Here is a 57,152-nt window from a genome sequence, read left to right as displayed (position 1 = left end):
TATAGAGGAGTCTTTCGGTTCCTCTATGAAGCTCAAGGTCACAGAATCAGAAGCCATGTTCTAGCCTCTTCCCAACTCCAAAACGATTGGGCTTTTTCTCTTCTTCTCCTGAGCTTTTGGAACAGGCAGAACTGTAAGATCTTTATTTCTAATCTCTTACTACCCCATACCCTCACCACCAAAAAAGGGCAGCAATTACTAGTATCTTAGTGGGGATAAGAACCTGAGCACCATCTTTTGATAAAAAGCCACAAAGAGGGAAGGCTACAAACAAAGGCGGCACTGAATCTTCGCAGCTCTATAGGGGACATTTTATTTTCTACTTAGAAAGCATTTCCTTTGGAGAACTTCATCTTCCCCCACTGCACATTAATTCAACTTAGTCTAGATTCCTCTTTAGGGTAGACCCTGTCTTCCCAGGGTGAGCTTATGACCAGGGCCTGGTCTGGATACTTCATCCACCTGGTCACAGTAATTGTTCAGAGAGAGAAATGTGGCCCAAGTCACACTAATCAACATACTCCCTGAGATTTTTTTGGTGCTATAAGGAAAGATACACCTCATTTTCTAGACAGACGCCTATAAGAACCATGGCAGCTTGAGCCTGCAGGTGCTAACTTGCATCTGAGTGGAGAGAAAATAAGAAGTTAAGCAGAGCTGAGGAAATGGGGAACAAAGAGGGCTGATGACATCTCTGACCTCCTGGATCTAATTCTGACTCGGTTTCCCAATTACCAAACCACAAATTACCACCTATTCATTTTTTTTCTTAAGCTTGTGTGAGTTTAGTTTCTGTTACAACCAAAAGAATCCTAATTAATACAATATGTATCTTTATACAGACAGAAGTGCTTCTTCTTGTGTTTAAGAATTACATCACGTTGTGTAAAGTTCTGAAACCGTAGGTAGTTTTATACACACATTTTCTTTTTTTTTTTTTTTTCAGTACGCGGGCCTCTCACTGTTGTGGCCTCTCCCATTGCGGAGCACAGGCTCCGGACACGCAGGCTCAGCGGCCATGGCTCACGGGCCCAGCCACTCCGCGGCACGTGGGATCTTCCCGGACCAGGGCACGAACCCACGTCCCCTGCATCGGCAGGCGGACTCTCAACCACTGCGCCACCAGGGAAGCCCAATATACACACATTTTCTTAATGCATGATTTTCAGGATAACGTTGTAAGAAAAAGACTAGAAAATAATATGTAAGAAATGGATCTTAGACAAGTAATCCAATTAAAAATGGGCAAAGGATTTGGACAGTTCTCCAAAGAAGATATACAAATGGCCAATAAGCACATGAAGAGATGCTTGACATCATTAGTCATTAAAGAAATGCAAATCAAAACCATAAGGAGATACCACTTCATACCCACTAGGATGGCTATAATTAAAAAAGAAAAACAGAAAATAACAAGTGTTGGAAAGATGTGGAAAAAATGAAACCCTCACATTCCTGGTAGGAATATAAAGTGGTACAGCTGCTGTGGAAAACAGTTTGTTTGACAGCTCCTCAAAAAGCAACATATTGTAATGTCACAGAAATGGCACCGCAGAGATCTCCAAGAATCAGTTCCTCCACTAAAGCTATCATTAAGCTGGCAAAAACTGACAGAATCAACTTTTTCAGAACTCTGGAATCTAATAAAAAACTTACAATGGAGTCCAACCAGCGGTGTGCTTAATGAAAAAAGCAGCTGCAAAATTTCAGTAACAAAGCATTGTAGCATTTTTGCTTACCCATCTAACATCCCCCATTCCGCAGCTTGGAGGTGGCCATTGGGACAGCAGCCCATATTCCTGGTGTGGCTTGCGGGTGCCAGGGGAAGATAATATGCACCTTGTTCTCAAAAGATTGTAGCTGTGAATCTTGCCCTGTCTAGCGGTTCCCTGAGGAATCTGTGCTGAGGCTGACCTTGTTTTGCCCCCCTCAAGCTGAAGCAGCTTTCAAAGCATCCATTGAAAGCATTTAAAGACATATACTACCAGTGGCTGCATACAGAAAGAAACAGCGAATGGAACAAGCATCAGACGGATCTAAAAGTCTGGAAAGGAGGAGTCTGAGGAGGAAGATACATGGGGAAATAAGAACTCTGAAGGGCTACCATGTGTATGGGGAAATCCAGCATGTAAAGTATATGCCCAGAGACAGATGAGAGTTCAGAAAAGACCTGAGAGGACCCTAGGCTTGCACCTTTGGCTGAACTTTGGGTTCCAGGCAGCCAGGAGGTGAAGGCCAAGGCAGAGTTTTAGGCAGATTGGCTTAGCATTAAAGTGGTGCCCCAGGTCAGTGTCTGCAAAGACCAAGAGAAGTGGGGTTTTTGTCTGTTTGTTTTTGTTCATTTTTTCATTCCAGGCATTTAAGGAAATCTCTGTCAGGTCACTGACTGCTGAGATACTGGAACAGAGATTTAAGGACCAAACACAAGCATACAGTCTTAGCAAAAATAGTTTGGAAAAGTCAGTAAACAAATGATGACTACAGACTTCAATAATCAACAACAGCAAAACTTGGGAGGGGGATCTGACTCCCAGATTGACACATCATAATATTCAAAATGTCCAGTTTTAAACAAAAAATCACAAGGTATAAAAAGAATAAAGTATTGTTCATTCACAGGAAAAAAGAATTTTATAGAAACCATCACCAAGGAAGCCCAGACACTGGACTTATTAGACAAATATTTTAAATCAAATATTGACATAATTGAAGGGGAAATAGACAGTTCTACGATAACAGTTGGAGATTCCAATACTCCAATAATGAATAGAACATCTAGACAGAAGTTCACTAAGGAAATAGACGACTTGAACAATACTAAATTAACTAGATCTAACAGACATACAGAATACTTTATCCCCAAACAGCAGAATACACAATCTTCTTAAGCTCACATAAAACATTCTCCAGGATAGATCATATGTTAGGCCACAAAGCAAGTCTTTGTACATTTAAAAAGATTAAAATCACACAAAGGATCGTCTCCAACCACAATGGAATAAAGCTAAAAATCAATAACAGGAGGAAAACTGGAAAATTCACAAAATGTGGAAATTAAACAACACACTCTTAAAGAACCAATGGGTCAAAGAAAGATTCAAGAGAGAAATTATAAAATACTTTGAGATGTGTGAAAATAAAAACACAATGTATCAAAATGTATGGGGTGCAGTGAAAACAGTGCTCAGAGGGAAACTATAGCTGTAAACATTTTTAAAAAGAAGATCTCAAATCAACAACCTAACTTTTACACCTTGAGGAACTAGAAAAAAACGGAGCTAACAAAAGCAAGTGAAAAGACAACCTACAGAATGGGAGAAAATATTTGAAAATATCTGGTAAAGATCTATTATCTAGAATATATAAAGAATTCTTGGGGCTTCCCTGGTGGTGCAGTGGTTGAGAGTCCGCCTGCCGATGCAGGGGACACGGGTTCGTGCCCCGGTCTGGGAAGATCGCACGTGCCGTGGAGCGGCTTGGCCCATGAGCCATGGCTGCTGAGCCTGCGCGTCTGGAGCCTGTGCTCCGCAACGGGAGAGGCCACAATGGTGAGAGGCCCACGTACCGCAAAAAAAAAAAAAAAAAAAAAAGAATTCTTATAATTCTACAACAAAAAGGTAAACAACCCAATTAAAAAATGGAAAAGGACTTCACTAGACATTTTTCCAAAAAAGATACAAAATGGCCAAAAAGCACATGAAGAGATGCTCAATATCATTAGTCATCAGAACCACATTAGTAAATCAAAACCACAATGAAATATTGGGATGGTTATAATATATGAAAAAGGAAATTAAGTATTATGAATATGGAGAAACTGGAACCATCATACATTTTACTGGAAGGGATGTAAAATGATTCTGGTGCTGTGGAAAACAGTTTGGTGGTTCCTCAAAATGTTAAACATAGAATAACCATATGACCCAGAAATTCCACTTCTGGGTATATACTGAAAAGAACTGAAAACAAGTACTCAAACAAATACTTATGCATGAATGTTCATAGCATACTAGGCATAATATCCAAAAGGTGGAAACAACCCAAATGTCTATCAATGAATTAATGGATCAATAAATTGTGGTATACACAGACAATGGAATATTACTTAGCCATAAAAAGTAATGGAATACCTATACTTGCTATAGCACGGATGAACCTCAGAAACATTCTTCTAAGTGAAAGCAGATAGAAAAGGTCACTGATTGTATGACTCCATTTATATGAAATATCCAGAATATGTAAATCCACAGAGACAGAAGGAAGACTGGTGATTGCCAGGGTCTGTGGGGAGGTAGGAATGGGAACTAACTGCATAAGGGACACAGGGTTTTATTTTGTGGTGGTGAAAATGTTTTACAACTAGACAAAGGTTTCGGTGGCACAACACTGTGAATGTACTAAATGCCACTGAACTGTTCACTTTAAAGTGGCTAACTTTATGTTATGTGAATTTCAGCTCCATAAAACAAAAACAAAAAGCACCTGAGACAGCAGTTACATTTCAGGAAAGTAGTGACTGCAAGAGAACAGGAGAGGGGCTTCAGGGCTGTTGGTCACATTCCATTTTTTGATTTGGGTGTTGGTTACCCGAAGTGTTACACAAACTGTTCACTGTGTGAAAAGTATTGAGCTTAACACTTGTGTGTGCTTTTGTTTTGTAATATGTACCTTATACTTTAATACAAAATTATATTTTTAAAAAAGTTAGAGTTGTCATGACCCAGTACATACCCAAGAGAATTGAAAAGTATGTCCACACAAATACTTGTACACAAATGTTCACAGCAGCATAATAGCAAAAAGTGGAAATAATCCAAATGTTTACCAATCAATGGATAAACAAAATGTGTTTATATCTATACAGTGGAATATTATTCAACTACAAACAATGAAGTACTGATACATGGTACAACATGGATGAATCTTGAAAATGTTAAGTGAAAGAAGCCAAACACGAAAGACCACATATTATATGACCCCAGAATTGTCCAGAATAGGTAAATTCATAGAGACATAAAGCAGACTGATGATTGCTGGTGGCTTTGGGGTAATTGGGAATGTCTGCTAATTGCGGTTTTTAAGTGGGGTGATGGAAATATTCTGGAATTAGATAACAGTGATTGTTGCACAATCTTCAACACGATCTTCTTGTACACACTTTAAAATGATTAATCTTATGTGAAATTTAATGTTATATGAATTATATTTCAATAAAAAAGTAGATTTTAAATATTTAATCATTCATAATGTATGTGAACTCTAGCATATCAAATTTTAAAAGTCCAAGGGGAAAAATATTATTCTAAAAAATATTTCCTTTCCCTCTGCCCATGCCCTAGATCAGCACATCTCAAAGGTGGACTCCAGACATTACTGAAGAAGGGAGGTGTAAGCAGCAAACCACAGGCTGGTAGGTAGGTGAGTCACATTTAGGAATAAAAGCTGTGACCAACACCCTTGATTGTCCCTGAGCAGAGGAATGTGGTAGCTGATGAGAAACAGATCTTGGACTGGAGCAAGGGAGAGAAAGTAGTGGTGACAAAGTGTTGGCAGCCCTGGCACCAGGCTGCTTTCCATTGCTTCATCCACAGTGTCATGCCTGAGGAATAAGTAGTCATTAACTGATATAAGCTCAGCAAAAAGAGGTCCTGAGATACTTTTTACCCCTTACTTCTTCCTTCTTATTCTATCGATGGCTTTGATTGTATATTATGCAGTTCTTTATATTTATAGTGTTATGAGTAGTCCCAAAAGTTACCCAAACCACAGATTTATTTGGGCAGTAAAGCAGACCTCCAGGACTCTAAAAGTGCCAGCATTTACAAATCAGAAATAAAACTAGGTTAACAGTTTTAAGGGTAAATTTGGAGTTGGGGCAGCTCAGATTTAAATAAATCTCAGAGTTTAAAGGACTTAAAGGTCAGGTTCTCATCCTCACTGTGTTCCCGAGCCCAGTTCCAAAGCACAAAAGGGCGTAAAAGAAACACCTACTGGCTTTTTAGATGAACAGAGAGTAAGGTGTTTCCTTGGTATTTTGAAATGCTTGCCTGTTTCTGTGTACCAAAAGTTCTACTGTGTGTAGAAGAGGTAGTAAGACTGAATGGAAACTGCAAGACAGCTGTCTTGAAGTCTGAAATCCCAGAATTTTTCAAACACATCCTTTGTGATTGTCCCCCCTTCCCTGAGACTCCTTTGTCTATTTATACCCCACTCCTCTAAGGACATACCCAATTTTTACCCTGATTCTTGTATGGACCAGGTAGGAAGGCTAAAGCCAAGATAGGAGATGTTCTACTAGCTGGGAGCATTGGGCTCAGGGCCCAGAAGGGATGAGAAGATCTGAATTCCACAGCTTTAACGTGAGTATCGTGGCACAAAATGAGAGATGGAAGTTAGGAGATAATTTGAGATGAGGAGTGGAAAGTTTAAAATATACACCTCTATGCCTATCCTCATCTTGTTCCTCCTCTACCGGTACAAAGATATAGACATACATAAATAACATATTCGCTCACCCAACTCACCATTTCCTGGCAGCTAAAATGACAGAGCCTTCTCCATAACCCATTCCTGCCCCAGCAACCATACCCACCTTCTGGAAGTCAGACCCTAGAGGTGACTGCCCATTGGCCCCAAGGGTACTCATCATTTCTGTGGCTTCTATCCCTGTCTCCCTGGGGCAAAAATGTCTTCTGCAGTCCTTCCTTCTAGAAATATGAAGACTTCTGCAATTGCTCCTGAAAAGAAAGGAAGATAGGTGGGTTAGAGTCGGTAAATGTCATCATAATCATCCTTATGTAGGTATACCGGCTATGGGAGGGCTGGATTGAACTTTAGGAGGGGCAAAGTATCGGAGAGATGAAAGAAAACAGTACCAGAATATGCTTGGTTTAATTTTTTTGCTATCTTCTTCTACTGTAACGTAACTCTGTCTCTATATTTGGCCGCGCTGTGTGGCATGCGGGATCCTAGTTCCCCAACCAGGGATAGAACCCCTGCCCCCTGCAGTGGAAGCGCGGAGTCCTAACCCCTGGACCGCCAGGGAAGTCCCTCTGTCTCTTTTTTTACTCTGCTCTTTCACTTCTCTTAAACATGCTCATTTCCCTTGTTTTCTACAAAACACTTTTCTTGCCTGATGCTCCATGAGTGGAAGGAGTAAAAGCCTGTAAAGCTTTCAATCAATACATCTAGATACGAGTTATCTTCTGTCTTTCTGCATGCAACAAAGACTTTGTGGTATCTTTTGTGTACCTGCATTAAAGTAAGCTTTGTGAAGACAGGTATCTTGATTTATATAATGTCCAAGTGCTTGTACAGCATGAATGGAAATGCATAACCAGCTCCACAGAGGTAGGAGCCAGAGAAAGGGAAGAGGAGGAGAGGAAGATGAGTGGTATTCTTGAATGTATGTAACCTAGCCTTGATGGGAGTAGAGGAATTTAGGAAATCTTGAGGGAAAAGCAGCAAGACCTATTTGTAATAATGGAAAACTGATGTGAGGAGTGGAGACAGAGATGCACTGAGTGGGAAGAGACACAACTTTAAAAAAAACCACTGTTTTTTAATACATAAAAGTATACAGAAGAGAAAAAAAACCTGGTCTGTAATTCCACATCACCAGATAACCCCTACTGACATAAAAATTTCCTATATGTGTGTGTACATATTTTATGTGTATAAAATATTTGTATTTTATATAAAATGCATTTTCATGGTCTGAATATTCAAACAAAAAGGATAAAAAATAAAGAGTGAAAGCATCACTCCTTCCTCTTCCAAAGGCAACTTTTTTTGGTTAATTTTTTGGTTTCCTTCCAGAAATAAAACTGATGGCTTGATTTACAGTTTTGATGACATGACGAGGATGCTGGGCCATGAAAAGTTGAATTACTCCTTCAGCTACATCAGAGGGATTTGGGGTTTAATTTACTTCAACATGCCTATGAAATCTGGCTGGAAGGAGAAAGGGAGCCATCTGAAAATCAGAGTCCCCAAAGCCTTTTACTGCTAACTCTAAAGTCAGTGTACCCCTACCCTTCCTATCCTGTTTTTCTTCTAGGAGCTTCAGGGGCAATGTGTCCCCCTCCTGGCCTGGCACCACTATTCCAAATGCTGTTGAAATGAAGGGGCCACAGGCAGCCTTGATATGCACTCACTGCTATAGACAGTGCCTTGTATACAAAGATCTAGGACAGAAGCAAGAGGACAGTTGGCTTCTGCAGTATTAAGCACCCAGCAAATACAATCAGCAATTTACAGCTTTTACTCACTTATAAATTGCTAAGTATTCACAGTTAATTAAAAAAATAGCTACTATTACCACACTGATTCTTTTAATGAATTTTTATTGAGCACTCTTAATGTGCCAGGCAACAGTGCACTGTGAATACAATGATGAAAAAACAGTAAGCAAAGACAGACTTCCTGCTTTCGAGAGTTTATAATCTAGTTGGGGGGGTATGGGTGGGAAGGACGCACATATTAATCAAAGAAACACATAAATGTAAAAGTACAACCACATTAAGTGCTACAATGAAAATGCACATGGTCCTTTGAAAGTGTATAAGGGTTTTTTCGTTAAAAATTAGACATTATTGTAAAATTAAACTCTAAAAGAAGAAATGTGCTCACAATCCCAAACTATTTTCATTTGTCCATATTCTCACAGAATTGTCAATGAATGAAGAGCTTGCTTAGGTTCTCATCCCGGGCTTGGTAGGTAAGCGTTGTGAAAGTGAGAACCAGGGCTTTGGAATATGTATTTTCTAAAAACCCCACCTCACTTAGTTCCATAATTTATATGCTGTCTCCATGATCCCACCTCCAGCTTTTTTTTTTTATAACACACTTAATGTCCCTACTGGATTCCTGTATCCTATACATCCAAACCCCCCATTCCCACTTCCCCATTGTTTTTCAGTCCCTTAACCTGGCAGTCTGATAAATGGACATATGCTCTGGCATGCTTTACTACCAAAACATTAGCTAACTTTTTGACTTGTTTTAGAGAGATGGAGTGGCATAGCGTAAAATGGGTATACTTAGCAGAAAGGTCACTAAGAGTATTATGTGTCCTGAAGCTAGCTGTGAAGAAAGAGGTTTATAAAGCAAGAGGCCTCCATTCACAAAGCCAAGGGGAAGTTTTAGGGGGTTATCTACATAACTTAGGTAAAACTTGGTGTTTGCCTAAATTTAAAACTAACTGCTGATCACCTGTTCTCACAATTGAGGGAGTCAAATAAAAACTGCTTCTGATGTTTGCAGAAATTTAAACCATAGTTATATGACACCAAAGGCCACATGAGAAGATTAGGGCCCACTCTTTGCATGTGCCTTTGTCTCCTAAGACGAAAATTTATTCAGCACTGTGATAGTACTGAATAAAAAGAAACAGGCCCTACCTCTAGGCGCTGGCAACTGGATTAGAGTTCTGCCCTTCCTTTCACATGGCTTCTCTAGATAGGCTCCAAAACCTGATCCCACTGATCAAAGAGGAAGCTAGCAACACTTCCCACCCAAACTACAGAATCCTAAAAGCTCTCCCTCTGCTGGTTCAAGGCAAATATGAAGAACACTGTTGCTTCAACTCTTAGAAGTGGGCATTATTCTAGAAAAAGCCTAAGATGGGTAGGTGCCTTTGAGTTATCAAGAGAGTACAAGAGGAGCGGCTCTAAGTACTCCAGACCCAGTTACTTGAATTAGTTCTGCCCTTCCTAGATTTTGCCTCTTTTCCCTTCTCCACCCTTCTCAAGTGGCCCTCTCCTAACCTAGAGGGTAAGATTCTGACTCCTTCTGAGACAGAGTGAGTTTAGGACTGAGATCTGGATAGGATTAACCCCTCTCCATGCTTACCCTAAACCCACCCATCTCTCCCCAAAGGGAGGTGGAACTTACTAAGTGAACAGGCCTGAAAATGAGTAATAACTGGCATTTTAAAACTCTTTTATGTTCTCTAAATTCCTGTAGATAGGCTCCTAGAATGGAGAGGGAGTAGTTCTCTGGAGAAACAAATATATCTCTGAAGCTCACCTGGGTTTACGTTCTGCTAAAGGGCATCTTCTGAGTCTGTCTATGGTTTCCAGGTCAGAAAGATGCATTGAACTCAGGCTTCAGCCTAAAAAGCAGACCTAAGAAGACTGCTCAGGATGGCCTGACCCTGTACACATTTGGTGTGAGATGGAGATAATGATCCTCCATATTAAAGAAAAAAAAAACCCTATGGCACAGTGAGGCAAAGTAACTTGTCTAAAATCACAGCAAGGCAAATGGCCGAGGAACATCCAAGGACCTAACTATTCCAAATCTGTGCCCTTTCCACAAGATGAAGAAGGGAGGCCTGTACAACTTCTAAACTTCTAAATTAGTCAAGAAAAATAGCCTCCTCGCACTCAACCTAGGGATTCTGTAGCTCTGCACACAAGGAAACAGGAAAACTAGAGTTCTTAGGAAAAAAGATCAGCAACTTCGCATTATGTTTGAGGAGTGGGAGAACAAGACTCTGAAGCCTCTGTTGAGCCAGGTTATGAATTGCTGACAACAAGGGTATCAAGAGGAAACTGGGGCAGAGATTAGAAATATAAGGACCAAGCTCCCTGATCCCAAGAGCACCCTCAGCAAGAACATGAGTATTCTTGGGGAGCTCAGTTCCCAGAGGAGCATCGGGAGAGCCAACATAAGGGTATATACAAAACTTCACAATAGAAAGATGCCAAAACCAGACCACTGGTGCCTACTCACTACCCAACCAGGAAGCACTGGGGCACAGACTATATAAGCTAACAAAAGTAGCCCTAACAACTGGGGAAAGAAGGGTGGGAGGGGGAGACAGGCAATAGGGCAGCAGCATTGTTCTAGTTTCCCTGTGGAGTTCAAATGTGTGTGGTTTCAAAACAAAAATCCAGAAAGAAACATGAGATTAATGCATTTATTCCAAGTAATTAATACATTAAAAATAAAGTTAAACTTGTCCAAGCCACTCATAAATCTTTAATCTTTTGAACAAAATGTACAACCCAAAACATCACACTATGGTGGAAATAACTTGGGAAAGGGAGAGGCAGAGGAAGAAATACATATGAGTGTGGGAAGAGAAAATGAGTCCAATCCCAAAGCAAGTTTCAGATCTTCTACCTCTTTAGAACAGAAATGGCTGCTAAACAATTTCACACAAAGTGTCAGTGGATCACAATACAGTGAACAAAGGCCATTTCGAAAATAAAACTGACCCAAAAAGCATATCTGCTCCTGGCACTGAGGCATGAATAAGCCTTACCGATTTGTCGTCTTCGAAAAGTGAGCCTGCTAGATTTTCTTCCACGTTTACTGAGGCCATTTCCAAACAGGTTTGTGGATTAGCAGGACCATCTCAAGCAAAGGCAACAGAATGAGGGAAGTGTGGGGGGTTGACATGCCACAAGGAAGTAAACAGTAAACAAAAGAGCTACTCACGCTGCATTTCAAACAATGTTAAGGCAGGCCCATCCAAATGGAAGCCTAAGAGATGAACAATCCTTCCTTCAGCAGTAGTTTTCCATTTCAGCAGGTTTTCTTGTGTTTCTCCCAGAGATCCATCAGCTGCCCAAAAAATTGGGTGGGAATACAACACAGCAATTGGAGAAGTCAGCTCTGTCTCCCTCCTCCCCCACATTCCAGAAATGGCAGAGTCAAAGCCAAAATACAATCAAAGCACACTATATGGTGAGCCAGATAGACATTTGATTTTAATGACAAAGTAGAAGAAAATAAATTGGCAAAAATAATAATAATAATAATTAACAGAAAATACTTTTTTACAGATATGTATAGAAATTATGATTGATTTGTCTGGTATCTTAAGGAAAACGGAAAAAAGGAAAGGAGGTAAATTTTTTAGCTTCCACGAACATTTACTCTAAGATGCTGACTGCATCTCTTGATGTAGGTTCCAGATGAGAGAGCCAACTAGTCCTGGATCATCTGGGCACCTGATTTCTAGAAGCCAATTTGATTCATCCACAAGTAGCTCTGAATTTGTATTCTCAGTTGTGAACACTGGATTCTGTGTGGTCCTGGATGTCATCAACTGCAGCTTCTTGTGCAGCTATTTCCTGAGGGACTGTATTGCCTCCAACTACCTGCTCCCTTGTATGGGACCCTGAAGCCATAGATTTTACCATATTCAAAGGGCTGTCATTGTACTCAGCTACTTGAGGAATTGCTACCTCCGTGACGGATGCATTCGGTATTTCTAACTGTAGTGGTCCCATCTCCAGGGAACTACACTCAGGAGGGTCACTTGGCTCAGAGAGAGGAGAACATATCTTCTCTTTTTGAACTCCAGATGTCCGTGTGACAAAGTCAACAAGGTCCGGAAGGCAAGGAGATGGCCCAAGGCCTAAAGGATTAATTGTTTCTGATTCCAATCTGAGTGACTCTTGTTTCTCTAACTGAGAAGTTTCTTCTATTTCCTCAGGCATCATTCCTCCTGCTAACAGGTCAAGGGCCTGGTGTGTTCCCTCTAGGCTCCCCAAGCCAAGGCCAACATTTCCTATAGAAAGTCCAGTTTTCAAAATGTTAGGAGTGATCCTCCCAGTTCCGGGATTAGATGAGTTTTGTTCACCCTCTGCTCCGAAGTTAAGCACCAGGGTTTTGGGAGAATCTAATGGAAACTCAGAAAAGGATGGTATTGGTTCAAAGTCAGGGAGAGTGGAGGGATTACTTCCTATAGGTGACATAGAATTCTCTTCACGTACTTTCTGAGACAGGGCAGTTGCGGATCTATGTGCTGGGTCTACCCGAGTATTGCAGAAATCAACACCTATATCCCCCAGGTTCCCCAGGGCAGCAAGCTCTTCTACTTTTAAGTTTGTAACTTCAAAGTTTTCTAAGGTCTTGCTTTCTATTGTCAGTGTTAGTTCTGGATGGACATCTCGAAGATCCAGGGCTTCTGCTTTGGGTTTCTCTGGGCTCTCCCAGGTCTCTGGCTTCTTGTTCTCATCCCAAACAGTCAGTTCATAGATCATTTTACCCTGAAACTCTTTTGATCGTTCTCTCTTCAGTTTAAGGCTTCTGTACCTAGAGGCTCTAGAAGCTGATCCTGGAGCTGAATTTTCTAGCCACTCCTCACTAGCAGTTGAAACTCCTTGCTCCTGTTCACTATCTTTCAAACACATATCTGATCTGGCTGGGGACTGAAGGAGCAATTCTGGGGCAGAAATTTTCACAGGTATATCTTGTGGGTTCTGGAGTAAAGACCTAGCTTCTGACGGAAATGAGTCTATTTTTGCCTTTGTGGAAGAGAGCGCCTGTGCGTTCAATTCAGTCACTACTTTACTTTGAGTTTTACTTCCTGTTATCAATTTCTTGGACTGTTTAGCCTTTTTGTCAGTCATTTGCATGTTGGGCTGTTCTACTTCTCCTTCCCACATGTATCTGTTCCCATGGTTCAAATTAGAATCCTCTACACGATTGGGCCCAACATTGGTATCTGTTCCCTCTCCCACTGTCCTCTCAGAGAGCTTCACTCCCCCTTCTTTTAGTTCAGCGCTTGTCTCTACTTCACTTTTTCCACAATCCTTAGATTGGTGGAGCTCTTGGCTTTCCTCATCCTGGTTACTAGATTCCACAAGGTGGGTTTCTAACAGCTTCTGAGATTCCATGGTATGACAGTGTACATGTGACAGCTCAGGGGCTGGCTTGACACCTGGTGGCCCAGGGTCTCCCAGGTCAAGTTCAATTTTCCCCTCTGGAGATACATCCCTATTAGCATCACTCTGGAAGGAACTAGAAGTCCACATGGCCAAAGTCTCTGTCTTTGGGGTAACAGTTTCATAAGGCCTGTTTTGGCACAACCTTGTCAGAGGCTGTAAGAAGCCATAGCTGCTGCCTCTGCTTTTTGAGTCTACATTTTCTACAACCGACCATTTCCCTAGGGACACCAGAGGTTTTGAAATGGGCTTTTCAGGGCTGCTGACTAAAGGAGCAGAGACCAAATTTCTATCTGGAGGCAACTCCTCTTGGGATGCACTGCTGTTCAAAGTAGAAGTGGAAGAGATGTCTGAACTTTCAGCTCTATTTTCCCCATTAGCCAATGGACCACCACTCAGCTTAGTCTCAGGGGCCCCTTTTCCACCACTACTGTAGAATATGTCATACAGATCCTTAGCATTGGCTGTGGCTAAGCATGAATTTCGCTTTTCCAATTTTTTGGCTTGTTCACTGAACACACTTGAGAGGGGAGGTGGAGGACGCACTAACACAGAGAACAGGGTCTGGTCCCGGTCACTCTCACTCACCCCAGGAGCCGTCTCATCAGAAGGAATGGCAGCTGGCTGTGCTGAGGCCATGATGGCTACCGGTAATACTGGGTTCAAAATGTTAGGACCCAGGAAGCCAGGGCTGACAGTGTGAGATATAGTTGGGTTTGATTTTACTGGAGCCAAAATAGCATTTGCTTGAGCAGGAGATGGGGCAGCTGGATGAGGTATAACTGGGGGTGGTGGAGGTGGCGGTGGAGGTGGTGGTGGTGGTGGAGGTGGTAGCATTTGTTCAGGTACATGTGATGGCTCATTCTTTTCAGCCAGCACCATTTTTTCCTCTGGAGACCCTTTTAGAATCACCTCTTCCCCTCCAAATGCTTTAGAGATGATGTCGGGAGGCAAGAGGAGATCAGCTGAAGACTCTTTAACCACTGGCAGAGGCTTAGCAGTGGTTCCAGAGGACTTGATGGATAGAAAGGTGTTAAGAGGAGCTGGCTTGCTTACTGTGGCTGAACTTGACTTGCGGAGGACTGTGGATGGGATAGGCAGGTTGGGTCGGATCTTAGTCTGGGTTGAAGTTGTCACTACAGGCATCCAAGGGCTTGTATGTGCAACAACAGTTTTCCCAGAGAGTTTGATTTTGATGGGCTTTGCCTTCCCAGCTTCAGCTCTGCCATCCTCTTTGTCCTTACTATTTTCCACAGTCTCTTCTTTGGGAATACTTGGGGCCACTGAACTTTTTTCCTCCTCTTTTTCTGGCTTCTTCCAGCTGAATTTCCCAAAAGAGGAAGATGTTGGTGGTTCTTTCTTTACTTCTTCTTTTAATTGGAGTTTGATGCTAGCCTTCCTTTTATTTTCAGCCTTTTCAGGGGAGTTCCCACCTTCAGACACTTGGTCCTCTAATTCCTCAGACACCCTGTCATCCTCCTTTACTTCCTTCATGATCTTTGCCTTTTTTTCTTTCTTCTCTTCCTTTGGTTTCTCACTGAGTTTGCGCTTTAGCTCACTCTGCCGTCGCCGTTCTGTCTCTAGGACCACAGCCAAGCCAGCTTGGCGGTCCAGATTCCGCCGCTCCTCATACAATGGGTTTTCAACCACATATTTCTAGGAAGAGAAAAGATAAAGGCTCAATAACTGGTCAAAATACTATAAGAGAGAAAAGTTGGCCCTACCACTGTTAGAATTCATTTAGTGGAAATCCTCAGAGTCACCTTCCTCAAGGATAAATGGTTCTCTCAGGTCAGCATTGCTTACTAGGATTGAGGAGAACATCCCAGTGATTATATGGAATTTGAAATATTAATGACTTTTTCTGGCTCTGAGTTTGTTTGACAACATCAAAAGGATTACTGCAGAAAGTAGGAAACTCCATAAGCTACTACAAAGACCAACCTTATATTTCTCATTGTGTTGATAACCCTTCACATGTTGCTCTCCAGAAATTGGATCCCCCAAAAATTCCTCACAGAGCTGGCAGTAATATCCAGTGATGGGAATCAGAAACTCAGAGCCTGGAAGAAGTGGAAGAAAGTCAAGAAAATAAGTCATTTCTACCCAAGATGACAGAAACCAAAGGAAATCCCACTTCCCTTTTGTAGTAAAATGGTTAATGGTATAGAGGACCTTACTCACTTTCAAGTCAGGAGCATTTAGATGAATCCCAGTGGTATGTCTTCCCAACTTAAAGCTTGTACTCAGGACCTCTACCCCTTCTACGTTTTGGGAACACTAACTGGTTAATTCAGGAGTTTTCTGTGCCAGACTCAATTCTGTTGCTGATTCTCCTCAAACTCCAACTAGCACTAAGCATCTTAGGAGATTTAAAAATTATACTCCCAAATAGCCCAGTACTATTGGTATGAGGATCTCTCATGTTGGTATTAATTACTTAAGAATCTATCTTCTACAGATGTAAAGGATGTAGCAGCACTGACTACTTATAAAGGTAAGAAATTAAGAAGTTTAAAGACAAAGAAACTTTCTATTTCTCAACTTAGCCCCTAATAACAACTATTCAAAAATATTTTATAGTTCTTAGTTGAAAAGGCAGTCATATTGCACCTCTGACTGTTCTTTTTTACCTAGATTTCAAATAAATAAGATTTTGGTGCATAAGCCAGTGACGAAGAAAGCCGTACTTTAGTCTATATGCTGCCAAAGCAAGCACAAAGGAAGTTATATTTTTCAGTGGAATGTGTATGTTTAACATCTGTTAGATTTTTAGCCATATGGGTAGAGATCATTCTTGTCTTATAGCTCTCTTTATTTCTTTAGGAACTAGTTTTGCATATAGAAGGCAATCTTACAGCTTTGTTAGAAGTAATGGTTATGTCTCACTCTATGCTGCTTCCTTGTACCTTAGTTCAAGGATACCTCTTCCCTGACTGAATGTAAGGAAACCACAGAAAAGGCAGGGAGGAAACACACCTTTTGCAGGAACAGTTATCTTGTCAATGCGCTTTACAGCATCTTGCTTGGCTTCACTCTGGGTCTTTGAAGCCCAAGGTCTGTTGTAGGGATCCAGTGTCTATTTGCAAGAGGCAGAGGTGCTCACACACAGCACTAAAAACTCAATGACCCACTTCTCTCTCTTTCTCTCCCCCACACCAGGGGGACAAGAAGCCCCCAGCTAACCACCCCCACCCACTCTGCCAACTGTTTAAACGGAAATCACCTGTGGAAAAGGTAAACATATGTTAGAGCAAGTACTAGCAATGGATAAAATGAAACAAATAATCAGGTACTCAAGGAATCAAAAGAGGCAGAAGCCTCACTTACACTTGTCATGGTGTTTAGTTACAGGCAGGTCCCCTGGACTGAGCCCTGGGGATGGTGTCTCCTTTGTTGGTATCTCTTGGCTCTTCAGATTGGGGCTCCTGCCCATATGAGAATGTTTCATTTTCCAGCTTTGTAATGCAGATGGGGGTATAGGAGTTTGAGGGGAAGGAGGGCAAGAATGGAAATAACAGAGGGCAGGATACCTACCTGTGTGTGCTTCTTATTGTGCATATGAGTGAAGAAGTCAAACATGGTCCCACAGATGGTGTTGCAGTCTTTGCACCAGTGATTGCCAGCATCATAATACTCATAGGTAGCAATGGGCTGATCAGACTGCTTAGCAGCTGGCTGGGGGCTCTCGGCAGGCTTGGGGCTCTTAGTGTGGGAATTCTCATTGTTTACCTTTGATTCCTAGAGGGGGAAAAACCTGCACTAAGAAGGAATTCAAAGTAGTCTAGATCTGTCTTCTCTCAGAAAAAGCAAATAGCCTACCACAATAACAGAAATAGGACCATATGACCATATTTCCAGTGCCTAAAACTGCACAAACTAGGAATAACCCCATGAGAAATCTTCCTGCAAGGCTCAAACAGAACTAATTAGATTCCATAGTGCCATGTCATCGTGGAGAATAAATCATAATGGCAATATATTTACTTATATATCCTAAAATATCTAGAAGAATACTCAAGATTATGGAAACACTGGTTGCCTCTGGGAAGGGGTAATACAGAACAGAAATGGATAGGAGTCTTTTACCGTATACCCTTTGGTAGATGTTAAATGTGCTACCTATGCGATTAAATACATTAAATTTATCAACTGTAATGACAACTAGGGAGGGAAGAAAAACCAAAATGGAAAAGGTAACTGACAGATTAAGCAAGTGCAAAAAACAGATGATAGTGAACTCTCTTATCACAGACACATCCTGATACAGATAACTAGAGAGTAAGGCTGGCATAGACAAAGGGGATAGTCATCTATGTGGGATGACTTAAAAGGATCTGGGTAAAATATTTCTACCTGCCTAAAGTATCACCATTAGAATTTAACACCTTTGAGTTAACATGAATCCTCTTTTAAAACATATCAACTCCCCAACATTAAGTATCAATAATAAACACTTTAAGGCTTCCCTGGTGGCACAGTGGTTAAGAGTCTGCCTGCCAATACAGGGGACACGGGTTCGAGCCCTGGTCCGGGAGGATCCCACATGCCGCGGAGCAGCTAGGCCCGTGCGCCACAGCTGCTGAGCCTGCACTCTAGAGCCTGTGAGCCACAACTACTGGGCCTTGTGTGCCGCAACTACTGAAGCCCACACATCTAGGGCCCGTGCTTGGCAACAAGAGAAGCCACCGCAATGAGAAGCCCGCACACCTCAACTAGAGAAGGCCTGCGCATAGCAACAAAGACCCAATGCAGCCAAAAAATAAATAAATAAATAAATAAATTTAAAAAATACTTTAATATGAAATCATTTGTCAGCAAGCTGGGAACAAGATAATTCAGGAAATGAGAATTTCCCCAATAACATTGGGGAGTGAGGCACAGACAAACGGTAAATTTTGGAACACAGAGAAGGTAAGTATGAATGAGGTTCCACAGTAGACAAGATCAGGGAACTGGGCATTCTGAATACTGGCTAGTGGGGAGAGGAAGACAATATGGAGAAAGGGAAACAATTAAGACTTCAAAGATAATCTTCCCCTATTAGAGTCCTATTCAAGAGTCACTAAAGAGATCGCACCCAGCAGGTAAGGGATGGGCACATGCATACACTGCTGGTGAGTACTAACGGGCACCATCTTTCCAGAAGATAACCTAGGAATACATAGTACATACCTCAAAATTCTTTATACCCTTGACCCAGCAATTCTACTCCTTGACATTTATCCTTAGAAAATTATGTCAAACTACAGGTGATTTCGTTGGTTAAATAAATTTTGGTATCCATACAACAACAAAAATAAGGTCACTAAAAATGATATTATAAAAGTCTGTTTATTGACATGGAAAGATGTTCATGATAGACTAGGAAAGTAAGTAACAAAATACATCTGAATAATCAATACAGATATGTAAATAGGCACAGAATGTCAAATGTCACCTTATCCAAAAGACTTTCCCTAACTACTCTATATCCCTTATCCTGTTTTCTTTTTTTTAGGCACTTGTCATTACCTAACCTGCACTTGTTTACTTATTGACTATCTTCTCCCATTTCATTAGAATAAGGACCTTGTCTATATAGTTCCCTGCTATACTTCCCATATCTAGAACAGTGTCTGGCACTTTTTTGGAGATCAAGAAATATTTGTTAAATGAACGAACGGAAGAACGGAATTTGGAATAATAAACACCAAGGTATTAGTAACAATTGTGTCTAGGTGAACGGAACTGTGGAATTGTGTGTATGTGTTTATTTTTATGAAATGACCTATTCAAGAGAAAGAAAATCTCAAACCAACTATGCATTTTAAAAAGAGGCAGGGCTTCCCTGGCGGCCCAATGGTTGGGAGTCCGCCTGCCGATGCAGGGGACACGGGTTCGTGCCCCGGTCCAGGAAGATCCCACATGCCATGGAGCGGCTGGGCCCGTGAGCCACGGCTGCTGAGCCTGCGCATCCGGAGCCTGTGCTCCGCAGCGGGAGAGGCCACAACAGTGAGAAGCCCGCGTACCGCAAAAAAATAAATAAATAAATAATAAAATAAAAAGAGGCAAAGAAAGAAGAAATACCAAGGACAGGTAGGAAACAGAGCTTGTAAACAGAATATTCCTTACTGCTGAAATGAAAATCCAATTGCAACATATCCTTGTTAGCTTCAGAGAGCATGAAGGCTCACTCAAGTCAAGATGATAGATTATCATGGGGTTGGTGCATAAATGGAACCCCAAACAACGTGTAAGTCAGCTACAAAGGGTCGGAACTTTCAAGCTCTTCTCCCATCAAAGGCCCTGAACTCAGTGATCCTGATATAAGAATACAGTCTTACCTGGTTGAGAAAGAGAACTCTCCCAGGAAGACATGAAAAAATTAGAGCTTGGCTGACAGAGAATACAGAATATCTTCTTCTCTAACCCCCAACATTAACTGACCATCTACTATGTACTAGATATACCAGATGCCATGGGACACACAAAAATAAATAAGTTATATTCTGTTATTCTCAAGAAGCTCTCATTTAGTGGAAGACACAGGCATGAGAACAGGCATTATTTTTTTTTTTTTTTTTTTTTTTGCGCTACGCAGGCCTCTCACTGTTGTGGCCTCTCCTGTTGCGGAGCACAGGCTCTGGACGTGCAGGCTCAGTGGCCATGGCTCACGGGCCCATCATGTGGGATTTTCCCGGACCGGGGCACGAACCCGTGTCCCCTGCATCTGCAGGCGGACGCTCAACCACTGCGCCACCAGGGAAGCCCCCAGGCATGACCTTAATCATGTTTTCAGTAAGACAGAATGAAATAAATCTTATAAAGAAACAAAGTAACATACTACGGGAGTGCTAAAAAAGGGCTGACTCAATCTGTATGGAATTCAGGAATTCTTCACGGAGGTGGTAGTATTCAAGTTGGACCTTAGTGGATGAGTAGGGTTGGGAGACAGGCTAAGAAGATTATTAATGCAAAATTAGAGAGGCACATCTGGAAAAGTGCAAGCATTCTAAGGTGGCAGGAGTATAAAGTGTAGTGTCATATTTCTTGAGCACTACCCATTTGCTACATGCCAGGCACTGAGCTATGTACTGGGGACTATATAGGAGAATGAGACAGATATGGTCCCTGATCCCTTGAACCTTAAAATCTAATTGGGGGACACATGTAATTATATAATTACAACTGCCATAAATGCTAAGAAGGAAAATGTCAGGTATTATGATAGTGTATATCAGGCAAATTTAACAACCTGGAAAGTGAAGGAAGGGAGTCAGGGAAATAATTTAATCTGCGATCTGAAGATGAATATGAGTTAGTTAGAAGACAGGATAAGAAGAGTGGGTTTCACATGGTAACCAGAAGGAGGAGAAGACACAAAGACATTAATGATGAAACATTTAAGGAATGAAAATGCCAGTAACGAAATTACAGAGAGCAAAGGAAAAAAGAGGCGTGAAATGAGGCTGAAGAGGTAGGCAAGGAAGTATCTCAATCACCAGCTGAATATGGAGAAAGAATTAAGAGTGTAGCAGCACAAGCAAGAACTGAAGGTGGCTTGAACTTGGATGGCAATAGAGATGATGAGATGAATGGAATTGAGATTTACTTTGGAGGGAAAATTGGCACAATCTGTAATTGACTTGGTGTGTGGAGCAGTTTGCGGGGGGGAAGCACTAAGCATGCTCTTCAGGTTGTTGGCATGAAAACTGTTGGATAGTAGTATCATTCACTGAGATGGGTAACAACAGAGGAAGAAAAGGTTAGAGGGAGGTTGAGCACAATCTTAGTTTACTTTAGGATATATTGATTTTGAGGTGTTTATGAGACAATGAAGTGGAAATAGTGAGTAGTCTGTTGGACACTCAGATTTGAACCTTAGAAGAATCACCTGAGCTAGAGTATAAAACTGAAAGTTGTCAGTATGGTATTTCAGCATAGGACTGAATGAAATGACCTAGGGAGAAAGCAGAATTCTAGAGAATTAGGCTAGAACTGAGCCCTGAAGAACTAAAATATTTAAAGATCAGGAGATTAAACAGGAGCAACCAGCATATAGGAGGAAAAGAAATGTGATAGGAGCCAAGGGAAGAAAACATTTTTTTAGGGGACAGTGGTTCCCTATATCAAATACTGATTTGAGAACTGAATTTGAGGCTGTACAACATAGTGGTGACCTTGTTGCTAAATATGAACCTACAAAATGGCATTACGAGTTATGAGAAAACTAGAAGCCAAACTGGAGTGAGTTAAGGAGTAAATGCTAGAACTAGAACATGGAGGGCCCAGGATTCTACTTTGTGGGCAATGGGGAACTGCGAAAATTCTGAAGGAGAATACCATGATCTGAACTATGCTTTACAAAGATAACTCTAGCAAGACTAAGAACAGATTGGAAAAGGATGCTAAGAAAATGGTTAGTTAGAAGGCTTCTTTAGGAGTCCATGGAAATAAAAGATACAATAAAAAAGGAAAAGTTGAGTTGTTACCTTGCTGTTGGAAAAGGAGTTTGAGGATGATGACACTTTTTCTGGACTCCTGGATTTTTCTGCTTTCCCAGTCTTCTCTGTAGGATCCCTACTGTCATTTGAAGACTTCTGAGATTTATCCAAAATGTTAATTCCCAAGATCTGAGCCACTTTGTCCAGTTCAGACTGCTTTTTTTCTGCCTCTTCTGCTTCTTGTCGAAGTTCTGCAATGTCCTTCATAATGTTATCCTGAAGCCGACTCACCTCTACCAGGAGTGGGTCTTTGTGACCATCCTTCTCCCTTCGTTTCTTACGCAGCATTTCCCCTGAGTAGTCAAATGTCAACAGAAAGAAGCACAAGGAAAGTTAACAAGTCATATTTCAGTCATAAGTACTAATTCTCAAGACTTTATGGTCACAAAATCTTTCTCCATAAAACATTCTAAAAGCAGGTGAGACTTGCCTTCCACATGGGCTGGTTTAGTTGAAGCTCCTATGGAGGTAAAGTGATTGAGTGATTACATTATTTCTTATGTAAGGGTTATTAACTAAGCACCTATGGATAGGTTTCAGGGAGGCACTGCATGAATCCCTAAAAGGGTATATACAAGTTTGTGTGCATGTGTGACTATGAATCCTGTGGCTGTCCTCTTCAGAGAACTAAAGAATTACTCAGAGGGCAAAAAACATTCAGTCACATATTTGACTTTACCTGATTTAACGACCCTTCACCAATACCTCCATTGAGTTTTAGGTTTTGCCTCAAGCTCACCTAATGTTATCTCCTATTCCAAATTGCAGGTCCTCATGAATTAATCCTCACAGGATTAATAACTAAGTTTCTCATCCCTAAACAGCCCAAACCCAAACAGAAGAAATTATATATTCTCCCACTTCTACTCTTCCATGCTATCACCAAGCTGTAATATAGAAGCCTTGCTATGTTCTTAGTGTATGTGAATTCCTAAAAGCATAGATGAAGAGGTGGAATCAATAGAGGCATCATGGAGCATCTTCTTGTGCCAAAAAGGAAGTACTCAAAAAATGATGGACACAGGAGTCAACTTAAAGGGGGTCTTACTGACCAAATCTGGGGCAATTTGAGCATGAAGATAAATAATAATAGTAAAATATTATTACCTATTAAGAATCCATGAGTTCATACTGTTATAAATGGACAGATAAATGGGGGAGGAGGTGTGGGTGGAAAGCTCCTCCTCATAGTAGAAAGCCAACTAATTAACGAAGATGGAATGATGAAATTAGAAAATTACTATTTAACAACCATCATAATAATAACTGATTTGGGCAAGGATCATCAATGAATGCTAAAACTAGTGGGCCAAAATTTGAGGAGTAACTGAATATTTACATAGTCTCAAAGTATCTTCCCTATAAGATACTTATTAACTGAAAAGGGTAAAATAGTAACCTTACAGTGGAGAAACTTGGCAGACGCCACCTTAACCAAATGATCAAAGTTGACAACACCAGTATGGGACAAATCAACACCTGATATGAACTTAGCATCACTTCTGTGATGTTCCTGCCAAAAATGCATAACCTGAATTTAATCATAAGGACACATCAGACAAACCAAAATTAAAGGACTTCTACAAAACATGTGACCTCTTCTGGAGATTCGCGAACTACTACAGATTAAAGGAGACTAAAAGAACATGACAACTGAATGCAATGTGTAATCTTTCACTTTCTTTTGCTTCAGGACATCATTGGGACAACTGATGAAATATGAGTAAGATCAGTAGACTAGTACATTACTGTTAATTTTCTAATTTTGATAAGCATACTGTGGTTATCCAAGGGAATTCTTTGTTGTTAGAAGACACACGCTTAAGTGTTTAGGAGTAAAGGAATACATATCTACAACTTACTCTTAAACAGTTCAGGAAAAATATACACATATGCACAAACACAACTGAGAGAGAAAAATGGATAAGGCAAATATAGTAAAATGTTAATAATCATGGAACCTGAGAATTCTTTACACCATTAATGCAACTTTTCTATAAGTCTAATTATATCAAAAATTGTTTGAAAGTGAAGCTTCAGTGTCAATGAACTGTCTGAGAATCCCCAAAGCTCTCCATTTGGGTCTCCTACTAAAGTTACAAAAGGCAGTCATGCAAAGAAGTGTCTGATACCTTGTTGTTTATGAAGCCGCTCCAACTCGGTCCTGAGATAGTACATCTTCTTCTGGCGAGCTTCCCGGTCACTCTTCAGCTTTTCCCTCTCTTCAATAACCTGCAAAGTACAAAATGGTAAGAGATCCTTTAGCCTCCAACATCCCTTTTCTATTGTTCTTTTCCATAAACCTTCACACTAGATAATATCTGAATGCAAGAATCCAAATGCCTGCACACAGAGGCTGACTTTATAGTGAAGGTGATATTTCATTCCAATCCAAGTGCCAGAATAGAATTATCCTTTCCAGAACTGTACTGACCGGAAAGTACTTTTTTCATACAGGAAGCACTACACTATTAGATAGTAGTTCTGAGCCCAAAAGGAGCCATCAAGAAGGGAACTAATATGTGTTACCGGATGAAGCACTATGTTAGCTGCATTACATATATCATCTTATTTAGTCATGAAACTATCTGTTTCACGGTAAGAAAATTGAGGTTGCAAAAGACTAAGTAACATACCAAAAGATCATATAGTAAGATGATTTAAAATCCAGCTACGCATGCCCTAAAGCCCTGATCTTTCAACTGTATTACTATCACCAAATGGAAAAACAAATATGGCTTGTCTATATAAGGAGCTCATGTGAAAAATCTGTGTATTGTCAGCCCTGACTTAAGTACTAGGTTTTTTTTTTTTTTTTTTTTTTTTTTTTTTTTTTTTTTTTGGTTTTTGGTTTTTGATTGTGGTACGCGGGCCTCTCACTGTTGTGGCCTCTCCCGCTGCGGAGCACAGGCTCTGGACGCACAGGCTCAGCGGCCACGGCTCACGGGCCCAGCCACTCCGCGGCATGTGGGATCTTCCCAGACCGGGGCACGAACCCGTGTCCCCTGCATCGGCAGGCAGACTCTCAACCACTGCGCCACCAGGGAAGCCCCAAGTACTAGGTTTTTAAACGTAAAGGGAAAGCACTAGTCTCCAGACAGTGTTTCTGCAGTCTTAGGTTTTGTTGTATGGAACGTATCTTCCTATTTACCAAAAGACTTAAAAAAAAAAAACCAAAAGACTGAGGTTCAGGGCACCCAAGTACCATGGAAAATTAAGAGGTGTTTTTTGTCTTCTCAAGGATTAGCTAAATTTCTGTTCAACTGGAAAAAAAATGAGATTAGGCCTACAATTTTGCCTTTTCTCCTCAGGTCTTAATTATTTTATTAGCAAACCAAATTTACACATATTACAATTTTATCATCCTTAGGTCACCTTGTTTAACAAAATGAGTTTTTAGTTATTAAGGACCTGTAAAATTAACAGTACATATTAATTTTTCTATTCGAAATTCTTCTAATTTTATTAGCAAACCAAATTTACACATATTACAATTTTATCATCCTTAGGTCACCTTGTTTAACAAAATGAGTTTTTAGTTATTAAGAACCTGTAAAATTAACAGTACATATTAATTTTTCTATTCAAAATTCTTCTATTCTGTATTCCTCATCCCTACATAATTTTTACCTACTGCTCTAAAGCATCTATAATTATTATATCTTTACCCCAGCCACTGCTCCCTTTCTATAGCCTGGGAACCCAATGAACAGTATAAAAACTACTTTTTTAAAAAAAAGTATAAAAACTATTTTTGACACTATAAAAACTACTTTAAAAAAAAAGTATCAAAAAATATTATTATTCCTGGACTCTAAGTTAAACCAGAATAAGCAAAGCTTACTTCTTGGTTTAATTACCAAGCAACAACTAGTTATTAGTTTTTAAACCCCATAATCACTACAGGAAAAAGATCCAAAACTCACTGGGATGAAACATAGATTTCCTGATTTCTCTTTCACCCAGCCCAATTTTGGTTCCTCTCTCCCTGATGAGGTCATATTAAAGACTTCAAGGTTCCCAGCTCCTACCCATAGGGTCCTAAGGCTGATAATTCAGATAGAGAAATAAACTTAAAAAAGAAGTCTAGCAATCACAGTGGGACCTACGGCCAGACTTTAGTCCAAATGAGAAAACATAAAAGAAAAAATTATGGTAAGACAGCAGTCTCTAAAGACTGCCTTGGGCCTTGCAAATTTTCAGCTCCCTCTAAAAGATAAAAATTTATGTTAAAATAGAAGATTCAGGCACAGGATGCCCAAAGCTAATATTCACCTTCTGTTTCTGGGAAGCACGGTTCTTCTCATCCGAGATCTTCTCTGGATTATATCTTATGAGTGATGGGATGGACACATGGACAGGCACTTGGGCAGGAGGAATTGAGCCCAGCACTGACTCCTCCTGCTTGGGCTCATCAGGAGTCACAGTGGGGATCACACGGAGATTGGGACGGCTACGGGTAGCTTGTTTGGTAACTGGCATTATCCTGTGTGGTTCAGGTAGAGGGTGGTTTGAAGGTTGGGAGGCAGGGTACATGGGCCACCTTGAGGCTGCATATGCCATGTAGTGCCTATAGGCATCAAAGGAAGCAGGGGGAATGGCAGGTCCCTGGTAGTTTGGAGGTATCCGAGCTGCAGCAAACTGAGAGGCCCTTGGCATATGAAACTGAGATAAAGAAGCAGGGTGTGGAAGTCTAATTGGGGCAGATGGGGCTGATGGCAACATGCACCTGACTGCAACAGATGACTGAAACCCACTGCCAACCACCTCAGGTCCTGCAATATGACCCATTGGATGGTCAGACTTTAGGAACGGGGGGCTGTTTTTTGTGAGCAGGTAAGGATCCACAGGGGAGACTGGGTGTGGATGGGATACCTCTGGGGAGTGGGTATTGCTATGGTGTGCCTCTCCACTCTCCAGTCTGTGAGGATCTGCAGAGCGCCGATCAGCTGAGAAACGGCGGTCAACTGAGGAACAGCGGTCTGCTGAAAAGTGCCGGTCAACAGAGGAACGGCGGTCAGCAGAGGAACGTGATGGCTTCTTGCCATGAAGTCGTTCCTGGGTGCGTGCAGCCAGTTTACTAATCTCTGCTACTCCAATATCCAGCCCTATGGTCTTGAGCAAGTCATGAATCTTTGCATATTCTGGACTGGTCTCTTCTATTGATTCTAGCTTTACAGCTGGAGCTGAAGAGGGTAGGGAGCTTCCCTTCTGCCTCATAACTTCACTTTCAGAGCCCCCAAGGGGCTTTGGTGGAGATTCTGCCTTTAAATCCTCTTCTTCATCCCCATAGAGAAATTTCTCCTCATCCTCAATGTCAGGGAAGCTACGTCGCCTCTTTTCCTGTGTACTGGTAGAATCTGCTAACATGCTCAGAATGCAGGAGAAACCACTGCCATCCTGGCTAGCTCTCTCATGAGGAAGCAAGAAGTCTGTGTGTCGCTCTGGTCCCTCAGCCTTCATATCCAATTTTTCCTTGTGGCACAGAAAACTTCCAAACTGCTCTCTGAGGGGACTGCTGTCTTTGGGTATCCCAGAGAGGGGGCCCCATTGGTAGAGGTTGCCCTGAGATTCCTTCAGGGTAGTCTCTACCACAGTTCCCTTGTTGTTTTCAACCTCTGAGGCAAAAGCAGCAATAGCACCACTTAGTGGAAGAGATGAGTGTCCAGAGTAAAGGGAGTGATCCTGGCTGGAGCTGGTACTGCTGGAAAAACTCTCAAGCTGCAAAGACAAACATAACTGAATTAGCCTCTATGCAGAATCTCAGAAAACTAGTAATTGAGATAAATGCATAAATACTTTGCTCTTCTTGAATTAATAGGGAAAAGATAAATGTGGATGAAAGGGAGGTCCTTAGCCAGGTTCAAGATTTGGGTTCCCGTTTCTCCAGATGGTTCTGCCATAGCAGGGGGAAACAGAAAAGAAGGCAGATTGAGTCTGCATTTTTGCCCATTTGTTGTAGTCTTTATCAAGGAATTTGAATTCAAAAGGACTTTAGAGATGCCCTAGCTTACTTGCTTTCTTTTTTATGGATCCCTGAAAAAAACATAAAAGCAGAGCTACTTTGGTTGAAGTAGGGTCAGGAAACTCTGTTAACCCTAACTGATCGCCTTCCCTTACTTCCCTAAGTGCCCTCAGGCACTTCTTCAGAAACATTTAGCTCCTAAAAGGACAGGTAAAAACAAGTGCTCATGCCTGACCATCTTTTCATAAGTGAGAAAAAAATATCAAGGTCCAGAATGGTTAGGTGACTTATTTAAAAATCACACAGCAAGTTGGTGGTAGAGACGGGTCCAGAATCAGAATCATCTGATTTCTGGTCTACTGTCCTACCACTCATACATTTTTTCTTCTCTTTAAAGAGAGATGAGGAAAATTCAGATCAGCTCCTCCCTTTGCTCTTCAAGCTTCATTTCCAAGAAACCCATATTCAAAGATCCTAAAGGACTATCCAATTTAGAGGCGGAAAAAAAAAACCTTTAATAGATACTCTCCAAAATGTCTGTTTAGAAAGCCTAATACATGACAGTAGAAGCCCTCTACTGTTGCATTATGAAGCCTACAGTTTCCTTTGGAGAGTCCTGGAAGGTACGGCTCATAGGCATAACAATGTTGGTCCAACACATATTCCAAAGATACCTTAGGGACACAGCCCCCAGGAAAGTAACTAGGCTTTAAAATATTACAGGGACTAGCAAGAGACCCTAGAAGAAATGCAGCATAGACCTGCATGGAAGGCTCCATGTCCACCTCAATCCGCTTTTTCAGAATTGACTTCTTGGGCATCACAGATACTTCCTCTGGCCGATGTAAAGAATATCCTGGCTCCGATGCTGTTAGGACACCTGACAATCCAGGGATGGGACAGCTAGTGCCACCACCATCAACTCCCACCAGTTCCTGACTCAAGCTCCTACTTCGTTCCTCCTCTTCCTCTCGTTTTCGCCTGGCAAGGTCCAGCTCTCGAAACTCAGGGTCTAAAAACCTAGGACTCGGGCTCCGTCTACGCTGTCGATAGTTGCGGGCCCCCGATGTAAAACTTGTGTGATCACCTCCCATGCTGTGTATCTTCTCTGTGTCATCATAACGGGGCCGTTTGGCCTCCCGGCTCCTTTCCTCAGGTCGTATAGAGTAGGAGCCTTTGAGTTTGTCTCTATTCCGTTCTGTTCCCCGCAACAGCTCATCATGACAACTGACATGGGGACTATAATCAGACCGATGCAGGAAAGTTTCTCTTGCTCGGTAGTCCTCGTCAAGTTGTCCCAAGAAGGGACTGAGAGGTGCCTCCTCCCGGGAAATATATCGTTCAAGACCTCGAGAGCACTGGGAGCTTCGAGTGAAGACAGAATCATCAGTCAGGTCATCCCTGAGAAAAGAGACAAGCATCACTGAATATAATGGACTTGGAAAGAGCAAGACCAGACAAGGCTAAGAGACTGACATCTGGCAAGGGGGCTGTAGAATGCTTAGAACAAAAGACAATAATCATGAAGTCCAAGAACAAATCTATGTATATACATGGAATACTTCTTCTCCCTTTCCCCAGGGCACAAGCAGCTGGAGCCTCTAACCAAAGATACTACTAATGTATCTAGACAGAATTCTTAGGCTAATCTCTCTGATTAGACTTTGGGGATGCATAGTATCATGCTAGGGTCTGGGAGACGCAAAAACACCACTACCAGACTACAAAGAGACATGGGTTACCCAACTTCACACTAGCTAAATTCTAGCTCTTTGCTACTGAAACTGTGGTCTGAATCAGCAACATCAGTATTACCCAGGAAGTTTTTAGAAATGCAGGTTCTCAGGTTCCACTCAGGCCTACTGAATCAGAATTTGCATTTTAACAAGCCCTCCCGGTGATCTGTATGCACTTTAAAATTTGAGAAACACCAGTTCAGATCAATGATTTTCAAGCTGTGTTCCACAGAGATTCTGAAGAGTGCTCAGGAGCTGCCTAAAGGAAGGAGGTTAAGAGCCTGCATGGCTCTGGGCCTTCCACCTCACTGAAATCATACTGGTCCCAACTTTATCTGTTTATATAATAAAGTTCTATATAATATTTCCTTTGGGAAAAAAGAGTTTCACTGTGGGGAAAAAATTTTTTTTAACCATTGATCTATCCAATTGGCATGATTTTCTCATAAGTTTTAGAAGGTTCTCCAATGCTTTGTTTTGCTGGCTCATATATTAAAAACCATAAAACTCCCTCACAGCCTGTTTGTTACCCTCTTTCCTGCCTTGCCTGGATATCCACAAGCACTCTGCTAATCTTTGGCCCAGAAAGAGTATGTGATGGTTTATCTCACTATATATTTTTATTTTATAGAAATAAAAAGGTCTTAGACTTTCATGGCATGAAGGTAAAAATACAGGATTGGACATCTGTCCTTTTAGCGCAGATCTCTATATCACACACAATATCCTAATCTTTTTGGGCACTATGGTCAGAGTTTCTATTGCCCCCTAAAAGCTTCTGACTTAAATCACAGATAGAAATAAAGATCCCCTAGCACTTTAAGCATACCACTTTGAAAAACTTACATGTCACTCACACTTCAGAGTGAATTACTGTTCAGAGGTTGGTAATTATTGCTGTCTTCTACATGCTAGTAGCTACTTGTTTTTTTGTGAGTTTTGAGAAATGACTTTTCTTTTTTTTTATAGTTGTTTTCCTATTTCTGGGACTAAGTAGAACATCAAAGAGTTGCTTTTTCTCATTCGCCAGCCCAGTCTTTGTTCAGTTTTAGACCTGGGTAACAGCTATAAATAACTTTATGAAAGACTATAAAGGATAAACTTTATCACCTCCTCTATAAGCATGCCACATATGGGAATTGAGGTTCCTGTTATTCACCTCCTCCCTAAGAATTTGGGGAATTCTGAGGTCCCAATGTACTATGAAATAATAGGAAAGAATGAGAATGACCAAGGATGATCTCCGAAATCGAACGTAACTAGAGTAAAACATTTTACTCTGTAGGTTTGTCAGCCACGAAGACATCTATTTCCAGGGAGGAACATCCATGAGTTGAGTCACTGCACTGCCAAAACACCATCTACCATACATAGTCTCTGATCACATTAGTGTAGAGGAAAATCACAGGCTCCATGGGTAGTGGAAAGTGCATCCATGCTCCCACATTCTGCTCCTCACCAGGACTCTTACATGTCTCCACCAAGCAACATACTAGCCCAAGATCTAATCCAACATTAAATATCAAGAAGCTAGAAATAATGAAATGGCTCTCAGAAAGACTCACTTTAAACTTGCAATCTCCAGCAAAAGGAGGCAAAAAACAATGAAAGAAGGAATAGAAACAGTTAAAAGAATGAGCTATCCTGTAAATACAGGCAGAAATCAGGTTGATTAGAAGCTCACGTCCTCCTTCCCCAGTTCTCCCAAAGGATAAGAAAGAGAATTGGCTGCAATAAAAGTAAGTCCTAAAAAGGGCCCCGATCCCCTGCAGCTCAGAATAGTCCACTGACAAACTCTCTCTGAAAGCTTTGGTTAAGTCCAACTCTTTTCTAAAATAAAATCTACTTAAAAAATTGATTGTTCAATGTAGGGATGGGTACATGGAGGCTCAGTGTACTATTCTACTTTTTCTGTGTTTACAAATTCCATTAAAGAAATTAAAAAAACATATAATATACATCCACGTAAGTTTGTACACCAATGTTCATAGAAGCATTATTCATAATAGCTAAAAAGCAGAAACAACTAAAATGTTATCCATCCATCACTGATGAATAAACAAAACACATAAAATGAAATTATTATCAGCAATAAAAAAGGAATGACGCACTGTTATATGAAAGAAAAAAAAGGAATGACGCACTGTTATACGAAAAAACGTGAATCTTGAAAACATATGTTAAGCGAAAGAAGCCAGTCACCAAAGGACCACACGTTGTATGATTCTATTTCTATGAAATGGCCAGCATAGGTAAATCTATAGAGATAGAAAGTGGATTAGTAATAAGCTTGGGGCGGGCGGTGAGACTAATAGCTAAGGATAAGGTAATAAAAATAAAACTGATCACAGTGGTAGATGTACAACTCTATGAATATACTAAAAGTCACTGAACTGTACACTCTAAATGAGTGAATTGTATGGTACGTGAATTATGGCTAAATAAAGCTGCTTAAAATGTATATGAGGAAAAAAAAAGGTCCTCCAGAACCCAAACTTCCCATTATTTTCCTCTGCTGAATCCCCAAAATGCCTGAAGAAAGTTGTTTGCTTCTGTCTGTTCCCTAAGGCAAATCAGAGGGAAAAAATTCTACTCCCTCAACCTACGTCAGGGCAAGGAGGAGTTAGGAGATGAGAATTCCATGAATGGAACGTATAATGTGCGTAGTACTTTGATAAACAAGGGAAATCAACCTCACATCCACAAGTTTTTAGAAGCTAAGAGTCTTCATACAACATGTTCACGTTCCCTTTTCAGAGTAAGTTACAATCGTACACACAGAGCTGCCATGGTGAGGAGACTGACAACCCTTGATTTGGCTATAACCCAAACCAGGTATTAAAATTTAACAAATTCAATATGGGAAGAGAAAGAATAGAGGGTCTCAGGAAAAAAATAAACACACCCTACATACAAAGGATGGAAATGGCTCATTTCATCAACTGAACAGTGGACTCACAGTCGAGAAGACATCTTGAGAGTGCCAACATTCCTATGGCCTGGTTTTAGCCGACAGTTATTATCCACACAAACTATATTGAGCAAGAGTGCTGGGGGCAAAAAGTCTAAAGAATGGCCTGGGACCTCCTTTTAGAGTCTTAATCTCACTTTCTCTAAAATAAATTTGTCTCTCTGAAACAGTATTCGTGAAAGAAGATTACAACCTCAAACATCCTAAGAGGAAATTTTTAATTTTTATAACTTAAACAGACAATTGGCTTTCTGAAGCACACATGCATAACAAAGTTTATGGGAAAGTGAGGTGATACCCAGAACTAACAAGAGGAAATGCTAAAGTTACCTCAAAACCTCAGCAAGGAAGGAAGAGAATCACACCATGCACCACCTACTCAATCATCTCCCAAAATAGAAGCAGCCAGAAATGCAAGAGCTGTTGCCTCAATTAATAGTTACACACCTTGAAACTCAGAAGTTTCACTGTTATGTGACTGTCCCGCTTTGCTTCACTACATTGAATAGCCACTGAAGCTTTGAAGTAAATATTACCAAAGGGCAGCAGTGGTCCTCAGATTTCCTGCCCAGCTGTCCCCAACCTGCCTGCCTATACTCTGTGCACTACTGCATGGACAATCTCAGTTTGAAAGAACATTATATTGATTTATTGGTACTGCTAAACATTTGTGAAAACTCCTAGTGTACTGGGCAGAGACCATTAATAGACATGGTTCTCAGCTCTCAGAAAGAGTGCCTTCCCTGTACTCCCATCCTTACTGTTTTATGAGGTGAAAAACACCTAATGTGATTATTTACTTCCCAGATATACCTAAGTTCCTAGTACCTGAGATCTATATTTAATACTATGGAGTATTAAATGCCCTTCCTCAGCCCTCAGTGGTTGTAAAGTAGTAACTAAAATTAAACATTTTAGGGACTTCCCTGGAGGTCCAGTGGTTAAGACTCTGCGTTTCCAATGCAAGGGGCACGGGTTCGATCCTTGGTCGGGGAAACTAAGATCCCACATACCACACGACGCAGCCGAGAAAATATAAAAAAGAAAACACACATTTTAAAAGATCTCTCACTTTCTATTAATGTGTATATGTTTCATATATAGATAGATAGATATAGATATATCATGAATTTAGCTAAACCTTTTCTTTTTCATTCATTAATTTATTTATTTTTGGCTGTGTTGGGTCTTTGTTGCTACATGCGGGTTTTCTCCGGTTGCGTCGAGCGGGGGCTACTCTTTGTTGCGGTGTGCAGGCTTCTCATTGCAGTGGCTTCTCTTGTTGCGGAGCAGGGCTCTAGGCGCACAGACTTCAGCAGTTGCAGCACATGGGCTCAGTAGTTGTGGCTTGCGAGCTCTAGAGCACAGGCTCAGTAGTTGTGGCACACGGGCTTAGTTGCTCCGCAGCATGTGGAATCTTCCCGGGCCAGGGCTCGAACCTGTGTCCCCTGCATTGGTAGGCGGATTCTTAACCTCTGCACCACCAGGGAAGTCCTACATAATTCTTTCAGAGTCTACCCCATTGAAAAACCCTTTTCCAATGTTATACTTTGTACTGGATGCAGGGTATAACTTCAGTGCTGTCGCCACCCTTTCAAATACATCATTCAGAAAACAGCAACATTTCTAACTTCAAGCACTACTATGGTGTGCCCTGTCTCCGATGAAGCCTACCTGTCCACATCCTCCAGATTATCCGCTGGTGACCCCAGTCGATCACTAAGCCGCCGCCGTTCTGGTATGCCAACACAGAAGTGGTCATTGCCAACAGTGATCCTTAAGCTCTGTTCCAAAGAAGAGTCAGAACGCAGACCAGGAGAGCGTCTCTACAAAAGTAAAAAATAACACAATAAGTAGTCAATAAGGTCAAGATATCTCTACATTCAAAAATGTTCTCCTCCCTAGTCACAAAGTTGTGGTCCTACAAGGTGTGAAATGGCTACGGTAAGATTCTACTCCAAAAATAAAGGACTTTAAAAAAATTATCATTTTTCTTAGATGAAAGTCCATGCTTCCAACCCTCCTAATCAGTGACCTCTTATTCTTTAATTTCCTGGTACCAGGCATGGGGCTAGAGGAGTGAATTAAGCCTGCTGCCAGAACCTATACATTTCCAGTAAAGGAGGCAAGCCAAAAACAGGTTTAAAAAAAAAATAGAGCACTTCTGATAGCAGTATAAAGTCATTAAAACACAATAACATGAAAGAGATTGGGGAAAAGGAGCTATTTCAGATAAGCTGGTTAGAGGAGGCTTTCTGAGGTGATACTACTTAATTTGAAGCCTGAATGATGAGATGTCAGCCTTGCAAAGAACAGATGGAAGATGTTTCAGGCAAAAAGAACATGCTCTGTAATGAGCTTAGCATGTTTTGGGCAACAGAAAGGTGGCCAGTGTGACTGCAGCAAAGTGATAGGAGAAGAGAGTCAGAAGTCACAGTTAGGGAACTTGGTTTTTATTCCTAGTATAACAAGCCACAGAAGGGTTTCAAGCAGGGGAGTGATATGATCTAACTACATTACTTCCTCCAAATGCTCATATTGTCCATAACCCTCATCTTCTTCAGGTCTTTATTAAAAAGTCACATTCCCAGAAGGCCTTCTCTGGCTACCCTATCAAAAATTGTAACTCCCTTCTGTTTTCTTTTTCTCTTAGCACTTAATCATATTTAACATGCCAAAACTTTTTACTTCTCTTATTTATTATCCGACTCCTGCTGTTACAATATAAGTTCTATGAGGGCAGGGGTTTTTGACAGGTTTGTTCAGTATTGTATCCCCAGTGCCCAGAACAGCATGGTAAATGTTCAATAAATACTTCTCAAATGTATAAAATGAAGGTCTTTAAAAATCATTTTGATTGCTGGGTACAGAAAAAACTGGATGGTAACAAGAGTGTAAAGGAGACTAATGTAATAACCTGGGCAAGAGGTCATAGGGTTTAGACTAGAGTGATGGCAGCAGGACAGTTTGGAGGATGTATTTTGGAGGTACAGCTGACAGGTTAGATAGATGAAGTTATTCTTACGGATTGGGAGAAGGGAGATGTTCACTGTTTCTGGCTGAGCAATGGGTGATGTCATTTACTGAGACGGAAAAGACTGGAGCAAATAGGTTTTGCGTTGGAGAAGAAAGGGGAGGTTATACAAACTAGTAGTTTTCTGTCTTCCTTACTTTCTCTGTAGTGACTAACATTCAGACTATACATGCTCAGCTATGAAAATCTTAACACAGTGACAAGTCAACTCATCTATGACCAGAGTACCCAGATACTGTTAGAAAGCCACTCAGTAAGACAGAAACTTTGTCATGGGGTGGGTTTTTTTTGGTTTGTTTTTTAAAGATTGGTGAACTGATAATAAAAACAAATTCCAAAACACCAGATTCTGCCAGGAGGCTCTACTAGCAAGGTGGTTATGGTGAGAAGTCAATATTACGTCTAAACTAAACTTCTTAACCTCATGCTCTGTCCCTTTAGCAGGGAAACATAACAGTTAAAATCAGGGTGTTGGGAACCAGGCAGAGATGAACTGAATCACACTCCACCACTTCTTAGCTGCGTGGCCTTGATCAAGTTACTTAAACCTCTCTGAGTTCCTCAGTTGTTAGATGAGGAACCCTCACCTCAAACGGTCGTTAATGTTCAAAGAGAACGTGTAAAGTGAAGGGCTAAGCATCATTCCTGCCACATAACTAGGTAGCTATTACAGCAACAGCTATTACAATAACTGTGGGTACCCACACTTCGATTTCGGAGGCACAGCTCTAACTTAGAGAGCTAACAGTTTACACTCTCGGTGTCTACCCTGGAACTGTGTAAGCCACCCTAACTCGCCACAAAGACATTTCAGCCATTCCAAGATCCAGGGCGCAGCTCAGGTCTAGGGGATACAAAACCACGGAACTCTGAGGACACCAACTATTGAAAAAGTATCAGGCACACGGCTTGGAGGAGATTCCCCTTGCCCCGGCAAACTTTTCCACACCTCACCCAGAGTGAGAGAATCAACCTATTGCCAGGAAATGCAGCACTGCCTCCCGACCCGGCGCCCGGGCGCGTCCCGAGTCCGTTATTGTGCAAATGAAGCTCCATGGGCTGACCGGGAACCTCCTGGTTTGGGCGTCGCTGAGGAGGCCGGGGGGGATGGATGGCCTTCGATGTGGGGACCCCGGCCTGGAGGCCTCGGGTCGCCCGGGCTGAGGGCGTTTCTGGAAGCGGGAACCCCGGGCGAGAGGACTGCAGTAGAAAGGGAGTCCGGGTCGAGGGGGTGGGATTACCCGGCTGCCGCTGTCGCCTGGATGGTCTCCGCGGCCGTCCCGGGCGAAATCGGCGCGAGACTCCCCCCGGCTGCTCCCTCGGAAACCGGCCGAGCCTGGCGGGAAGAGTCGTCGGCCCCGCGGCGGCGGCGGAGACGGGGAGCCGCGACGGGCCCGCGGCGGGGACGGGGAGAGGCGACGACCCCGCGGCGGGGACGGCGAGGCCCGGCGGCCGCGGGGCGGAGACGGGGAGCCGCGGCGACCCCGCGGAGGGGACGGCGAGGCCCGGCGGCCGCGGTGCCCTGAGGGCGAGCGGGGTCGGCGAGCCGGTGTCCGCGACGAGGAGGAGCCGGAGGACGGCGGCGATGTGCGGCGAGACGGGCCTGAAGAGGAGCCGGAGCTGCGGCCGGTGCGCGGGCCGCCCCCGCCGCTCTCTTTAGGCCGGTGCGAAGAGACGGAGGAGCGGGCGCCGCTGCGGTACATGGCTCCGGCAGCCGCGGCCACGGCGGCAGCTCCGACCGGGGGCGCGCTGGACGCGGGCCCCCAGCGCGCCACCGCAGCTGCAGCCCGGGCCGCCACAGCCGCCGCGCACCGCCCCCGCACCCAGAGCAGCCCCCTCCCCGCCGCCCCGCGCCGCCCCTGGGGCCCGGCCAAGCGCGCCTCCGCGGCCGCGGCTGGCGGTTGGAGGGCGCGAGCACGCGCCCGACACACCCCCCCCCGCCCTCCGGGGCTCCCCGCTCCTCCACTCAGGGAGCGGCCACAGGAGCCAGAAGTGGGGAGGAGCACGGAGGGCGGCGCGGGGCTGGGCGAGGGAAGGCGCGGGAAAGCGCGCGACCTGCTCTCCTCACGCTCCGCCTCCAAGCCGGCAAGATGGCGGCCGCCGAGCCGCCCACTTCCCCTCCCCCGGCGACCACGTGACCCCGAGAGCTCCGCGCCGGTTGGCCCTGGCGGAAGGGAAGGGATTAGCGGGAGTGGAGCCGGGTCTTCCGGGGATGCTCCAGGCCTTGGGACGCTGTGGGCTTCGAGGGAGCGGAAGCATCTTTGCCTTTTCCCTACCCGCAACGGTATTAATTTACGTGGGGACAATAAATGGTTATAAATGATGGGAATATAAATAACCCGCAAAGCGTTAGGTTATGTTGGAAGTTACGCACCTCGGCAAGAGCGACCAAAGAAGTCCCGGATCCCATAGAAGCCGCACGACGGCCAACAGTTTACTTTCCAGTTTGCCTGTTTTCTTAGAGGCTGAAATTGAGGATGGGGAAGTGCGGAATGGGGGCGGATTCGGGAGCGAGAATCAAACTCAAAGCAGGCATCCGAGTAGAATTGTCGCTGTCTAACCCAGAGTACTTACGGGGAAGGTCACTCACCGCTAGGGGTCCACGTCGTGACAGATAGGAGGCCTGGATAGTTTTTGCGAGCGATTTGGAGCCCCCAGTCTGTGACTAGAATTTTCCTGGACGCCTGGCTGTAGTGGTAGTCCCCAGTCTCAGGGTCCTGCATGCTAAGTACAAAAGTCAAAAAAAAAAAAAAAAAAAAGATAACACGTAAAAGAAGAAAAGCAATGGTCAAAACCTGAAAAAAAAAAATGCTGACCCTGACCAAGTGAAACTTCAAAATAAAGTAATGGCTTGACAGTTTTCATGTATCAACTAGAAACACAAAACCCAAAATTGGTATGAAAATCAGGTTTGGGATTGCAAAGCAAAGGCAGGACAAAGAAAATATTAATTATAAAAAGTTTCCATTTTGTTTTTCTTTTTTTTTTGTTGGCCTCTCCTGAGCTTGCAGAATCTTAGTTCCCAGACCAGGGATTGAACCCCGGCCTGGCAGTGAAAGCACGGAGTCCTAACCACTGGACCTCCAGGGCATTCCCCAAGATTTCCATTTCCTAATTTACATTTTTCATATTAAATTTAAAAAGTATCCAGTGTCACATGTTTGTATAATGGCTTTTGCTTATGTCATAGCTCAGTAAAAATAAATTTTTTACAATTTGATTGGTCTCACACTCAGCTTTCTTCACTCAACATTACTTGCTTGCTCCCTCCAGGCATTTGAATTACGAATTCCTGACTTTTGGATTTTGTCGCTTAAGAAGGCCATCGTGTCAAGTTTCTTAATATATTCTTCCATATATTTTGTTAACCCATATTCAGTTTACAAGGAGTTCTTTGTGTGAATCCTCACATAATCCATTAAATTAAGATCTGAGATTATTTTTTACAGATGGATAGCCAATTTTATTTGAAACATGAATTGGGATTATCTGTATACTGGGAAGTCATCGTGAGGAAATGAGTTATCAGCTAATGAATGAACACTGCTAAATGCCCATTGTCCACATCTCAATCCAATTCCATTGTTTTCTTTTGACTGTGTAATTTGACAGTAAAGAAAAAAATGTTTAATGTGATTTCTTTGGGAAAAGAAAACTACCAGGATTGATGGTAAAAGTAGAAGAAAGTAAACAATCTGAGAAAGTGATAGCTCTTAACCAGAAAATATGAGTTATGTACAAGGTTTCCAAACAGTCTAAAAACGTATTTCATAATGTGTCCTGTGCAGCAGAGACCTGCAATCAGAGATTCGGATACACCAGCTCAGCAGCATAAAAGGTCTGTCAGAGAAAGGTGACAGCCTCTGTAAGTGAAGCTGCCATGTAAAATGTCATGGAAGTTGATTTTAGTCATCTCTGGGTTGGTGGGATTAGGAGATCTAGGAGACATTACCAGGGCTCACCGATATCTGGGGCTCCTCTCATGCTGGGCACAAGGACAACGCTTCCTTCCCCATTTCAGAAAGGGGAGTCTTATGACTATTTCTAATCACTACAAGCTGTGAATGGAAGCACCTTGTATCACTTCCAGGCAATCAGGAAAGACGAGTTATAAGATGCTCTTCTCTTGCTGTGGCAACAGAGGAAGCTACGTGTTCCAGATGGTGCAGCCTATCAGCCTGGGTCCTGAGTGACTGTGTAGAGCAGAGTACCAATTAAAACTCTGCCAGAGGTGTATACCCTGTCTTTATTAACCTGTATATGAGTTTTGGTTACCCATGCTTTTGGTGGGATCTAAGTAAATATGAAGAAAATGTGAATAGGTATGTGTAGATACTTGGAGTACATACATTCTAAATCAGGGTTAGTTATACTCTGTATCAACTTTTCCTCCTCAATCCTTCTCTAATATTCAATAACTATTTTTATCAAGGGAGCTGGACTCCATGGTATATAATTGGAAAACTGTCTTGCTTCCCCTTCACACCTGCCCTAAACATAACTCAACTCTAAACTTCATTCAAGCTAAAGGATCTCCCTTCGCCCATCTCTTGCCTGCTTCAGGTGTTATGCTTGCTGTGATAAAGGAAGGTGTGCCGAGCTTCTCCACATCCCTGCCTTTACTGCTCAGAGTTTACTCCTCCTCTCCTGCTGGCCAGCTGCTATTTATGAACCCCTCTCCCCCAGGGTTTAGTGAGGAGAAGAAGGGATTAAAGGAAAGGGGTACAGTTTTTTCCAATTGGTGCAGGATACTATTATCTTTGGAAGTTGGTTCCCTATGGACGTGGAGGACTCACAAATGTTGGCTCTTTCTCTCTTGTGTGTGTCACCTCTGTGGGCTTTTTTATGACCCTCTTGCTGGGGCCTAGGCAATGCCGCTCCTCTGGTTGACTGCCTATGACTCCTCTCCCCCCAACTTCTTGGCCTTCTGGAGGTTCATCCCATGTAAAACATATTCTCCTGAGGTCCCTTTCCTCTCTGGGTATCCCTCATGGGAAGGACCCTTTTTAAATGACTCCAAGTTGGTTTCCTTCTAGGTACACTTGGCCCACAGGACAACTCATGCGTCTTTGCCTTGCTGGCAAGGGCGGTGCAGCTCGCTCTCCATGCCACCCACCTTACTCACCATCCCAGGGAAGCCGGTCAGCCAGCACCTTGCATCTGGACTACCTCAGGTGGGAGTTAGAACATTAGTCCCTATGGACTTCCAAACCCCAGGAGATATAAGCCAAACATTCTGAGAGGTGCTAGTGGAGGCCTCTATCTCACTTGTCCCTCCCTAGAATGGCGAGAGAGGAAATATAGAGCTCACAGTTAACTCCCCAACACAATTCTCATTCTCTTGTATTGACTCAGTGTGGATAATTAGTAATAACTGGCAGACTGGTTCACAATCTCTTCCCATCTCCCTTTGAGGTGGATGGGGGAAGAGGTTACCTGGCATCTATTGTTTGCTTTCTGCTTTTTAGGCCTTTGCAGAAACCTCACAGAAAACAGGGAGAATCTAATTAAACATCCTGTCACAACTCTTGTCTGTCATCAATTCAAGAAACTCTTACTAGACTGATGAAAATGGTAAAATGGCTTAAGGCTTTCACTCACAGACACACACACACACACACACACACACACACACCCCATGTAGCAGACATACAGCAATGACAGATAAAACTTGAAAAGGGTAAAGATATCTAAGCTTTAAAACATGAACACCCCTGTGAATTTGCTGAAGCCACAGACCCCCCGGGCTTTGAAAGAAGTCTGGAAGCAAGGGTAGCAGTCAGAGTTTGGCTCCTGTAGATGGAGATATAAGTGCCTCCTAGGAGGTGGGGACAAGGGCCAGGTTTTCAGCTTGAAGCCAAGGACACCCCTGCCCCTACATACATTCGAACAAAACTATTGTCAACCTTCTGCTTGGGGTTATAGCCTTATGGAAAGCTGTGTGCCAAGAGGGTGGGACAAAAATGTTGACAGTCTGTAGATGAGAATTGAGCCTAGGCACTCCCTGCTCGGTGAGTGGAATGGCAATAATGTGATACCCTATACACCAGTAATAACCAATTAGAAAATATGATATTATGTTAAACATGGTGGATTCGATCCATACATTTGTCACTATTAAGTCCCTAAACCCCACTAAAGTGCCAGTAAAGGGTTTTGTTTGTCTTTTAAGACATAAATTCATATGTGCCATGTGGAAGTGTGAGAGAGATATTGCCCTGTGGGGTGGAATTTGATCAATGAGAGACATATGTTTAGAAACGTAAATTGCTTGCTAGCACACAAATACTACTACTTGAGCTTCAAATTTCATAAGTTATAGGTTGTCTTCTTTCTGTTTCTTTAGCCCTTTTTATTGTCTAAATGATCATTAAGTATGTGATAAGATGCTAAACTGTCTTAGTTATCAGAGAAATGGAAAAATACACGCTGCACGTTTACTAGAATAATTAAAATTTAAATGATCGCTAGTACCAGGTGTAAGCAAGGGCATAGAGCCATGGGAACTGTCATACAGGGCTCATGTAAATTATTACTACCACTCTGGAAAACTGTTTGGCAATATTTTTTAAAGTTGAATATATGCACTATGATCCAGCATTTCCTAAATGTATGCTTATCAGAAATATGCCCATATGTGCATCAAAAAGATACGTACAGAAAAAGTTCTGGAAATGGATAGTGGTGATAGTTGTACAACATCGTGAATGTACTTAATGCCACTGAACTGTACACTTAAAAATGGTTAAAAGGGTAAATATTATGTATGTTTTAGCATGATAAAAAAGATATACAAAAATGTTCTCATGGCATTATTTATAAAAGTAAAAATTTCAGCTGTAGGATGAATACATTATAGTAGATTCATACAGTGGAATACCTTATAACAATGAAAAAGAATAGACTATCGCTAGATGCAACAACTATATGAAAACACAGTCCCTGCTCTCATAAAACTTAAGGTCAAGCTGAGAAGACATAAATAAATACAAAATTACAACTGTGATAAGTACAATGAAGAAAGGGCACAGGATGGCCTGAGAACATATAGTAAGGAGATCTGACATGGTCAGAGGGGTTAGGGGGGCTTCCCCGAGAAGTGATGTTTGACTGAGATCTGAAGGTAAGTAGGAGGTAGAAGTGGAGAGTAAAGCCTTCTAGGCACAGGGAACCCCCATCCAGTGTTTCCCTACATTTACCTTTTTCATTGTCTTTGGCTCTGTCCACTCCAACCACCTACTCAGTCTCCACCCATCCTCGCTCCAGGGCTGAGAGGAATCATTTCTTGACACACCTGTAACCCATTCCTGACATAAGGTTTGGGAAGCTCTGCCATATGCAAAGGCCCTGTGGCAGGAGAAACCATAGTGATTTCAAGGACCACACAGAAGGCCAGTGTGACTGGAGGGCAGAGAAAAAGAAGAAAAGTGAGAAAGGGAGCTGAAGATGTAGGTGAAGGTTGATTATGTCCACTATATTTTTAATATTAATCTGTGTTCATGCCTGTGTACATACTATACTTGACTCAACTGCTTAATCCTGTTGTATATTTTTTAAGTCTGATATTAACGAGGGCAACTGGCATAGATGACGGAATTGCTGGCGCATATCCAGACTAGCTCCAGTGTGCAATGACTCCAGCCTTGCACACATTACGCTGGGCCAGGAGAGGGGCAGTTAGCCATCCAGAAAGAATGATATGATGTTCACTCATTTAAGAGTTATTATCTAGAATTGTTGTTTCTTGTTTGTAGGATTATCAGATAAAATACTGTATTTTTATTTACTAAATCTGGCAACCCTATCTATTAGGATTTGGGGGTCTGGAAACCCACTCTTCCTTCTGTTCAGGAAATTGTTAGAATTGGTCTATATGCTATGCTTCCTGCTTGTGCTGACATCCTCCTCTATCCTTCAAATAACTAAACTCAGATGCAAAGACCCATGTAGTGATTGCATCTGTTTTTTCATCAGTATAAGCCTACTATTGTATTGGCCGTATAAAGAAATCAGTCATTAACAAAATAAAAACTGGTAGATCAAAGAAGAAATCATAGTGAAAATTAGAAAGCACCAGAACTGAATGACAGAGAGTATGCTATATATTGAAACTCATGGGATGACATTTGTCAAAATTCATCAAATGGTACATTTAAGATTTGTTTATTTCATTGTATATAAATTTTACCTTAAAAAATAACCATACATTGCTCAGCAGGCCTGGCCTGGCTTTGGGCCCCAGGCCTCCCAGCTAGGGACTTTGCACCTGTCCCTGCCTGGCAACCTGGGTGTCTGCACAATCCATGGGCAGCAGTGAGGGCCACAGTGACAGATTATCAAGAGGAACAGAGCAACTGGAGGCTCTGGAGTCCATCTATCCTGACTCCTTCAGAGCTTGATTATACATTGATCCAACCCTCCTAACAACTGGTCTTCCAAAATAGAAATGAACTCTCCTGATACCACTTTCTCCTTCAGTAGTGTTTTAGCTAAGTATTATCAGAAAACCCAACCAGCTTCACCATTACTGTGACATCTGAGGCTGGAGAAAATGATGAAACTTTCCAGACTATCCTCAAGTTTACATATAGGGAAAAGCACCCAGATGAAGCTCCCTTCTAGGAAATTCTCTCCCAGGAAAACCTAGAAGATAATGATGTCTCAGACATTTAAAAATTATTAGTATTACAAACAGAGAAAACCTTGGTATGGTGACGATCTTTACTTTAGTTACAGCTGTGCAAGAAAATTTAAGTGAAATGGTAGATCAACTAAAAACTGGAAGAGAAGGAGAAAAGAAACAAAAGAAGCAAAGCAGAAAAGGAATTATTTGAAGACACTCCTGTTACCATTAAGAATTTCTTAAGTTGGAAGGCCAAGTTTGATGCAGAACTCTTGGAAGTTAAAAAGAAATGAATTAAAAAGAACAAGCAGGAAAAGCTAAATTAAGTGGGAAACAGCTGTTTGAAACAGATCATAATCTTGACACATGTAATATCCAGTTCTTGGAGGATGCTGGATACAGCGTGGAGGTAGATGAGTCGTTGGACCAGGAAATGAATCATTTGGAGCTACAGGATGAGGTGGATGATCCAGACTACCATCCTGCTGACCACAGAGCGACTTGACCGACTAGTGAACTATCCTCATCTTAGAGAGGCTTGACTGCCACAGCATCTGTGTCTATGCTGAGAGTGTGTGTTGATTTTCTTTTCTTTAGTCATAAGAAAAAATAATTTTCAGGAGAACAATTTTCTGACAGCTTTCATCATTAAATTTAATAAACTGACCTTAACATTTCAATCAATCGATCAATAAATAAAAATATTGAACTCCAGGGGCTTCCCTGGTGGCACAGTGGTTAAGAATCCACCTGCCAATGCAGGTGACACGGGTTCGAGCCCTGGTCTGGGAAGATCCCACGTGCCACCAAGCGACTAATCCCATGAGCCACAACTACTGAGCCTGCACTCTAGAGCTCTTGAGCCACAACTACTGAAGCCCACGTGCCTAGAGCCTGTGCTCCACAGCAAGAGAAGCCACCACAATGAGAAGCCCACGCACCACAACAAATAGCAACCCCCGCTCGCCACAACTAGAGAAAACCTGTGCGCAGCAACAAAGACCAAATGCAGCCAAAAATAAATAAATTAAATTTTAAAAAAATATTGAACTCCAGGTAGTGATATGTGTGCTGAAGTGTTTAAGAGCAAATGTACTAATGTCTGTAACTTCCTTCGAAATGAATCAAAAATAAGATCCTTGAAATTGATAGAAGAAGGGATGGATAAATGGAAAGTTCTGTGATAAGGCAAATATAGTATAGTAAAATCTTAACTGTAGAAATTAGGTGCTGGGTATTTGGGCATCACTACAATTCTTGCAACTTTGTGAACATTTTCAGAATTAAATAAAAACCTCATCAGATTGTGAATCACTATATTGTACTTATATAATATTGTACATCAACTATACTTCAATAAAAAAATAAGTGTAGAAACAACCCCCCCCCAAAAAAACCTTCATTGGATGCAGATAAAGTGATTCATAAAGAGAAATGTGTAGTCCTAAATACTTATATTACAAAAGAAAAGTTAAAAATTATTCATCTAAATTTCCAGTTCAAAAACTTAAGAAGAAAACAAGCACAGTAATCTTGAAGAAAGAGGAAGAGTGGCAGTAATAAAACATGAAAGCAGAGGGCTTCCCTGGTGGCGCAGTGGTTGAGAGTCCGCCTGCCGATGCAGGGGACAAGGGTTCGTTCCCCGGTCCGGGAAGATCCCACATGCCGCGGAGCAGCTGGGCCCGTGAGCCATGGCCGCTGAGCCTGCGCGTCCGGAGGCTGTGCTCCACAACGGGAGAGGCCACGACAGAGATATGCAGAGATGGTAAAAAGACAAATAAAATAAAAATAAATATTTATTTTATTCTTTGAAATAAACTAATAAAATAAGCAAAACTCTGGCAGAATTCATTGATCAAGAGAAAAAAGAGAGAGAGCAAATAAATAATCTTAGAAAAGAGGGCTACAGATAAGTTATAGCTAGGCTACCACTAGCCCTTACAGTACCTTTGTGTGAACTAGGAAAATGTTTCCCCTGTGGGTGGCCACAGCCCTAATACCTAGGGCTTGTTACTTGGAAAGCCGGGTACAGGCTGCTCCCACTCACTCCTTGTCCAGACAAGCTTGTGCTTAAACCACCATATTGGCAGTCGTGGATCAGCATAGTTTAAAAAGTTATGAGACAATATGAACAACCTTGTGCCAATTAATTTGATAATTTGCACAAATGATTGGTTCCCTTTAAAACTACAATTTACCCAACTATATCAAGGAGACATAGACAACCTGAATAAACCTATAACCATTAAAGAAATCAAATAAGTAGTTACAAGATCTACTTTAAAAAAGCATGAAAATTCTTATTTTTTTCCTATAGTCTAGCATAATTAAACACCATTGGAATCATCTGTTTGCTAAAAGAAATAAAATACAGCTGTGAAACCATGTGGTTCTGGTGCTTTCTTTAAGGGTAAATCTGTATTCATCTTCCTGATCTTTTTTTGTGATAACTTGTCTTTTCAAGTTTTCTATTTCTTCATAGGTCAGTTTCGGTAATTTTTTTCCTTTGAGAATATCCATTTCCTCTAGTTTTTCACATTTGTTGCTGTAGAGCTGCACATAATTCTCTCAGCCTCTTTTGTATCTGTGAATGTATCTCCTTTCTTATTCCTAACCTTGATTTTTCTTTTTTTTTTTTTGCTGTACACAGGCCTCTCACCGCTGCGGTCTCTCCTGTTGCAGAGCACAGGATCCGGACGCGCAGGCCCAGCGGCCATGGCTCACAGGCCCAGCCGCTCCGTGGCACGCAGGATCTTCCCGAACCAGGGCACGAACCCGTGTCCCCTGCATCGGCAGGCGGACTCCCAACCACTGCGCCACCAGGTAAGCCCCTAACCTTGATATTTTTGCTCTCTTTTTTCCCTAACCAGATTCATGAAATGTTGATATATTTTATTGGTCTTTTCAAATAATTAACACTTGAACTTATTTTTTTCCTTTCTACTATTGTTTTTGTTTTCTAATTCATTATTTTCTGTTGTTGTCTATATTATTTCTCTCCACTTGGGGTTTATTTTGTCATTCTTTTCTTAGTTTCATAAAATGGGCAATGAATTCTTAAAAAAAAATTATTTCATAGTGAAATATTTAAGGCTATGCATTTTCTTCCGCTGTGTCCTGTAGGATTTTACATACAATGCTTTTCTTCATTCCTTTCTAGATGGTTTATCACTTCATTTTAAAAAGTTTTACAAACAAAATAATTATTAAATTAAAAAGAACCAGGAACCTTAATTCTAAGTAGTTATACTCTGACATAATTTCATTTCAGAACAAGACAAATTAATCACTCATTATAATTTTAGCTCTTCCCTAAAGTAATTAACTTGATTTATACACACACACACACACACAAAATAATCTATAGACCTAACCATCTTTCCTGTAATACCTCAGAAACCTTGATTTATTAAGAACAGCAACATTAAAAAAATTGTATAAATGGGGGAAACTAGGCCTACAGGATTTCACCCTTGCAATAACAAAGATAATTTTCCTATAGAAATTCCAATTGAAAGTTTTATTTGGTGATTTAAATAAACCTTAATTTAAGGCTGTACACCTGAGCTAATCTAGCTCTTTCTTAGTACAGTTGGTATCTATCCCAATAATAGACCAGCTATCTAGCCTATTAACAGATAGGTATTATCTGAGGCTAACCTGGTTTCCTAATTAATCCCCATTTCAATTTTTTATTTCCTCTTGATCCAAAGTTGCTGTAGGCACGTGCTTCTTTTCTTCTCATTTTTTTATTTTGTATTTCTTACATATTTTTATTTTGAAAAAAAAGTGCAAATTGTACAAATTGTAGAGCTTTTCCTGTTTTTGAGTTGAGAGTAAATTGCTACCTGTTACCCACTGCTCCTGAGTACTTTAGCAGGTATTTTCCAAAATAAGGACATTCTCCTACATAACTCCAATACAATACAAACCAACATTGATACATAACTACCATGTAATTCTCAGACTCCTTTCAAGAGTCTCTAGTCGTCCCCAAAACATCCAGATCGTAATCATAAATAATCATACATTGCATTTCATTGTCATATCTCTTTAGTCTTATTCATCAAGAACAGTTCTTCACTCTTTGCTTGACATTCATAACCTTGACATTTTTAAAGATTACAGACCAGTTATTTCATGTCCCTCAGCTTGGGTTTGCTGGGGTTTCCTCATGATTGGATTCAGATTATGCAGCTTTGATAGGAATAGTATAGAAAGGATGATACCTTACTCTCATTGCATCCTCTCAGGTGGTGCAAGGTTTCAAACGTTCCCTCCCAGTACTGATAATGTCCACTTTCGTCACTTGATGAAGGTAGTGTCTGCCAGGCTGTGAAGTTACTTTTTTCTTTAGTAATTAATAAATATTTTGTGGGAGGTATATGAAATTGTAAATATCTCATTCCTCACTGTACATTCAATTCATTTATGTCACTATAGACTTGTGGTTTCCTATTCTAGTCAATGAATAGTAATCAGTAATTATCGTTATCTCCATTAACTCATGAATGGATAAACAAAATGTAGTATACCCATACAGTGGAATGTTATTTGGCAATAAAAAGGAGTGAAGTTTTTTTTTATATATAAATTTATTTATTTATTTTTGACTGCTTTGGGTCTTCTTTTCTGTGCGCGGGCTTTCTCCAGTTGCGGCAAGTGGGGGGCTACTCTTCGTTGCGGTGGGTGGACTTCCCATTGCGGTGGCTTCTCTTGCTGCGGAGAACAGGCTCTAGGTGCACGGGCTTCAGTAGTTGTGGCGTGTGGGCTCAATAGTTGTGCCTTGCGAGCTTAGTTTCTCTGCAGCATGTGAGATCTTCCTGGACCAGGGCTCGAACCCATGTCCCCTGCATTGGCAGGCGGATTCTTAACCACTGCGCCACCAGGGAAGTCCCAGGAATGAAGTTTCGATACATGCCACAACAGGGATAAACCTTGAAAACATTATTTTAAGTGAAAGAACCCAGACACAAAAGGACACATATTGTATGATTCCATTTATATTAAATGTCCAGAGTAAGTTAATCAACAGAAACATAAAGAGGATTACTGATCACCAGAGGCTGGGGAGAAGGAGAAATTGTGAGTGACCACTGTTAGGTTTATGGTTTCTTTTTAGGGGACTGAAAATTGTCTGGAATTAGATAGCGGTGATGTTTGCACAACCCGGTGGATATACTAAAACCATTGGATTGCGAACTTTAAAACAGGTGAATTTTATGGTATGTGAGTTATATATATATATTTAAAATAAATTTATTTATTTATTTTATTTTTTTTGGGCTGCATTGGGTCTTCGTTGCTGTGCCTGGGCCTTCTCTAGTTGTAGTGAGCGGGGGCTTCTCTTGTTGCAGAGCACTGGCTCTAGGCATGCAGGTTTTGGTAGTTGCAGCACGTGGGCTTCAGTAGTTGTAGCACGCAGCCTCAGTAGTTGTGGCGCAAGGGGCTTAGTTGCCCCGCGGTATGTGGGGCCTTAGTTCCCCAACCAGGGAGGGATCGAACCTGCGTCCTCTGCATTGGAAAATGGATTCTTAACCACTGGGCCACCAGGGAAGTCCCTGTTATTATTATTATTTTTAATTTATTTTTGGCTGCTTTGGGTCTTCATTGCTGCGCCTGGGCTTCCTCTAGTTGCGGCAAGCGGGGACTATTCATTGTGGTGTGTGGATTTCTCATTGCGGTGGCTTCTCTCGTTGCAGAGCACAGGCTCTAGCCGTGCGGGCTTCAGTAGTTGTGGCACACGGGCTCAGTAGTTTTGGCTCGCAGGCTCTAGAGTGCAGGCTCAGTAGTTGTGGCGCATGGGCTTAGTTGCTTGCAGCATGTGGTATCTTCCCGGACCAGGGCTCAAACCTGTGTCACCTGCATTGGCAGGCAGATTCTTAACCACTGCGCCACCAGGGAAGCCCCCCTGTTATTTTTAAAAATGAAATAAATCTGCCTTTTTCACAGAGGATTGTAAGGAAAATTGCCTGTTTTGACTCTTACTGCTGAACAGAAGAAAAAGTTCCTTTCCTCAAAATTCATACCCTCAATCCAGTCCTGTAGTCTATGAAAAGCACCTACAATTTGTTGGGAGAAAAACAAAGACCTTAATAAAAAAATAACCAAAATATATGAACGGACAGTTCACAAAAGAGGAATATAAATGTCTAATAAATAAATTAAACCACTAAAAATGATCATCTTCATAAAGTAATCAACACACATCACATTGTGGTTTTGTGATGATTAAAAGAGGCAAACACTTTCAATATTTTCAATACCAGATTCCTTCCTGTCTTTGTACTCATTTTCTCCATAATTCCCTGTAATTGGCTTCTACCTCCACACTTGCCTGAAATTGCCCTTGGTCACAAGACACCCCTCTCAATCCAAATACGAAGACCACTCCTACTCTCCCTGGAACTCTCCAAGGCTCTTGACCTCTAACCTTTCCTTCCTCGAATGCTCCTTCCAGGCTCTTCAAGGCTCATTCCCACTACCTTGGACCACTACTTGATCTCTTGACTGACCATTCCCTTTCTTTTCCTGCCCTCTAGCTTTGGCCAACTGTAGGTGGACACTTCTCTTGCGGCGGGGGGATGGAGGCTGTTCAGCATCTAAGAATGTCCCACCTTATGAATATTTTATGAAGCAGACCCCACTTCTCACTATAGAAGCTGAAAATGCCAGATATTTGTTTTCCCGACCCGCTTTTGAAGCTGGGTGCTGGCACTGACCTAGGCTGGGTCAATCTGATGCAGCTATTTTAGACTTTGACTCTGGAGTTATTGGCGAAAAGAAGCAGAGTCAATGGAAGAGTGTTTCTGGCACCAGCAACTTCCAGTTTCCATGGCAGCTGTGGCAGCAGTGCCGAGCTCAGGTCGCTGCCTGATGGTGTCAACAGTGTGAGGTGTGACATCTAGTGGACAACAGTGTCCTCACTAGACACTATTTATAGAGTGGTTTGGGCCATGGTGGTAGCTGTTTAGGCTCTGATCCTGGTTCTCCAGCTTTCCCAGTGATTCTGTGTGCTATTTTAGCTTAACTTAAAATCAGAATCTATTTCCATTGCTTGAGACTGAGAACTCTGACAAATATAGCTTTTTAGAAAGCTGTCCTCAGCTCTCTCTCTATACCACCTAAAACCACACTTTTCTCTATATTTTCTAAGTCTCTATTGCATTATAAAGAATCGGTGCAACTTAGCACATTATCATTTGTTACCTTATACTTAAAATTTTCATTTTCATATGTTGTTTATGTTTATTTATGGGCCTTGTTGGGCCTGTAAATTGTCTCTCCAACAACACCGTGAACCATGAAAACAATTAAAAATAGACGATAGGGCTTCCCTGGTGGCGCAGTGGTTGAGAGTCCGCCTGCCGATGCAGGGGACAGGGGTTCGTGCCCCGGTCCGGGAAGATCCCATATGCCGCGGAGCGGCTAGGCCCGTGAGCCATGGCCGCTGAGCCTGCAGGTCCGGAGCCTGTGCTCCGCAACGGGAGAAGCCACGACAGTGAGAGGCCCGCATACCACACACACACACACACAAAAAAAGGATGATAATATAGCCTTATATATTTGCTGATGGGAATGATGGGAATGGGACAAACTGAAGATAGAGGGGTGAACGGCTGACAGGCCCAATGTCCTTGAGTCGTTAAGAGGAAAGGAGATCTGTTTTTTTTCCTGGCCGTGCCTCGGAACTTGTGGGATCTTAGTCGCCCCGCCCCTCCCCCCTCCCCGCCCCGGACCAGGGATTGAACCCATGCCCTTGGCAGTGAAAGCACAGAGTCCTAACCACTGGACTACCAGGGAATTCCCAAAAAGAGATCTAGTGCCCAAGTCAAGGAGTTGGCCTTGGGAGCAGAGACAGTCCACCTATAGCAGGAGGAGGGCAGGCAGATGCTAGGTACAGATGCTACCAGTGGGTAGCTGTGGTGGTGGATGCCTTAATTTTCTCTGTAGATTAGGAAGCAATGTCATCAGTAGAGAATGAGAAGGGGAGAAAGTGTAGGAGGTTGGAGAAGGCACAGAACAGTCATTCAGGACAGCAGTTTGGGGAATAAGGCAACTTTCCAAGATGTTCACAGTATAGATAATTTTAAGAGACTCAGTTTCCAGATACTCAATTTCCAAATGTTCTTTTCCTAAAATTGATCTATTTTCTCAAAATAGATGCCAGCTGCCCTTCCTCAATTGCCTTTCTCCCACTTTACATAAGTCATACCTCTCACTCAGCCCAAATCTCACTATAGTTAGGCAGTGTAGCACAGTGATTATGATGGTAGCCAGTCTCCAAGATGACTTGATTCCTGATATTCATATCCTTGAGTTGTCCTGTACCTCACTGAATCAGGTCTGGTCTATGTGATTAATGTATGACTATTGAGGCTATGCCATAAAGGGCATTGCATCCTCCACCTTGCTCTTTTGTATTGCTTGCTCTTGGGAACGCCGACTACCACGTCATAAGGTCACTCAAGCAGCCCTAGGAGAGGTCCACATGGAGACAAACTGAGACCTCCCCAAACAGGCAGCACCCACTCACCCATGATGTGGGTGAACTGCCCTGCAAACAGAACCACCTGCAAACAGATTCTCCTATCCCAATAGAGCATTTAATGACAAGAGTCCCAGATGATATCTTCCTGATATCTCATGAAAGACCCCTAGCCAGAATCTCCCAGAATCTCCCAGCCAAGCCATCCCTGAATTCCTGATTCATAGAAACTGTGAAAGATAATAAACGGTTCTTGTTGTTTTAAGTCACTACATTTGGTGGTAATTTTTTTTTTTTTTTTTTTTTTGGCTGCACTGCCCAGGGATCAAGCCCACGCCCCCTGCTGTGTAAGCACAGTCTTAACTACTGGACCACCAGGGAAGTCCTTGGCGGTAATTTTTACACAGCTGTAGGTAACTGTAGGGCAGATTGCTTAACCTCGTTGAGCCTCAGTTTCCTCATGTGTAAAATAAGAATGATAACACAATAGTACCTGAATCAGGATTGTTATGAGGGTTAAATGAGTTAATATTTGTAAAGTGCTTAGAAAAGAAAAGTAAAAAGTATGAATTTGTTAAATAAAAATAAATGTGATCTATTCAACACAGCACTACTGTACTGGGAGATCTAGATAGTGCAGTAAGGCAAGAAAAGGAAATAAAATTTATACAGATAGGAAAGGAAGAAATAAAAACTGTTCCAATTTCAGATGGCATGATAGTCTACATAGAAGATCTCAGGGAATCTACAAAAACTCCTAGAACTAAAAAGTGAATTCAGTGGAGTTTTAAGATACAAGGTAAATACACAAAATTCTGTTGTACTTCTATCATTAGCAACGAACACATGGAAACAAAAATTTTAAATACAATACCACTTACAATCACTCAGAAAAATGAAATAGATTTAAATCACAGTTTTAAATATAGAACATAAAATTAATAAACTTTTAGAAGAAAACATAAGAGAAAATCTTTGGATCCTAGGGCCTGGCAAAGAGCTCTTAAAATTGATACCAAAAACATGACCCATAAAAGAAAAAAACCCCATAAATTGGAATCCATCAATTCAAAAACTTTTGCTATGTGAAAAACTGTTGAGAGAATGAAAAAACATGATATAGACTGGGAGGAAATATTTGCAAACCACATATCTGACAAATACTACTATCTGGAATATATAACTAACTCTCAAAACTCTACAGTAAAAAACAAATAACCGGGCTTCCCTGGTGGCACGGTGGTTGAGAGTCCGCCTGCCGATGCAGGGGACGCGGGTTCGTGCCCGGTCCGGGAGGATCCCACATGCCAAGGAGCGGCTAGGCCCGTGAGCCATGGCCGCTGAGCCTGCACGTCCGGAGCCTGTGCTCTGCAACAGGAGAGGCCACAACAGTGAGAGGCCCGCGTACCGCAAAAAAAACACAAAAAAACAAATAACCCACTAGAAAATGGGCAAAAAGCATGAAGAGACATTTCACCAAAGAGAAGATACAAATGGAAAATAAATACATGATTAAAATTTTCAACATCACTAGCCATCAAGGAAATGCAAATTAAGGGGAGTTCCTTGGCTGGTCCAGTGGTTAGAGCTCTGAGCTTCCACTGCAGGGGGCACAGGGTTGATCTTGCAAGCTGTGAGGCACGGCAAAAAGAAAAAGAAAAAAAAAAAGGAAATGCAAATTAAGACTACCATTAGATATTAGGTCTATTAGATCAGTTAAAATTAAAAAAAAAAAAGTGACAGTACCAAATGCTAGTGTGGATGCAGAGAAACTGAATCTCTAGATCTCTCATGCATTGTTGATGAGAAAGTAAAATGGTATAGTCACTCTGGAAAATAGTTTGGCAGTTATTTTAAAAAACAAAGCATACATTTACCATGTAACACAGCAGTCCCACTCCTCTACATTTATCCCCACCAAATAACAATTTGCATCCACATAAAAACTGATGCATGAATGTTCATAGCAGCTTATTTGTAGTAGCCCCAAACTGAAAAAAACTGAAATGTCCCCCAGTAGGTGAATGGTAACACAAACTGTGGTACATCCACATCATGGAGTACTACTCAGCATTAAAAAGGAACAAACTTGATACATACAACAACCTGGATGGATTTCAAGGGCGTTATGCTGAGTGAAAAAAAATCCTCAAAATGTCGCACGATTTCATTTATATAACATTCTCAAAATGACAAAATTACAGAGATAGAAAACTGATGAGGGGTTGCCGGTGATTAAGGACAGGAGTTGGGGGAGGGGTGTTGTGACTCTAAAGGGTATCAGGAGATCTTTGTGGTAATTGAATAGTTTTGTATCTTCATTGCAGAGCTGGTTACACAAATCTATACATGATAAAATGATATAAAACTTTATACACATATTGCACCAATCTGTTTTCTGGTTTTGATAATGTACTACAGTTATGTAACCAATGCGGGGATGCGGTGAAGTGAAGGGTACAGAGGAGTCCTCTGTACTACCTTTGCAGCTTCCTGTGAATCTATAATTACTTCAAAATAAAAAGTTGAAAAAAATTCAACAAAAAAGCATGGATTAATTCCCTAGTGTGTAAAAATTTGTGGAACAAGGGCAAAAGGGTCCTCTTTCCTCAGGGTTCTGTGGTAGGACTTGCTGTCTCTTTCTGTCTTATACAGCAGACACTATGTATCCACATATGTCAAACCACAGATACAGAGGGCCAACTGCACAATGCCATTTTATACAAGGGACTTGAGCATACTCGAGTTTTAGTATCCATGGAGCTCCTGGAACCAATGCCCTGCAGGTGAGAGGGGTGGCTGTATATGTTTCTGTCTTGGGCAAGCATGATTAAGAATGGGGTATTTTGGCCCATGATGGGGTGTCCTGAATTCAGATATGTTGTGGAGTGTGGCTGGAGTGATGGTAATTTTTACCTAGCCACCTCCCCTCTTATGCTCCCTGATTACTATCAAAGACTCTCCTGAGGGAAGGCCCTGTGAGAACAAAACAAAGAGAATGTAGGTAAGAAACACAGCAGGTGATGCCACCTTATTTCATTCAAGGATAAATTCATGGCAAGATGCCATATATTCTCAATTTATTTAGCATTAAACTTCAGAGTGAGATGTTGTCATCACAGGGCCATTATTAACCTGTTTATTTTAATTGAAAGATGAAGTATTTGACAAAAGGGACTGACTTTGCCAGTACTCTTGAATGAGTTAAAAAGACACTACAAGGGGCTTCCCTGGTGGTGCAGTGGTTAAGAATCTGCTTGCTAATGCAGGGGACACAGGTTCGAGCCCTGGTCTGGGAGGATCCCACATGCCGTGGAGCAACTAAGCCCGTGTGCCACAACTACTGAGCCTGCGCGCCTAGAGCCCACGCGCCACATCTACTGAAGCCTGTGCGCTCTAGAGTCTGTGCTCGGCAACAAGAGAAGCCCACGCACTGCAACGAAGAGTAGCCCCCACTCGCCGCAACTAGAGAAAGCCCTCACGCAGCAATAAGGATCCAACGCAGCCAAAAATAATAAATAAATATAAATAAATAAATTTATTTAAAAAAAAGTACACCACAAGATTTGGATTAGAAATGTATATTTAAAATATATAAGGGAATTTCCTGGAGGTCCAGTGGTTAGGACTCATCATGCTTTCACTGCCAAGGGCCCGGGTTTGATCCCTGGTTGGAGAACTAAGATCCCACAAGCTGTGTGGCGTGGCCAAAAAAAGAAAAAAAATATATCATAAACACATTGTAAATTTTCCATATATTATAATGGTTTGACATCTTTAAAAAAACCTTTCTGTCTGGGGAGAGACTGCCCCTCCCAAGGTAGGTAATTCGTAAAGATAATAACTTACCTACAAGCATACCTTTCATATGTAAACCAACCAATCCAGGGTTTATATCCCCAGCTACCTTCTTATCTAACTCTCACACACCAAACCTATATTTCCCTTACCCTAAATCATGCTAGGTCTACGTGCCAGCTAACTAGGGACTACCCCTACAGCTTATAGCCCACCATAGTTATTCAAAGTAGCCAATCCTAAACTGTTTCTCTTGCTCTTCCTTGTCTTTCCCATGGAAACCCCTATAAGGGCCATGGACTATGCTTTGCCCTACCTCCTGTTCAACATTATTATCCATCAGGGAAATGCAAATTAAAACCACAA

At 41.9% G+C, this 57,152-nt stretch overlaps 1 protein-coding gene and 1 pseudogene across 3 annotated transcripts; one reads left to right on the top strand and one right to left on the bottom strand.

Annotated features, from left to right (window-relative positions):
• Window positions 1-10,917: 10,917 nt before the first annotated feature.
• Window positions 10,918-37,580, bottom strand: ZNF318 (zinc finger protein 318; the record flags this gene model as incomplete). Of its 2 annotated transcripts, XM_082662631.1 has the most annotated exons (10): window positions 10,918-15,341; window positions 15,630-15,748; window positions 16,665-16,764; window positions 17,223-17,426; window positions 22,160-22,464; window positions 24,304-24,403; window positions 26,447-27,892; window positions 28,898-29,537; window positions 34,518-34,669; window positions 37,119-37,580. In XM_082662631.1, 10 exons carry the CDS (start codon window positions 37,578-37,580, stop codon window positions 12,018-12,020), a joined length of 6,852 nt encoding a protein of 2,283 aa, XP_082518757.1. In that variant the 3' UTR covers window positions 10,918-12,017. The 2 variants fall into 2 exon arrangements, with proteins under 2 accessions (XP_082518757.1, XP_082518758.1); XM_082662632.1 differs by lacking the exons at window positions 10,918-15,341; window positions 15,630-15,748; window positions 16,665-16,764 and adding an exon at window positions 16,970-17,113.
• A 7,005-nt stretch (window positions 37,581-44,585) lies between these two features.
• On the top strand, window positions 44,586-45,005 carry LOC309828223 (RWD domain-containing protein 1-like; annotated as a pseudogene). Its single transcript has one exon. The product of its transcript is annotated as an RWD domain-containing protein 1-like (transcript).
• The last annotated feature ends 12,147 nt before the right edge of the window (window positions 45,006-57,152 follow it).

Source organism: Grampus griseus, assembly GCF_964374135.1.
Source record: "Grampus griseus genome assembly, chromosome: 10".
Lineage (NCBI taxonomy): Eukaryota > Metazoa > Chordata > Mammalia > Artiodactyla > Delphinidae > Grampus > Grampus griseus.
Note: the sequence above shows the minus strand (reverse complement) of the source record. Positions and strands in the feature narration are given on the sequence as shown.